General features: G+C 47.0%; 2 protein-coding genes across 9 annotated transcripts in view; both read left to right on the forward strand.

Annotated features, from left to right (window-relative positions):
* The first annotated feature begins 1038 nt into the window (after positions 1 to 1038).
* CARD10 (caspase recruitment domain family member 10) lies at positions 1039 to 56692 on the forward strand. 8 transcript variants are annotated; one of them, XM_077339570.1, is made up of 23 exons: positions 8981 to 9356; positions 10468 to 10601; positions 17122 to 17204; positions 17970 to 18188; positions 20113 to 20322; positions 21912 to 22237; positions 26727 to 26909; positions 32309 to 32464; positions 32821 to 32946; positions 33073 to 33270; positions 34369 to 34515; positions 38456 to 38571; positions 39446 to 39486; positions 40385 to 40505; positions 42355 to 42535; positions 43622 to 43745; positions 45456 to 45696; positions 47724 to 47793; positions 48918 to 49008; positions 49589 to 49741; positions 51109 to 51215; positions 52468 to 52583; positions 54599 to 56692. In XM_077339570.1, the coding sequence occupies exons 4-23, from the start codon at positions 17981 to 17983 to the stop codon at positions 54804 to 54806; spliced, it is 3123 nt and encodes a 1040-aa protein (XP_077195685.1). In that variant the 5' UTR covers positions 8981 to 9356; positions 10468 to 10601; positions 17122 to 17204; positions 17970 to 17980; the 3' UTR covers positions 54807 to 56692. The 8 variants fall into 8 exon arrangements, with proteins under 8 accessions (XP_077195681.1, XP_077195688.1, XP_077195685.1 ...); XM_077339567.1 differs by lacking the exon at positions 17122 to 17204 and having other exon boundaries at positions 8983 to 9356; XM_077339568.1 differs by lacking the exon at positions 17122 to 17204 and having other exon boundaries at positions 8983 to 9189.
* Positions 56693 to 67410: 10718 nt separating this feature from the next.
* The window catches only part of MFNG (MFNG O-fucosylpeptide 3-beta-N-acetylglucosaminyltransferase), a 25563-nt gene continuing 22276 nt past the window's right edge, over positions 67411 to 70697 (forward strand). Inside the window, exon 1 of the mRNA XM_077339601.1 lies at positions 67411 to 68697. Coding sequence (XP_077195716.1) covers positions 68353 to 68697 — 345 coding nt within the window. The 5' untranslated portion in view covers positions 67411 to 68352. The remainder of the gene's footprint in view (positions 68698 to 70697) is intronic.

Below are 70697 nucleotides of genomic sequence, written 5' to 3' on the forward strand. Positions count from 1 at the left end.
CTCTATGATTCAATGCATGAAGTGCCAACAGACAGATATGAACGTGCATATATACATATAGCCAACATATGGTGCTTTCAACAGGAGAGAACATTATTACAAAGTGAAGTCAGAAGCCCAGAAAAGCACAATTACAAAGAGAGAAAAAAACAAGGAAAAAGAAGTAAAGGGCAGCATATAAAACTGACTAATAGGAGAGTCAGCAAGGTTTGATTACCCATTCCACATGCAGCCAACTGGGTGACCTTGGGCTGGTCACAGTCCTGTTAGAGCTGTTCTCACAGAGCCGTTGTGTCAGAGTATTCTCAGCCCCACCTACTTCTGTTGTGGGGAGAGGAAGGGAAGATGATTGTAAGCTGCTTTGAGACTCCTTTGGGTAGTGAAAACTGGGGTATAAAAAACGACTCTTCTTCAAAAGGAATTCTCTGATGATCAAGAGACTGGGCAGTGGGCTTAGAATCATAGAATAATAGAGTTGGAATAATAGAGTTGGAATGGGTCATCTAGTCCAGTGGTCCCAACCTTTCTGTGGCTGGGGACCGGCAAGGCATCGGCCCGCGCGGGCCACGCCCACACACCGGGCCGCGCCCGTGGGTCGCGCCCACACACTGGGCCGCGCCCGGGGGGCCGCGCCCGGGCATCGGATTGAGTCGCGCCCGCGGGCCGTGCCCGCACATCGGGCTGCACCCGCGGGCCGCGCCCGCGCATCGGGCTGCACCCGCGGGTGCGGCCCGCACGGGCACGGCCCAGCCCTGATTCCCTCTCCCCGCCCTCCCGCAGTAAGAAGCTTCCCGGGCCGCAAGTTTGCAGCCTGGGAAGTTTTTTACTGCGGGGGCGGGGAGAGGGAGCCGCAGCCCCGTGCCATGGCCTTCGCGGCCCGGCAACGGGCCGCGGCCCGCAGGTTGGGGACCACTGATCTAGTCCAACCTCCTGCACTATGCAGGACATTCACATCCCAATCGCTCATCTATTGTAACCTGCCACCCCTTTGCCTTCACAGAATCAGCCTCTCCGTCAGATGGCTATCCAGCCTCTGTTTAAAAATTTCCAAAGATGGAGAACCCACCACCTCCCAAGAGGCTTAATGAAGGTATTGTCTCTTCAGTTATTTCCAGACATAAAACAATGGATACCGCAGGAAGGCTGGTGCCTCTTTGATGATGGGCTAACTTTCATGCTAAGAAACTTGGAAGTGGAGCATGGAACAGACTGCATAATGAACCATGGGCTGCACAAGCCATTCCACAATATTTCCAGGTACAAATTGCATGAACACCAGCTAATTTAGACATACCCCCAGGTTTTGTATGAAAAGCATAAAGGTTTTGAGTGCGCTTTCTTGTATTCCTCTATCTGTCCTCTTCATTTCTTTGTTGCCCCTAATTGCCTGCACTAATATTTCTACAATTAAATTGAAAAGAAAAGACTATAGCAGATGTCTCAGAGATGTTCCCTTTTGTAATTACCTATATTGGGGTCAGTCTTAGCAATGTTTCTTTGCATGCATGCCCCCAGGTTTAAGAAAATTAATGTTACGCATTAGAGCTTTTTGAAATAAGAAGAAATGCTCTATTGCAGGATGGGGGTTGGTTGTTTAACAGTAAAGACATGCCTGGTTACCATGTATAAAATGCTATTGCATCAGCACTGTTTGCATAAATGCATAGTTAGGCCATGACCCCAAGGTGGACCCTAAGGCATATTTCTTGATCCAGTCTGTGCAATTTACAGTGTGATACTGGAAATGTCATTTCTTGGAAAGTCTAATGAATGACCGTTTATTATAAGAACCTCATTTAAACTTTCAGAGATTCAGCAAAGATCGTGATTTTTCACATGTTCCTGCTGCCAGAAATAGAAGTACTTCTAGGAGAAGGAGAAAAAAAACACACAAAACAACTGACAGCATACTGAGAAAGCAGACAATCTCTTCTTATTTGATAATTTACCGTAAGCTCCTCTATAATTTCCTGTGTTAATGCTGCATAGGGAACAGTTCTCTCCGACTTTGCAAAAAATGGACATTTCACAGTCTCCTGGGATGTCTCAAAATCTTTTCCCTACTTTTATTTGCACATCACAGCAAACTTGTTGGTGTTTGAGAAGTGCAATACTGTTGGTGTGCACATTTAGGATTTGTTTGTTTGTAATCATGTCAGTAAGTATATAAAGAATTGAAGACATCTGTGCGAGAGGAGTTCCTAATTTTGATCATAAGTAGAGGGGCTCCTTCCTTGGCTGATGATGGATCTGTTGTGGTGGTCAAGTATTTTCAAGCAATCACACCCTGAGAATCAGTATGGTATAGTGGTTAAGAGCAGCAGACCCTAATCTGAAGAACTGGATTTGATTCCCCACTTCTCCATATGAAACCTACTGGGTGACCTTGGACCAATCACAGTTTCCTCAGAACTCTCTCAGACTCATCCGTCTTACAAGGTGCCTTTTGGAAAGCCAGTTTGGTGTAGTGGTTAGGAGTGCGGACTTTTAATCTGGCATGCCAGGTTCGATTCTGCACTCCCCCACATGTAACCAGCTGGGTGACCTTGGGCTCGCCACAGCACTGATAAAACTGTTCTGACCGAGCAGTAATATCAGGGCTCTCTCAGCCTCACCCACCCCACAGGGTATCTGTTGTGGGGAGAGGAATGGGAAGGCAACTGTAAGCCGCTTTGAGCCTCCTTTGAGTAGGGAAAACTGGCATATAAGAACCAACTCTTCTTCTTTCTTCTTCTTCTTTCTTCTTCTTTCTTCTTCTTCTTCTTCTTCTTCTTCTTCTTCTTCTTCTTCTTCTTCTTCTTCTTCTGTGGTAGGGAGGAAGAAAAGGTGATTGCAAGTTGCTTTGAAATGCCCTTGGGTGCAGAAAAGCAGAATATAAAACCAACTCTTCTTCTTCTGCTAATCTTCCCAATGTCCCTTAATGTGCCACCCTAAACAGAGTTACAGCCTTCTCTTTAAGTCAACAGATTTAGAAGTGTGCCACTTAGTTTAGGAGGGCATTGCCAGTGACTTTCATAGCAAGCAGCATATTTGCAGCCCAATTATCCCAGTTCAGCTCCATCTTGTCAGAGCTTGAGAGCTAAGCAGGGTTATTCATGGCCAGTACTCGGATGGAAGATCTCCAAGGAAAACTGGGGTTGCCACGTGTGGGAAGGCAATGGCAAACCACCTCTGCTCATCTCATGCCTGGAGTACCAGTGGAAGGGGTCACCATGAGATAGTGGCAACTTGACAGCATTTTTTTCTTCTCCCAGGTGTGATCCTCCGTCACAGTGGCCACTAGCAAAGACAAGCAGCATCAAGCTGGAAGGTTCAGGTTCCATTTTAGATGCTGCTGGGCCGGATGGGGGGATTTCCCAGTCGCATTGCTGTTGCTGAAACCTCTCCATCCTCTCACAACCTTTCACACATCTTGTGGCAGAACAGGTCTGCTTTTGCCTGCAGATCCAATTCCGCCCTGTCCACTCCAGAGGGTTGCCAACTGCTGGAGGGGCTTTTCTCTTTCTCTAGGGTAATGTGCCGCCACCACCACTGACCTTTACAGGAGATTGCCCGCTGAGAGGGTCAGGACTCCCAGCTTCCCCTTTACCATACAATACTGAGGGCCTGCAGTGTTGGGTGACCAGTCTCTTAGGATGGGAAAGGAAAGTGCTTCTGTGCATATTACACTCATTGTAGTCCTCTCAGACCCAGCTGCAGTAATAGCAAGCATTTCCTTAGACAGGATACAGACTGAGATGTACTAATTGGAATTTTGGTCCTTGGATTCAGTTAATCCTCCAAAGGGCAGGAGGTGCCCCATGAAGATGTGGCGGCCAATAAAACTGAATGTATGCATTGTTTTACACCAGAGAGAAAAGAGCTTTAAAAGTTAAAAATAATCAAGTTTAAGATTCACAATGACCTTAGTAGATGGAAACCATTATCTTCTCCAACGCTGTTTGGTAACATTCAAGTTTAGTAGAAGCAACATGGAAGCCCAATTTGTGCTGACCTAATATGGTAGATGGAAGCAATTAAGTCATAAATCTAATATAATATATATTTGTTTTTTCTGTAGATGTTTTACGATTCCATTTAGTTGTTTATGATTGCTTTTATGAGGATCCACATTATTTCTTTTATGTAGTTATCTTTGATGTTTCTTTTTTACTTGTTTGTCTATTGCTATTACAATTTGTATTTTAGCTTGTAACACAATGAACAATGGCTACGCTACTAGTAAATATAGACATAAAGTTTAGTTCCTGCAAACTTCCTATGAGCATACAAACAAAATTGGATGTGTCCCTCTTTAGTTTTTTTTTTTTTTAATAGAGCTTTATGATAACAGGATCCTGGAACTCTCATTGTTCAACAATAACCAAATCATTCTCCAACCTGGGAGAACATAACTGCATTGCAAACCATGGAAGCAATGTGGTATATCCCTAACTGAACATGCAGGTATGATGCTAGTTAAGCAACTGAACTATGAGGCAAGAGGTTCTTAGTTCAGATTTCAGTATATCTAAAAATGTGCCAGAGGTTAGACAAGGCACAATCTCATTTCTGATGCTGCACACAAGCAGTTTGTCTGTGATGGTCACAGTCCTGGTTGTACAGCAGGCTCACATGTTCTGTCTAACTTTATTTGGTGTGTCGAGACTGAAAGTAGGAGTCTTCAACTAACTCCATTCTTTCACAATGTCTGAATATGGGCATCTTAACAGATTAGAATTAAGTTTATTTATATCGTTCATTTCTCCCAGATGGGGACCCAAAGTAGCTTACGGCATGGTTCGTCCCCTCCTCTTTTGTATCCTAACAACAACAACCTCATGAGGTAGGTTAGGCTGAGCTTGTGTGACTGGTCCAAATTGACCCAGGGATCTTCCATTGCAGAGTGGGATTCAACACTGTGTCTCCCCATGTCTTCATATGACTTTCTAACTCAGGTTTTCTCAACTATGGTTTCGTGAAACCCTGGGGTTTCTTGACAGCCCTGGAAATGTTTCCCAAATGGATGGGAGTTAATTAATTTTTAATATATTTTTAAAAATTTGTTTATTGAGTGATATGACCATATAGGGTCATGCTGACCCCCCCCCCCCCCATGGACATTGATGGGCCTGGTGGGAGTGGGAAGGGCACACAGCTATGCTTCCCAACCATATTCTGCATGATTGTGCCACTTCTAGAGTTTCTCATAGACTGAAGAATATTTCATGGGTTTCTCAATGGTAAAATTATTTGAGAAAGGCTTCGCCACACCAAAATTCATAACCAAAATTAAATTGTGCTCTAGAATCCTGATTACTGGGAAAGAAAAGGGAAGGAGGTGGCCTGAAAACAGGGCAGTTAACTGTGGTTTGTCCATGACATTTTAATTAAGCTGTCCAAGTTGTGATGCAGCCTTTCGTACAGGTCTGTAAAGGCCTTGAGGTTATGCATGTGAAATGCTGACAACCTGCTTGTCCTGTGTAGACAACAGAGGGACACTGTCGATGGATGGCTTTGTACATCACATTTAGGATGAGCAGGGTAAATCAGCCCCTACTGGTATGGTTGGTGTTAAATTTGTAGCAATATGGCCCGAGTGGAGACAGGGACAGCAACTAGGGCCATTGCAGGGTTGCTAGGGTTGTGTGTGGCAGTGTCCAAATTGGCCATTCCAGGCTGACACAGCCAGCACCGCACCACGGGGAAGGGGGAGGGGAAGGGAGGTGCGGGTGCGTAACTCGGTGCCTGTGTGCGCACGCCAAGTTACGCACTGGTGCCTGTGCCTCCCCTCTCCCCCCCCCCCCATGGTGTGGTGCGGAGCGGCGCTGGCTGTGTTGGCCTGGAATGGCTGATTCGGATGCCTCCGTGCACAACCCATTCATCCCTGTTTGATATTAAGTGGTCCGCTGTTGCTTGCGAGTAGCCGTTTCAGATGAGGGGGCTCAGTAGGGAAGACAGGGTCTACCACCCAAGGCCTGACTGCCAGAGTATGAGCATTGCCCATTTCTTGCAGAAGGTTTAGCTGGGAGCTATTAGGGAAAACAGAGCCTCTTGTGGTGCAGAGTGGTAAGGCAGCCGTCTGAAAGCTTTGCCCATGAGGCTGGGAGTTCAATCCCAGCAGCCGGCTCAAGGTTGACTCAGCCTTCCATCCTTCCGAGGTCGGTAAAATGAGTACCCAGCTTGCTGCTAGGGGGTAAAATGGTAATGACTGGGGAAGGCACTGGCAAACCACCCCGTATTGAGTCTGCCATGAAAACGTTAGAGGGCATCACCCCAAGGGTCAGACATGACTCGGTGCTTGCACAGGCGATACCTTTACCTTTATTAGGGAAAACAAGCAGCATTCTGTCACCTGTGCATGTAGGATGTCTGTATCTACTCAAAAGAAAGTCAGGATGCAGATCTGTGCTCAAAAATGACAACATTCAGAAACCTGGGGGAGAATATTTTTCGTTCCACTTGTAATTGGAATGCAACCTGCTCCTAGGAGGACACTTTGCTATTGACTTGAAAGTCACCTTTCTTCAGCAAAGGAAGCGTAAAGGAAAATCACACCGTGAAACTGTAGAATTAGGAAAAGCAGGTGTGTTAAGCAAGATTATCTGAATAAAAATAATGTTTTCTCATTCAAGGCTTTCCCCACACTTTAAGATACTTCCCTAGCTAGCTACAGAGTGGGTTAACCATGAGTTAGGAAGTCCTCAACTCATAACCCAGTTATGGACTGATTAGAGGTGTTCTTAGGCAAGCCGATGTGGCTCAATTAGGGCCAAACTACATGTTACGACAGCCATGGGTTCAACCCATTATGCATTTACAAATGCTGTGAGAGCTTGCATTGTGAGTGCCTCAGGCAATCTTGTATCCCCCCCCCCCCCACCGTGCCTTTTCAAGTATCAAAATGGCTGTTCTGGTACTTGAAAATGCATGGGGGAGGGGCAATAATTAACAGGGTGGGCAGGGGGACAATATTTTTCTTCCAGCAGCTGGCAATGCTGCCAGACAGAGATATCGGACAATAATTCAAGGGCAAAGTATGTGGAGCAGGCCTGGGTTTGGCAAGCAAGTCAGTACCCAGGGAACACAGCTCAAAGTCAAGCATGAATTGGAATAATAATAGGAGCTCTCAGTCTAAGAGCTAGGGATATATATGGATTTCCCATGAGGGTTTTGAGGGATGCGGCAAGATTACAGATGAAATAAAAGACCAGCATCTGGATTATTTAGGGGAGGAGGCACAGCCTGGGGATATCATAGACGTCTGTCTGCCTTTCTCTCCTTTTGTTCAGCAAAACAATAGAGCATTATACCTAAGGACCTTGTGGATCCAACTGAGTTCAGTGGGGCTATTCTGATACAGGTTTAGGATTACAGTCCTAGAACAATAATTGTCATGTCTGTCCATGTCAATTTCTCTGTGGGATTTTCATTGAAACATTACCTTTTATGGGATGGACTAGAGCAGGGGTAGTCAAACTGCGGCCCTCCAGATGTCCATGGACTACAATTCCCATGAGCCCCTGCCAATGCTGGCAGGGGCCCATGGGAATTGTAGTCCATGGACATCTGGAGGGCCGCAGTTTGACTACCCCTGGACTAGAGTAAGCTAACAAGTGTTCTTTCAAGGCAAAGACAACCTGCTTCTGTGTTATCTTCTGCCCTGCTTGTCTCTTTTGTCTTGCAAATATATTCTGAACTTTCTTTTGAGCATGTACAGAACGTTCTTCCCTGATCACTGAGTAACTCTGGAGTATAAATATTGTCCTGCCCTTAGCAGCTGTATAGCAACTGGAAAGTGAAGTGTCCCTGGGTACGGTGTCTTCATATCAATGAAAGATGCACCTGTTGAATTTGTGCAGTATTTAAAACTAGGGGAATGGGGCCAGGGGTGTGGCAAACAGCAGCTTTCTGTGTATGTGTAGAGAGCATTACTTACAGGCCTGCTTCTCCCTTGATGCTTTAATTTCTAGCAGTGGATGGGGGTTATAAGCCAAAGAGTCTATTTGGACAATCCTGTCTGGAACTTGTGGTGCTGCTGTTGCTTCTCCTTGTGCATAAATTTAATATTGAAAACTAGTCTTGTGGCTTGCCCTGCTTGCCTGTCAGAAGTAGGGCTGACAGGTTCTCCCTGGCCCCTGGTGGGGATGGGTGAGTAGGGATACTCTGTGATATTTGAGGACGGAGCCTGGGGACGACAGGGACCTCAGTGTGATATGATGTCATAGCATCCACCTTCCAAAACATTCTTCTCTAGGAGACTGGATATCCATAGTCCAGCGATGAGCTATAATTCTGAGGGGGTCCTACCAGTTGGCTGGCATCCCTAGTCAGGAGGCAACATGGTTTCCAAAAGAACATTTGTAAGGAAGGCAGAATATGGGGGGCATCCAGATGCTCACTTGTACTTTTGACACCTAATGACTAGATTTCCCCATCATGCCCCGTCTGTGTCCAGGTTTTACTTATTTTGACTATCTACCAACATGTCTGCAACACTTTATACCTCCCTAGTAATTATGGAACATTTGTTTCCAATCAGATTGCCAATTCTGGGCTGGGATATACCTGGAGACTTTGAGGATGGGGCTGAGATTGGGTGGAATGGGGGGGGGGGGAGGGAACCTCAGTGGCAGATAACACAATGGCATCCCCCCTCCAAAGCATCCATTTTCTCCAGGGGAACTGATCTGTGTCACTGAAGACCAGCTGTAAAACCAGGGGATCCCCAGGCCCCACCTGGAGACGGGCATCCCTCATCATCACCAGCCAGGAAGAGCCTTCTGCTGAGAGCCAAAGTCGGCTGCTGGACCGCGCCGTCAAACGAGGTGCTTCTTCAGGCCCCCTGCAATCTCACAGAGGACTCTGCTTGATGAGTGACACTGCCACAGGCCCCTCGGGCGCCGCCGAGACTGGCAGCCCTTCCAAGCAAATACTGCCGCCGTCTCCGTGGCTGGGCCTGCGGAGGAGAACAGGTGGGCGTGCGCGGGGGCCCAGAGGAGCTTGGCTTGGTCGCTGCTCTGCCTCCCTTTCGCCTGGTGCCTTTTGTCCCGCCTTTCCCGCCCACCAGGCTGCCTTTCTCTTCTGAATGGAATCCACCCGGCTCACATTCCTGGGCGGCCGCGGAGGGGCTGCCGGGACTTGTTGGGCCTGAGGCCGCCTCGCGCGCGGCTTCATTCAGCGGGGCACTCGGGCGCCGGCTCCCGCCAGGTGTGTGAGGGCAAGAGAGGAGTGGGCGCAGGACCGGGTGAAGGAAGGGGCTGGGGGGAAAGCGGGCAGAAAAGTTGGCAGGCTCCTGGCTTGCCCCGTATTGTTGGCCAGTTTGCAGCTGAGACGCAGACCCGAAGGCATCTAGCTCCTCACCCCGCGGGCTGAAGGTAATGCACATCACAACAACTGCTCAGGGCTCCGCCAGGAGGGAAAGGGACATGCGGGCGTGCCAGTGGGGAATGCTCTCGGATCGTCTTTCTTCCGACAAGCCAGGCCCAAGTGCTTGTGGGGGTGCATGGGGAAGATGAGTAGCCATTACAGCCCCTATTCCCCCGGCCCAGGAGCCTGGAAGCGGGGAGGGAGCTGGCTGAATTTCAGTGATTTTGTCGCTGCAGGCAGGGGTAGTCAACCTGTGGTCCTCCAGATGTTCATGGACTACAATTCCCATGGGCCCCTGCCAGCAAATGCTGGCAGGGGCTCATGGGGATTGTAGTCCATGGACATCTGGAGGACCACAGGTTGACTATTCCTGGCTGCAGGGACAAAATATGAGGCTGAGAGTTGGGGTGGGCGCCTGTTCTATGATTGTATGGAGGGGGTGCAACGAAGATTAGGGTTGGGGCCATCGAAAGCATTAGAACCCAGCGCAAGGTGTAAGCCACAGTTTTGGAGGTGTGTGCAGAGCGTGGGAGAGTTAGCTGTAGGTTCACTGGTGTTGAAGAAAAGTCTGGCCGCAAGCAATCAGAGGCTTTCTTATTCGTCCCAAGGTAAGGGTCCCAGGCCTATTATTAGATCTAGGTTCTGAGTGTGACAGTAAGGGTAGGTAGACTGACATTTTCTAAATGCAATTAATTAATATCTGTTTGAACTTGGTTTGAATTTGAGCTAGCCCAAGAGTGGCTCAAAATCCTGTACACGGCCAGTGGCCTTCGACCAATGCAAGTCCGACATGCTGCGCTGGATAGCTCAGCATTAAAGTTGAAAGCCTGGAAGGTGGTGAGCCAGTGGCATTACCCTTGTACCACTTTGGAAAAACGTTTTCTTTTGATTCTTTTGGACATTGTTGTAAGGTATTTCTGCAGCCTGCATTTTGGTTCTGCACGACAGCTGCACGGAGGCAGAGCAAGAGAAAACCCAAAAAGGGGCCCGTAGTGGGGATGGGACTTGACTGAATGCCTAGAGATAAAAGGGGAATCCCATCCATGCAGCTGACGATAACAATGCTAAGAGAAAGTACAGTGCTGTAACAATAAAAGCCCTTCTCTGATCCATTGCCAGATGGATTTAAGATAATCCGAGCTTCCAGAAAAGCAGCTGGCCCAGAGACTCTTATTGAATTGAGGGCAAAGCATTAAAAGCAACCCAGCAGAGAGATTTATCCTGGGGCTACCTGTGACTTCTGAGCATGACAGGTAAGCTAATTTATACTGTGCAAGTATGCTGGAGATCTTATGTATTCTAAAAGTGAAGCTAACGTACATGAGACTGTGTGTTATGTTTGCATTAGGCCACTCCTTTTCCTTCCATGCATGCATCACTTAAGACCGATGACAAACTTCTACAGAAAGTCTCTGCCCTCGGGTTGTCTGTGTAGGGTGGAGTTGGCGAGACCTTTGTGTGATGACTTAGCAAGACATTTGACTGTCTAATATTGGTGACTCAAATGCTTCCTTGGAGTCTGACCTCACTTTAGCATGGCAGAGGGCTGGGAGAAAGAACAATATATGGTTATGTTTGGTTTCAGTTGGCGAGGCAGGGAACAGGGTTGCTGTCTCTTGCAAGAGCCCCTGTGCCTTTAACTGATGTGACATGATGGCGGTGAGTGGTACAACTTCTTTCCAGTGCAAAGTTTTAGAGATGGGAAAGCCTTTGATTTGTTTGATTCATTTTGCTTTTCAGTCTGCTTTTAAAATCACAGAAAACAGAGGTGCTGGGTCCTTGGTGGGCTGAACTATTTCGGTTTCTTCAACCCTAGGTATTGTTTCAGTTGCAGTTGGCAGCAGTTCCCCAGAGTTTTCAAGGCAGTGTGTTGTGTTGCCTGCAGCCTTTTAAACAGGAGACACCAAGGATTGAATCTTATGTAGGCATTCATTCATTACCTTTATTGACATTCCATAGGGTGAATGGAATCTTATGTAGGCAATACAGTTGGTCTGTTGCAAAGATACTGTTATTGTTTTTCTATTCCTTTTACACACCACCTTTCTCCCCAACAGGGACTCAAAGTAGCTTCCTTCATTATCTGTTCTCCATTTTATACTCACAACAACCCTGTGAGGTAGCTTAACCTGAGAGTGTACAATTGGCCCAAAGTCACCCAGGTAGCTTCCATGGCAGAGCAGGGATTCAAACCTGGATTTCCCATCTCCTAACGACTATAAAATTTGGCTCCTGGGAGAAACGTGAGCTCTTCCTAACAGTGGTGGCACCTTGCTGGTTCATAATATGGACAACAGTGGGATGTATGTTCTGCTTATAACCTTTGAACTTTTTCTTGGTGTTTAAAGAGACTTGGCACCTCAGTTCATCCATTTCTTATTTTAAGCTGCCAGTTCTTGCATCAGAACGTTACAGAGTCTTCCTTTTCACTTTCCTAGGTTTTGTTTACCACCACGAGTATGTTTATTTGCACTTTAAAAAGTGGAGCTAAGAATAGTTTTGGTTAATCTCCAGATGATTTCATTGAACATCATGTCCTGGAGGGGGAAAAAGCAGTGATATACTCTTAAACCATATTATATAGAATTATATGCATCTGCACTTAGTCCTTTTTGTTCAAGTTGTAGGCCAGGTGTAGGGGGCAGAGATTGCTTTAATGGCACTGGATTGAATGGATAATGAGCATTTGTTCTTGCTATTGTTGCTGATATATATATATTTTGCCAAACTAAAAGTGTGGACTATTCCATGTTACCAAAATTTACAGTGGATGAGCAGTAGGGTTGTGATTGTCCTGCATAGTGCAGGGGGTTGGACTAGATGGCCCATGACTCTGAGGTCCCTTCCAACTCTATTATTCTATGATACTATGAAATGCCTAAAATGTCTAAGGGGAGCAGAACTGTTTAGGTTCATGATGAAAGGCTATATTTGAAAAGTGGTAGTGGAGGAAAGCTATGGCAAATCTAGACAGCATCCTAAAAAGCTGAGACATCACCCTGCTAACAAAAGTGTGTTTAGTCAAGGCTATGGTATTCCCAGTTGCAATGTATGGCTGCGAAAGTTGGACCATAAGGAAGGCCAAGCGTCAAAGAATTGAGGCTTTTGAACTCTGGTGCTGGAGAAGACTCTTGCAAGTCCTTTGGACTGCAAGGCGAACAAACCAGTCAGTCCTAGAAGAGATCAGCCCTGACTGCTCCTTAGAAGGCCAGATCCTGAAGATGAAACCCAAATACTTTGGCCACCTCATGAGATGGAAGGACTCCCTGGAGAAGAGCCTAATGCTGGGAGCGATTGAGGGCAAAAGAAGAAGGGGACGACAGAGAATGAGGTGGCTGGATGGAGTCACTGAAGCAGTCAGTGCGAGCTTAAATGGACTCCGGGGAATGGTAGAGGACAAGAAGGCCTGGAGGATCATTGTCCATGGGATCACAATGGGTCGGACACAACTTCACAATTAACAACAAAAAGATGGAAGTATTAGATCTATAGAACTCCAAGGTCTCCCCCACAATGTTAAATTCTTACTTATTTACATTAATTAGAGTTCATCTACACAGTGTAAGTCAATACTATCAACAGGATGGGCCATCTAATAACACATGCAATCAGATTTGAATAGCAAAAGTCTGACACAGAGCTGCAGCAAAGCACATGGCAGGTTAAACAATGCAAAACTTACATAGCAAGGGCATACTTACAGCTACAGGCACTAGAAGAGTGGTACAATCCACAATCCCTATCCCTTGACCAGAGCATCTCTCAGAATTGTTTTATTACAGTACATCCCTATTACTTGTGGGGAAAAGCCCTCCTGATGGCATCCAGCTGTGTATCACCTTGATTAAATCATGAGGAGTGGCCATCTCTGTGCTGAGCCAGTGCCTGAATGTTGTACTAAGGTGGCTGAGGGAGAAGAAATGGAATCCAGGTCAGGTATAGGTGACACAGATTGGTAAACTGACTGCATTGAACAGGATAGTTCTCTTCAGGGTTGATATGGTAAATTCAGTTAAAAGTTTGGGAGTTCTTTCAGATCCAGGAATCATATTAGGAAATCAGGTTAAAGCAGTAGCAACCCCCCCCCCAAATATGCTTTTTTGATCCAGTTACATTTGGTTTGCAGAAATGAGGTCAACTTCCAGACATAATCTGACTGCTGATCCATGCTGTAGTAAGCTTGAGGCTAGGTTACTGTAATGCACTCTGTGCAGGGCTGCCCTTGCAGACAATACAGAAAGTTCTTCAGCAGCAAAAGGTAGTTGCCTGTTTGATATTAGGCTCTGCTTGTTAGGACCACATTACATTGGTCCTAAGATCTCTTGACTGGTTGCTTATCTGTTTCCAGGTCTGATTTGAGGTGCTGTTGCTCACTTTTAAAGCCATTAATGACCCATATTGTTAAAGGACCATCTCTCCCAATATGATCTTGTGGGGCCATTAGGAGCCTGCTAACTGTCCTATTAGAGCCTCTTGTGGTGCAGAGTGGTAAGGCAGCAGACATGCACTCTGAAAGCTCTGCCCATGAGGCTGGGAGTTCAGTCCCAGCAGCCGGCTCGAGGTTGACTCAGCCTTCCATCCTTCTGAGGTCCGTAAAATGAGTACCCAGCTTGCTGGGGGGTAAACGGTAATGACTGGGGAAGGCACTGGCAAACCACCCCGTATTGAGTCTACCATGAAAACGCTAGAGGGCGTCACCCCAAGGGTCAGACATGACCCGGTGCTTGGGATACGTTTACCTTTTTAACTGTCCTATTGACCCCTTAATAGCCAAGCTTCTTCCTTTGTGGCCCTGCTGCTGTGGAACAGCATCCTGAGAAGGAAGAGGCAAGCACTGACCCTCAGGGCTTTTCAGCAAGGCTGTAAGATAGAATTATTATTTTAAACAAATGTATGGGCCACTTGGGTAGGCTCTGTTTTAACAGTTAATTGTAGCCCCCAACATTTCCACAATCCCTGCCTTGTTCTGGCTATTGCAGACTGTGTGAAAATTGTTTGGCTGTATCCATACTGCTGACTTCAGTTGGGTTGATAGACAGTCATTCTCTTTTTCCGGGGAACCCTGTGCATGGGTGGTGGAAGGGTGGAATAGGGGTGACAGAGTGGTCTCAAGGAAATACCATTTGCAGACCAAGGTCCTTTTAGTCACTGCCAGGTTTGGTTTCGGTTCCTTGTTCAAGTGACTGTTCTTTTTGCTGTTCCAAGGAATTCCGTTTGGCTTGTGGCCTACAGAGGCTGGTCTGTTCAGCAGTGGCACGTTCCTGCAGGCAAAAAGAGACTTCTGTGGAAAAACCAATATTTACATCTGAGTCGCCTCTATGAGCTCTAAGTTTCCCAGGATAAATCTGGGGGAATTCCTTTCAAGTGGGAACTGAAGCGGTAGTGAACTTTAGATCAAGTTTCGGGTGTAAGGTGGTGAGCCATATCTGATATTGGGTTTCTGTGGGAGCACTGAGAAGATTTTCTCCTATTTAGTGGCGCGCGGGATGTATATTCAGCCCTTTTATTCCCCGGGCTCTTTGCCATGTAAAGACAGAGGTTCTTGAGCCTGGGACCGAATGAAGGCAGGAAAAAGTGACTTTTTCCTTTGTGGAAGAAGAGGGTTTTTTTTTTTTTAGAGTTAATGGAAAGCTTTTTGTCCACATTTGCAGAGCTGCTGGAGATTTCTTTTACCCACAGAGCTTTTAAATGTGTTTGCAGTTGTATAATTGAGGGAGTTTAAAATTCCTTGCATTCCTGCTGGTTTGGCATAATGCTCTCGGGGACAGTGTTACCGTGCCCTTGTCTGCCTGCAGTGGCCTGCCTCGGCAGGTCCCTGTGTATGGTCGGAAGGCACTGAATAAATATACTAACAAAGATGCTGAAGCTAAGCAGGGCTGGGCCTAGTCAGTGCCTGGATCGGAGATCACTTTGGAATCAAATGTGTATCGAGCAGTGTCTGAAAAGAAAGGCAGGCGATAAAGGCCACACTGCATCTAATACGTGGTTTCCAGAGCTGATACCCCAGGCAATGTTCTGTCTTTAGAGCAGGGTAGTCAAACTGCGGCCCTCCAGATGTCCATGGACTACAATTCCCATGAGCCCCTGCCAGCATTCGCTGGCAGGGCCTCATGGGAATTGTAGTCCATGGACATCTGCAGGGCCGCAATTTGACTACCCCTGCTTTAGAGCCTGGTGTGTATCATAGAATTTAGGACAGCCTTTCTCAACTTTTTTTACTGTTGAGAACCCCCTGAAACACTCTTCAAGCTTCGAGAAACCCCAGAAATGGCGTGATCATGCAGAATATGGTTGGGAAGCATAGCTGTGAACATGCTCGCTGGGGCCCCTCTCCTTCCCACCCCCTCCAAGCCCATCATTGGTGATTTTAGGAAGGGGAGGTGTTTAATAAATGTTCAACAATTTTTTTTTAAATTTAAAATTAGCTCCCACGAACTCAGGAAACCCTTCTAGGAATGCCAGAAACCCCAGGGTTTCACAAAACCCTGGTTGAGAAAGTCTGGATTAGGGTTTGAGTAACAGAAGGGAGATCCCCTCCCATGCCATTTCCCCCAGTTAAAAATAGTTTCTTGCCCTCCCCCAGCTGGTTTAAGCCCTTAGAGGAAAGGGCATGTACATGTAACAGGTCGTTCTCCCCTCCTAAAAACAATCTAGGTGGTTGATGGTGGTGGAGTTCAGTTCTGGAATCCTGTACCTTGCAGTTGCAGATTACTCAAGGGAATTGTGTCATTCTGTCACTGTTCAGTGCCCACAAATACATCGTGTCCTGCAGACTTAACAAGCAAAAAAAGATGCCCCCCAAACTCCTATTTCTGTAGTGGGTGAAGAAAGGGGGAGGAGGGAAGGAAGGAGGAAGGAAGAGGCCAGGTAACCAAGGATAAAGATTAACAAATGCTGTTACGTGTACCTAAACTTTATTGGAGCGTTAGAACTAAGGGGTGAGTCAATGGCTTTGGGGGTGGGGTTTGCAAAAAGAAAGAGGAAATTTCCCCACACAGTTATTCTAGGAGGGAGTTCTAGAACTGCCCATTTACTTGCTCTGTATCTACTCCTTCATGCTTGTACTGTTTTTGTCTTTAGGCAGTTCTGTCCAGGTTAACTTCATTAACCCTGAAGTTTGTCCCTTACTTTTCTTACAATGTGTGTTTGTTTATTTATCTATTTATCTATTTATCTATTTATCTATTTATCTATTTATCTATTTATCTATTTATCTATATATATATATATCTATATATCTATATCTATATCTATCTATATATATCTATATCTATCTATCTATCTATCTATCTATCTATCTATATCTCTATATATCTCTATATATCTCTATATATCTCTATATATCTCTATCTCTCTCTCTCTCTCTCTCTCTCTCTCTCTCTCTCTCTATATATATATATATATATATATATATATATATATATATATATATGGGCTGTCAGTGTTATAATATGCATAGACTAATACAGAAAACACATACTTCAACTCAGTTCAGCTGTGGCTGAGGGATAGAGCAGGGACAGAGTTGGTGTGGTGTAGTGGTTAAGAGTGGCAGACTCTAATCTGGAGAACTGGGGTTGAGCCCCCCTCCTCCACATGAAGCCTGCAGGGTGATCCTGGGCCAGGCACAGTTCTCTCAGAATGCTCTCCTTCACAAAGTGCCTGTTGTAAGGAGAGGCAGAGAAGGCGATTGTAAGCTGCTTTGGGTAGAGAAAAGCAGGGTATAAAAACCAACTCTTCTTCTTTACATGCTTTGTATTTATATGGTCCCAGGTTCAGTTCTGGGACAGATGACGGGAGATTATTTAGCGCCAGCTACAGGAGAGCAACCAGCAGGCAACCAGCGCAGAGGGAAGGTATGGAGGCTCAAACGCGCTAAAGGCATCTGCTTCATCCTGCCCTCGCACCTGCCTCCCTCTCCCTTGTCCCTGGGGACAGGAATGTCTTTTTAAAAAGGTCTAACTTCCCCAAGCAACGAATAGGCAGTGAAGCATGCAGGTGATGCCAGAAATAAAATAAATTTTCCCAAAGTTGTTACATAAGGTCTGCCTCTCTAAAGCCCCCCCCCCCCCCCCAAATCAGGTATCAAGACTCGTAATTCCATAAGGGGTGGTATTCAAAAAGCACTATGCATCTATGATTAGATGCATAGGTGTTTAAACAGAGAATTATGAATTTTTAAAAGAAAAAAATAGTGGGCATTGCAAGACCTTTAAAACAAGGAGAAAGAGGATTGGCTTCCTGGCTTGATTGACAGGTGGAAGAGAGGCTCGTGTAAAGCGCGTTGCTCTCTTCCACCATTTTCAGCAGGCGATGTGGAGGGTGAGAAGCGTGAAAAGGCGGCAGACTAAAGTGAGGCAACAAAACGGTGAGGAGGGGCCAGGAGGCACGATAATGTTTAGCGCTACACCATTCAGCTCGCTTAACCCTATTTGTACCGAAATGCCCTGACTTCCATGAATTAATGGCCTAAAGAATTAGTGTCAGGTTGCTTCATGAGATTCTGTGTATTCCGTGAAGATGTCTTTGGCCCTGAGCAGACATTGAAATGGAGGGGGAGTAGCCATCCTGAGAGTTAAATACAGAGATTAAAGGAAAATTACCTTGATTGTGCCTCCTAGGGCCTGTGGACATGGTCAACCCAACCTCAAGCCTCTCAGAAGTGGAAGAGGAAGAAAGTTCCTTGTGGGAGAAGATTGAAAGTGTGCGTCATCAGCTCACCCGGTCTCTGAACCCGGCCAAGCTTACGCCATACCTGCGCCAGTGTCGTGTGATAGATGAGCAGGATGAAGAGGAGGTGCTGAGCGCCTACCGGTTTCCATGCAAGAGCAACCGTACAGGTGAGTAAAGTGCTTTTCTCACAGAGCATATGAGGGAAAGGTGCCTTTTTTTGTTTTGTCAACCTTTCAATAAAGTGTGAGTTAGTTACAAGAGCCTCTTGTGGCGCAGAGTGGTAAGGCAGCAGACATGCAGTCTGAAAGCTCTGCCCATGAGGCTGCGAGTTCGATCCCAGCAGCCAGCTCAAGGTTGACTCAGCCTTCTATCCTTCTGAGGTCAGTAAAATGAGTACCCAGCTTGCTGGGGGGTAAACGGTAATGACTGGGGAAGGCACTGGCAAACCACCCCGTATTGAGTCTGCCATGAAAATGCTAGAGGGCGTCACCCCAAGGGTTAGACATGACTCAGTGCTTGCACAGGGGATACCTTTACCTTTTAGTTACATTATGAGAGACATGGGGGATATGCTCCATGTTTTGTCTGGTAATGGTTCCCTAGCACATGTTGAGCATTTAGAGATGTGTGTGTGGTGTGTGCACTTTGCTCTTTTTGCTATAAATGCTCATAGAATTTTCCTCAGATTTAGGCTGCCTTGTGAAGTCTGAAGCAGCTTTTAGCGTGCATTTAAGCAGTTGAAATTCTCTTGTCCCCAGATTGACAATAGACAGGTTACCTATTCCTGAGGCATTCATGCCTCTCTTGAAACTGAGACCACTAGGAGATAATTAAGAATTGCCTTGCTGGATCGAAGGTCCATCATTCAATCTCCAGCAGCAGCCAACCATTTTGTCTTGGAAAGCTTTCTGTCAAATTAATCCCTCTTGACTCTGATACCTGACAACTGGAGGTATAATGCTTCAAAACATAGAACTTCCATTAAGCATTGAGGCATGCAGGGAATGTGTCTTGGGTTGCTTTTACAAGGAATTATGCATCTTGTGGCTTGAAAGGTGTTCCGGACTTGTTTTTCCTTGTTCTGAGTATATGCAGGGCTTCACATTAGGTAAAACAATGACATAACGTATACATGGCTCAAATATTGTGAAAGTGCAGTGGGGACTTCTATGGTTAAAGGTTCAGGCATCTCAGTTCAGCAGCCAGACAAGATCCTGGTTTTTATTTAATTCTTGCTCTTCCTTCTAGAAGCTCAGGGGATTACCCCATTTTTATCCTCACAGTAGCCCTGTGAAGTAGATTAGACTGAGAGAGAGTCACTGGCCAAAGATCTCCAGTGGACTTCTATGGTGAGCAGGAATTCTAAACACACAGGTCTCCATATGTGACACTGACATTCACTAGAAATATGCACATGGAATTTTTTGGATAGACTTAGGCAGATTGTAAGTGGGTGGGCAGAAGGGACTGTGTCGGTGCATGGCTCTTGTGGCCCTTTCTTGCATGCCCGGGGAAATGCCAATTGCCACTTTGGGATCACAAAGGGAATTTTTTCCAGGCTAGACTGGCCATGGATTCTGGTTTGAGGGAGGGGGGCATCATCTGGGCATGGAATTGGGGTCGCTGTGAATGGGCAGGTAGTTGTGAATTTCCTGTTTTCTGCAGGGCATTAGACTAGATGACCCTGGAGGTCCCTTCAAACTCCATGACTCTATAACTTGTAAAGTTATTTAGTGCTGCATTCTGGGTAGTGTGAGCTCTAAATAAATATCTGTAAGCCTGCCTTATCTCTTTATTGTTATTATATACTTAGCCTGTCAATATGCAGAGTAGGTTTAGTATCATTCTCTTGACTTTGTGTCACAACAATCACTGCCCCCAGTATTCCCATTTTACATAGGAGGAACTAAAGTTGAAAATCATTTTCTGAAAGGTCTCTCAGTGGGCTTAGAGCCGAAACAGAAACAGGACTTGAATCTGAATCTCAGTGTGAACAATCTTTCCATGCTAGCTCTCAGCAGTGACAGAGTTGGATTAGATGGCTTTGTTAGAGCCTTCCCGTTCTATGATTTTAACACTCTTCAATTACAGGATTCTGTCTGCTGCTCATATGGCACTTTTTAGTTCGGAGAAAGTGCCTTTTGGCTATATCTTTGTCTGCAGGACTCCTGATGGATATCCTTCGAAACCGAGGGAAGCGGGGCTACGAAGCGTTCCTAGAATCCTTGGAGTTCTATTATCCTGAACATTTCACCCAATTGACAGGGAAGCAGCCAGTTCAGCGCTGCTCTATGATCCTGGGTAAGACGTCACAGACACTTTCCTCTTATGCGACTAGTTCAGGCTTTCTCAACCAGGGTTTTGTGAAACCCTGGGGTTTCTTGATGGCCCTGGAAGGGTTTCCTGAATGGGTGGGAGTTAATTAATGTTTAATATATTTTTAAAAAATTGTTAAACGTTTATCAGGTTATATGGCCATATAGGGTCATGTTGACCCCCTCTCCTTCTCCCAAAATGGCCAATAATGGGCCTGGAGGTGGTGGAAATATGAGGGTCCCTGGTTGGACATGTACACAGTTGTGCTTCCCAATCATATTCTACACAATCACACCTTTTCTGGGGTTTCGCAGAGCCTGAAGAATGTTTCAGGGGTTTCTCGATGGTAAGAAAGTTGAGAAAGGCCAGGCTTGTTAGATGCGGAAGGGCCGGAGGGATGCTAGGATCCAGGGCCCTTGATGGTTTGTGTGTGACCCTGGACATTCTGCTGAGATGTAGAATTTCACGTGGAATCTGTAGTCCTGTGTTTCAGCTGTATTTCTGAGGATCTTGGTGTGTTTTGTTTTTAGGCAGAAAAGTTCCTACCACTCATGACTGGGGGAGAGCTAAGACAACCTGCGATCTAGTGTATGCCCAATCCTTTGGGTCACTTTGATGGTAGGGTGCTTTGCCAGAAAGGAATCAAGAAACCTGGCTCTGCACATCCTGTCAGCCAGTGCAGCTTGCCAATTCAAAGCCAGTCTACAAAATACTGTGTAAGGGGCAGTCTTTCTGTCTCTTGCAGGACTACCTCCCATTCTTACCCATCTGCCTTTCCATGTAGAGCACAACTATGTCCCTACACTTTTTTTCCAATACCCGTATATGTGAGCCCAGACCACTTTTAATTAAACTGCTATCCCCTAAAAACAAAGCATGTATGTTCAGCCAATATATGCAAAACAATCCATTTGGCAAGTTAATGAAAGTGCTCCTGAGCACATATATCCGAGTGTGCTCAGTCTAAGAACTGTAAGGCTGTAATCCTTGGGAGTATCCTTTGTATGTATGTATAGGCAGGAAAGTCATTAGAAAGAGAGCTGTGCAAATGGCTCTGCCCAGCAGAAAACTCTAGCGTGGATTCCATGAAGATTTTTGTGAGCAAAATGGCGGGGTGTGACTAAGAGCCAGCCTGGTGTAGCGGCTAAGAACGGCAGCTTCTAATCTAGTGAGCCGGGTTTGATCCCCCACTCTCCCACGAGCAGCCAGCTGAGTGACCTTGGGCTAGTCACAGTGTTGTTAGAGCTGTTCTCACAGAGCAGTTCTCTTAGAGTTCTCTCAGCCTCACCCTACCTCACAGGGTGTCTGTTTCGGGTAGAGGAAGGGAACGCGATTGCAAACCAATTTGAGACTCCTTTGGGTAATGAAAAGCAGGCTGTAGAAACCAACTCTTCTTCTTCATTGATTTTCTCCTCCCATGGCAGTCCTTTTCCTCCTCCCCTTTGTTGTTCCTGGGGACTGCGCAGCAAGGGACAGCAAGCAGGCTGTGTGGCATTTAAATGAGTTGCCACGTGAGCAAGCGCTCATGGTAGCCTCGGCACCCAAAGACCCAACCGTCTCCGTCCTCCTTGCAGATGAGGAGGGGCCTGAAGGCCTGACGCAGTTCCTGATGATGGAAGTGAAGAAGGCGAGGACTCAAAGGAAAGGACACCTGGCCAAAGAGCACCAGCTTCAGGTGAAGATCCAGGCCCTGCAGGAAGAGGTCGCCCAGCGGAAGCAGCAGCTCCAGGAGCTCCAGAAGGTGCAGGAGCGTTGCCAGAGGTTCCAGGAGGAGTGGGATTCCAACAGCGTGGAGCTCCTGAGGCTGAAGGACGAAAACTACATGCTGGCCATGCGCTACGCCCAGCTGTGTGAGGAGAAGAATGCTGCTGTCCTCCGGAGCAGGGACTTGCAACTGGGGGTATGTGTTGAATGCAGACACTGCTAACGCTTAATAGGGTGTTGTGGAGAGATACGTATGTTGAAGTCAAGCTAAGATGACTTCCCTGCGTCAGAATCCAGCCACGCATTTAGCGCTGTCTGCACAGATCTAGCTGCTCAGGTCTCATTAGTCCCAGCCTCCTGGCAGCTCGTTTGGGAAGAAATAAGAAAAAAGGTGTTGAAAGACTTGTCATCTGTTTTTCTCTTGGAGTTTCTTGTTTGTGCCTCATCCTCAGCACTGCATCGGCCAGTCTGTTTCTGTTCCGGCTGGGGAGAAACTGGCAGGTATTCAGAGGTTTTCTTTAGCAGGGGTGAAAATGGCTCAGGGAATGGCAGAATACAGCCTGGAACCCTTAGAATGGATGGAGCCTAAGCAGTGCATATTTTGGGGAGGAAGCGCAGGCACTGATAAATGGCTCTGGAGTATGGAGACGCTACAGCAGGAGTAGTCAAACTGCGGCCCTCCAGATGTCCATGGACTACAATTCCCATGAGACCCTGCCAGCGAATGCTGGCAGGGTCTCATGGGAATTGTAGTCCATGGACATCTGGAGGGCCGCAGTTTGACTACCCCTGTGCTACAGTGTTCTCTAGCAAAGGGTCAGATGCCCTCCCCGAGCTTGTCCAGCCATTCAGTTGGGTGACATAGCCTGGCTAAGTTCTGGCATGAGGCATCTCTAACCTTCTTTGCAGTTTCTCTTCCTTCATTTCACACCTGAAATGATCTTCCTTCCCCCACCGGCTCCCACATAGCTGGGAAGGGGTCCAGATTGTCAGCTTCAGCACTTTGGTGCACAGACTTATTCCCAGCGTCCTTCTCAGGCGGTTTAACCATACCTATAATCCTGCCTGATCCTACCTAGTGTGACAAAAAAAAGGAATGGGAGGGAACTATGTGTAACCCACTAAGATGCCTTCAGAGCATATAAGATCCAGATGACTCCAGTGAGTGAGCCAAGGCATATTTTGCAGGGCTGTGTTTAAAAAAATTGTGTCCACCTCACTAAAAACAGGTTATACAGATATGTGTGTTGTCTTAAAATGTGCAGGAACTGGATGGGCAGGTTTCCTGTGTTTCCTGTTGCCTTCAACAACAACAGCTCTTTTGAGACATTTGATGTATAATGGGAGCGTATGTTACCCATGATCCTCCTGAAAGTGTGTGGTTGCCATATTGCATGAAAGGGGTAAGGCATGCAAAGCTCCAGTGCTCCTGAATGCCATGTTGCGGCTTAATAGATGTTTTACTGTTGAAGTTAGAAGTGTGTCCTGTTAGGGAGACTGTTTTCTGTTTCTCGGAAGACTAGATTTCACTATCCTGGAGGAGAAAGCACAGTGGAAAAGAGGAAGCAAGATGGAGGAGAAAGTAGAGCAGGGGCTACAATGAGGGACGGAAGAATGAAGCTGATGTGAGGGATCTTTCTTTGTGTTGTCTCCTTACCTGCATCAAATTTGATGTTCCAGAGCCTGGAGAAATGTATGTTGCCCTATGCACATGACATGGTAGCCACCTAAATTGTGAGGATCATGAGCAGCTTGTGTTTCTGTTACACATGGCTGGAGTGCCCAAATTGAGCTATTGCATGTGTGCTGTGTGCCGCCAAGACAATTTCAAATTAGGTTGTGACTAGGAATTAATGACCTCCAAAACATCTGCTCATTAGCAGCCCTGCTCAGGTCTTGCAAACTGAAGGCCATGGGTTGGGTACTGCAGCATCGGAAATGCAGCTCTTCCATGCTCTCTGCCCATGAGATGTTTGATGTTGAAGCTAGAGGGACTAGAGCATCCTGTTTATATGCTCCAAATCAGTACACGAGTGTGCAGCGAAACTTTCTCAGAATATTTCTCCTGGAGAAAATTGCAAAACTTTCTCAGAATATTTCTCCTGGAGAAAATTCTATTAGGGGACACATTTACATTCCTTTTATACCTTAGCCCTGTTCCCAAGTTACTATCAACACCCACACAAGTGTATACTAGATTGTTCCTTGTATGTGCATTGAGGGATTCTCATGTTACAGCCAATGCATGTCCAGTTGGACGTGTGATGCCAACCCCACATTTATCCAGCTACTGGTTCCTGGTTTCACTTGTAAAATGAATGTGTGCTGGCTCTTCCTTAAATCAAAAGTATGCCCATACAGGCAGGATGTACATTCCCTAACAGTAACGGGTGAGAAGGGCTCTTGCCTCCAACAGTACCATTTCTTCTTGTCCCAAATACGCTTTGCAGCCTTCCCTCTCCAAATCCCTCCTCAAGGTTTCCGTCGTCTTCCCCCATCTTCAGGCCTGTGTCTAAGCATATCTGAAACTGCATTTAGTGCTATAATATGATGTCCCTTGTGTGTGTCTCTCTCTGTCCCCTTTTTATTATCTCTTTCCCCTTGACTCACTGTATATCGCACTCACGGTGGTGTAAGCGACTGCCTGCTCTTTGGCTCCGTAACTCTATGCATATTGATGATGCTGTAAAAATGATGGATGGCGGCAGCAGCCTTTGCAGGTTGGATCTGGGGCTCCGTAACAACTTCCGCTTTTTTGCTTTGGGAAGGCACCACTACACAGCGCATGGCCAGCCCGCTTCTTTACCTTCCTTTTAATGAACTGAACAGGCTCCGGTCTCCTGTGGTTGGGATGTCAATTCTTTTGGGCTTTAGGGTTCCTGTCCAGAAGCCAAGGTGTGGACCCAAACCTGAGAGGATCAGCTGGGGCAACATGAGCTAACAGCTCTCAGCATCCACCACCCCAGCTGTAATCATCAGCTTAAATAATACCTAAAAGATACCAATAAGGTCATTTTTTGGTATTTTTCTGGCATGCTTTAGCACAGCTTTTCTCAATTTTTCCCCATTAAACCCATGAAACATTCTTCGGGCTTCGAGAAACCCCAGAAGTGATGTGATGGAGGCAGAATATGGTTGGCATAACTATAAATGCCCACCTGGGGCCCCTCCCCTTCTCACTCCTTCCAGGCCCATCATTGGCCATTTTGGGATGGGAGGGCAGGTCGACATGGCTGTATATGGTCATATCACCCGATAAATGTTTAACAAATTACAAAAATATATAAATGAATTAACTCCCACTCATTTGGAAAACCTTTAGGATGCTTAGGATGCTTAGGGCTGATCCTGCGTTGAGCAGGGGGTTGGACTAGATGGCCTGTATGGCCCCTTCCAACTCTATGATTCTATGATTCTAACCCTTCCAGGGTCGACAAGAAACCCCAGAGTTTCATGAAACCCTGATTGAGAAAGCCTGGTTTATCAGAATTCACACCCCTGCTCCATTTCCTCTGTATGAGAGTGGCTTCGCTTTAAGCAAATTTCCTTGTAATTCTGTTTACAAATATAGAACTTACTCTAATACTGTTGAATTTCTGGTTTCTGGAGTTTAGTCACCGACTTCTTGCGGTTGCTATGCAATACAGGTCTTATTTTTCATTCCTGGGAAACAAACAGGGCCTGTCTCCATATCCCTGTCTCTGACACTATCAGAGCTTTTTGTCTGAAGCAGAGTGTTTATGAAAGAACAGCTTCCAGCTCTTGAGAAGACCATTCACGGGTCACAGAAATTCTGTTCCGTGTGGGCCTCGGGACAGTCCCTTGCTCTCAGCAAAGCATACAAAATGGTGGTTGTGATAATAAACGAAGGCGTGAAGGATGTTTTCGGCAACTTTGGGTACCCTTTTGGGAGAAGAGTGGGATATAAGTGAAGCAAATTAACACATCAGGGTAGTTAAAACCTATTGGGTTGCCAGCCTCCAGGTGGAGCCTGGTGGCCTCCCAGGTTTACGACAGATCTCCAGACCATAGGATCAGTTCTTTTGGAGAAAATGGCTATTATGCAGGATGTCCTGTGTGGCAATATATCCTGCAGAGGCCCTCCCTTTCTTGGGGTCTAACCCCAAAATTCCAGGAGTTCCCAATCCAGAGCTGGCCACTAGGGTCTCTATTCTCCAGATGGTGGCTGGAGAACTCCTGGAATTACAACTGGTCTCCAGGTGACAGGACAGTTTCCCTGGAGAAAATGGCTGCTTTGGAAGGTGGATTCTTTGGTGTTGTACCCCATTAATGCCCCGCCCCCTCCCTAAATCCTGCCCTCTCCATGCTCCACCCACAAAATTTCCAGGGTATTCCCCAACCCAGAGCTAGCAGTCCTATGAGTGGCAATCCTAGTTAAAGGCATTAAGTAATCTCCTTTCAAGAGAGGTTGGTTTGGAAAAAAACAAACAAAGCTTGTGCCTGCTTTTTAATCTCCAAGCCCTGCCCCTTAGTCCTAGATATGCCGGGTGGGCTGTGGGAGAAACACGCTCTGTACATAACTCTGATGTCCTGGTGTTCGGCACAAAATGGCTCAATTATCCTAGTTCAGATCGAAACTTATGCAAATCTCATTTGCCGCTTCCCCCTCCATTAAGATTCATTCTGTCGAAGACACCTGTTAACTTTTGTTACCCTCGTTCCAGGTGGATCAGCTGAAATGCAAGGTGAGCAGCCTGGAGGAAGAGTGCTCTGTGCTCAAGAAGCAGGCATCCGAGGCTCCCCAGCGAGAGGCGGAAGGACAAGGCGTTGCAGACACCATATCGGAGATGCGAGCAGAGAACCAAAGGCTCATAGCCTCGCTGCAGGAGCTTCAGAACATGGTGCAGGTATTAGCTAGGGCAGCAGCGGAAAAGGAATAATCCTGATAGTTCCCAGAAAGGAAAATGAGAGAAATTACTTGCCTTACAATGAGTCATTACCAAGCTAAAAGGATTACTGGCTTATCTCCCTTCTCTGGCAGAGACAGCAGTTTTTCCTGAGGTCTTTAGTAGGCCAGCTACCTGAGACTGCTGAGTAGGAAAGGCTGGTTGGTAAGGCTGGTGGGTTGAACTTAGGCCCTCAGGTGGGCAGTACATGTGCTCTGTTAGGGAACTGTGTGCCCCTTTCCTCCTCCTCCACTGAAAGAAAAAGCTGGCCAAAAGGGAAGGCAGGAATATTCAGAGTCTATGTTAAAGTCATAGTCACCAGTTCAGCCAATGAGTGCCAGGGGCTGTACAAACAGAAATGAGAATATTTGGAGGTTGAATATTTTTTTAAGTATGTAAAGTTTGTGTCTGAACAAACAGCTTGCTTTGTGTTATTGCTGCATTTATCCCAATACCTAGCGCAGACTTTCTCAACTTTTTTACTATTGAGAAACCCCTGAAACATTCTTCAGGCTTCAAGAAAGACCAGAAATGGCACGATTGTGCAGAGTATGATTAAGGAAGTAGAAGAGTTGGTTCTCATATGCCGCTTTTCTCTACCCAAAGGAGTCTCAAAGTGGCTCACATTTGTCTTCCCTTTCCTCTCCCCACAACAGACACCCTGTGAGGTGGGTGAGGCTGAGAGAGCCCTGATATCACTCCTCAGTCAGAACAGTTTTATCAGTGCTGTGGCAAGCCCCAGGTCACCCAGCTGGCTGCATGTGGTGGAGGAGCGGGGAATCAAACCCAGCTTGCCAGATTAGACGTCTGCGCTCCTAACAACCACACCAAGCTGGCTCTCAAGCATCCTAACCATTACACCAAGCATAGCTGGGTACACAGCCACCCTCCTTTTCCCACCCCTTCCAGGCCCCTCATTGGCCATTTTGGGAGGGAGGGGGTGGATGGGTTGACATGATGGATCACCTGATAAATATTTAACAAATGTTTAACATATATTAAAAAATTAACCCCTACCTATTCAACAAAAACCTACCAGGGCCATCAAGAAACTCCAAGGTTTCACAAAACCCTGGCTGAAAAAGCCTGACTGAGAAAGTTATCTCACAAGCGGGGATGCTGCTTCATGGTTCCCGTACTTTTCTTAATTAGCGGTTCACTGAGAGTTTTTCATTTGAACAAAGAACACCCAACATTCATTGGGCTCTTAGGTACCTGTGATGTGTATATATAGTTCAGAGAAATAATCATGAATGTGCCATTAGCCTTGAAGGCATGGTAAGGAGGACGGGGCCTCTGAATTACAGGGAACAAAGAGGCAGAGGAGCGACTGGTGTCTGAACTGCAGGCAAAGTAAAGGTGCTGATTTTATGCAACGTGAATGGAACAGATGGGAACAAAAGTATTGATTAGCATCTAGGAACAGGAAAACTGAAATAACAAAAAACACGTAAATAAGTAATGAAAGCTGCTTGGGTTTAATGAAAGCCCAGGACAACATTATATCAAACTGCAGCAGTAGAAAAAAGCCAAGCATCCAGGAGCACCTTAAAGATTAACACAACTTGGGACAGGGCTTTCGTGAGTCACTGCTCAGAGATTTTGTTAGTCTTTCAGGTGCTACTGGAGTCTTCCTCTTTACTACTGCTACAGACAGACTCACAGGGCTAGCCATCTGGATCTGGCAAACTGCAGTTAACGTTGCTTCACTGAAACTTCACCTTCTCTAGGTGGTAAGAAAGGGGCAGGCTGGGGCAAGGTAGAGGCCCCTCTGTCATCACCTGGAGGGAAGGGGCTAGTGGCTCTGTGTCGATGTGCCCCACCTTCAACCAGGAAGAACAGGAGGGCTCCTGGTCCTGTGCTTCCTTCCCATTTCTGTTTCCTTGCTTATGAGCAGGCTCTGAGGTAGTTTCCTTAAAATAACTATTTTTAGGTTGCTTTTCTCCCTGCGTAACCCCAAGTGGCTTACAAACTGATGTTTAAAAACCTTGATGGTCTCCCATCCAAATACCTTCCAGGACTTACGAGGCTTAGCTTCCTTGATCAGGTGAGAGCAGGGTAGCCTGGGCCATCTGGTCTTTCAACTTCTTCATTCCTAGGGGGGGATTCCATTGCCTCAAGGAACGCTCCTCCTCATACAGCTGTGGTTACTTATCTCATTGTTCTCCCTTTTGCACCCTGCCTTCACCAAATGACCCCTGGGAGGGAAGTTAGGCTGTGACTGTGTGTTACTGACCCAAGGTCACCCAGTAAGTTTCCATAGCAGAGGAGGAGCTGAACCTGGTTCTCCCAGGTCCTAGACTGACTCTCAGAGCACTGTGCCAAGCCTGTTCTGAACTGTTGTTTGGGTCACCATACCTGGCAAAAGCCACAAATTGACATGACACACCTTTATTCCTGTTCCCTTCTGTGCTTGGTGAGGACTTCGTTGTCTCTGTCTCACTCGGCTGGATGCCAACTGGAGATCATGGGATCCTGGTTTAAGCCCCACTTGGTAACTGCAAGAAGAAGCAGAAAAACTGGGGGGTTTTTGCACCCCACATTTTACTAGTCCACTGAATGAATTGGAATGCAACATAAGGGGAAAAGAAGCAGGGAAGATGGAGTCTCAAAGTGAAGTGAAGGAATCATAGAATCATAGAGTTGGAAGGGGCCATACTGGCCATCTAGTCCAACCCCCTGCTCAACGCAGGATTAGCCCTAAAGCAAGGAGTCTCAAAGTGACTTACCATTGCCTCCCCTCCCTCTCTCCACAGTAGACAATAGGTAGGTGAGTCTGAGAGAGCTCTGACTGCCCAAGGTCACCCAGCTGGATGCATGTGGAGGAGGAGTCAGGAATCAACCCCCTGGGGACCCCCCTTGGGTCACACTTATGGTGGGTTATGGTCAGCAATCCCTTTTTTCTGCCCCTATGGCTGATAGTGGGCTAGGCCTAGGTATATGTAATTTCCACCGCTTCTGAACATTTGTGTATTGATTTTGTTGTTTACTGAGTAGTTTCTGTTTTAGGGGTGTTTTTATTGGGGTTTTTAGGTATGTTGTAACCTGCCATGAGCCATTTTGGGAGTGACAGGCTAGAAATCAAATTAATAATAACAATAACAATAACAATAACAATAACAATAACAATAACAATAACAATAACAATAACAATAACAATAACAATAACAATAACAATAACAATAACAATAACAATAACAATAACAATAATAATAATAATAATAATAAATAGTCCGCTACTCTTAAATATCACACTATGCTGACTCTTACCACCTTGCTTCTCTGTCCCCGTCCTGTCCCCCCCCCCCCTCGCCAGATAGCACCCATGTCCCCCATGGCCTAGCCAGCGTGTGGAAGTTTATGGGTATCTCTTAAACGAAAGACGTTCCCTCTTTTTCACAGCCATGTCACTTCGTGAAGGTTTGCCTTTAATTTATTTTCCCCCTCCTCCCAGTTGTGCTTCTCCAAGGCTGCCTGTCTCACCTCCGCCTGTCTGGAATGCTCCCTTCCCCAAGATTTATGTGAAAAGAGGAAATGTGCTGAACAGGTTAACCTCTTGCAACAAGACTGAAACAAAATCCCCTGCGTGCTCTTCGGGAGGACTGGAGATAGTGCTGCTGGTCCTGGGTCAGGGCTGGCGTCACCAAAGCACTAAAAATAAAATCTGTCCCTTAGTGTTCAGGCAGCGCTGGAATATCAGTGGTTGCTTTGAACAGCCTTGTCTCTCAGCGGTTGTCTGGGAGCAGTCAGCTGGCGGCTGGCGATAGGGGCTCTGGGTGCTCTCCTCCTCCCCCTTACCCGTGGCCCATACAGGGACGTGTCATTTAGTGTTTCTTTCCCTTCTGTCAAAAGGCGTCCTATCTGACGGAGCCTGTGATATCCTTGGTTGTCTTTACTGCTATTTATACAGCTTTATCTTAATAACTTGCAGTGTGTCAAAGCCTGGAGAAACCCTGCTTAAAGATGTTCTCTGTTTGGAGTTCCCACCCACAATAAGGATTAAGTGGCAAAACATAAATTAACTGGGAGGGGGGAACAATGTGCCTGCATATGGTTTGCTTCTCTAGAATCATAGGTGCTCTAATGTCCTTAACTCCTTAGGATTAGGCAATGTCATCATCTCCCCTCCCCCAGTTCTTTCCTTGGCCCCCTTCTTGCTCTCCGTTCTGTTCAGCCCCCTCTTCCTTCCCCTTGGTCCTACTACCTGTCCTTTTCCTGGTAATCTGAAAAGCAGACTTTTTAATGCTTGGATGCTTTAGGATGCTTAGGGCTAATCCTGCGTTGAGCAGGGGGTTGGACTAGATGGCCTGTATGGTCCCTTCCAACTCTATGATTCTAAAGAAAACAGATTAACGAAGACAAATCTGGATATGATCAGCTGCATAAGTTGTTCATATGCAAAAGGTTGCCATTGCTGTTAACACGCATAATTTCAACTTGGAGTGGTTGAAAAGCTGATCCTCACGGACATGAGAATGTGAGGGTTTGGGGCTTGAAAGAGGAAACCTGTTGCTTCATCTTCCTAACGAACAGGGTTTTTATGTCCCGAGAAAGGAAGCCTGTTGCTCTGTGTTCCTAATGAACAGCAGAGCATTGCTTAGGTATGACATTTTGACTCCGTGGCATTATTAATATCAAATAACGTGTGTCTTCATGCTTTTCATTGTTCAGTGCTCTCATTTTGGAGCATTTTTGCCAGCTCTGGAAAATATGTTTCCTTACCTGTGATTAGTCATTTGGCAGCACCTGCACAAGGACCTTCGCTGGGTGACTGGAGATAAGCTATGTGGAAGCAAGACAATATTTTAAAATAGTAGGGTCATTTAAAAATGTGTCCTGTTAAGCAGAGTTTTACATGACCTCAGTCCCTGACATTTTGTGCTTAGCTCCACCTCTGTGGCAGCCATTTTGTGGTTGCATCTGCTACTCTGAGTCAGATTCCTACAGGTGCCCACAGGCTCAAAAATGTTGGGAACCCCTGGACTAGGACATATCAGTATGGAAGACCAGCTGTGTTTGAACACATTGTTCCTTCTCTCCTGGGAATTGTAGGGCTTGTAGTGAATATCCAGTACTTTCACCAAGCTACAGTTTCTAGGATTTTTTGGGGAGACACTGTGACATCTAGAGCAGTAGAAAAGCTGGTGCAAATATGCCTTTACTTTCTTGGATACGCCTTTATTGTGAAGAGCTGTGTAGGAGAAGAGCTTACAGGTAATGGTTTTAATTCAGTGACCCTGCTGGAAATGCTGGTAACAGTCACCCTGAAAGTCAATTTGCTGTGCGGTGACCACACGGTCCCTTAGATCCAGGCACTCTGCTCCTCCTTGCTCAGTCATCTGCACAGTCTTGTTTTTCAGATGGCAGGTGAAGGCCAGGTGCCGAGTTCTGAGCGGATCCTTCTAGATATTCTGGAGCACGACTGGAAGGAAGCGCAAGCTGACCGCCAGGAACTTTGCCAGAAACTAGACTGCACGCAGAATGAGCTGCAGTGGGCAGAGGAGTTGAGAGATAAGGTAAGATGCCTTCCACCCTGCAAGCGGTCCTTGTGGCACAGCATCAAAGGAGCTGCCAGCTCCCTTCTGTGTCTGTAGTTCCTTCATTTAGAACATTTACACCTCATCTTTTCACAGCAAAGTGGCTAACAATCTGACACCCCTCCCCCATTTTAATGAGTAAAGCAACTATCTTAGGAAAGTCAGTCAGTCACAGGCAATTAGTGGCAGCATGGAAATGCCGGGTGGGGTGGAGATGAGGTCTGGCTCTGGCATCAAAACTAAGTTGTAGAGTTGAGTGTTGAATTCATTTAAGTCCTAAACATATCTAAATATATCTCTAGAAAATGCAAGCCTCTGCATTTCTCTGTTCTCAGTACCTGCAGGAGGTGGAGATTCTCCAGCTGAAGTACCAGACTCTGCAGAAAAACTGTGATCTGTACAAGCACAGAATGAATACTGTGCTGTCTCAGTTGGAGGAGATTGAGAAGGAAAGAGACCAGGTAAGTTGCTGCCTTCAGGAATCCATTCCTTCTGCTGGAATTGGAGCCCCAGCTAGAGGTATTGGGATATAAAACGGATCTTCTCTCCCCACTACTACCTTAGCTTTAGCATGGTGTTTCCTGTAGGCAATCCGGAGCCGAGATGGCATTCAGGTGCAGTACTCCCAAAGCCTTGTTGAGAAGGACCAGTACCGCAAACGTGTTCGGGCCCTGGAAGTGGAGAGGGACGATTTGCTGAGCAAACTGACCCAGGCGGAAGGCCAGATCAACACACTCGAGGCTCAGCTGCAGCGATGCCGCTGCACCAGGGCCTTGGCCAAGAAGGTGAGTTTAACAAGGGAAGGAGGGGAAGGAAGGCAGATTGGGGCTTGGCGGATTGAAATTGGGATCAGTGTCAACAGGTTGCCGCATTACCATAGTGGAGCAAGCATAGCTGGAGACAGACAATAACTTACGGGAATCGGTGAGGAGGAAAAGAAAAAAACCCAGCTTCAGGTATAGGCTAATGGAATCTGAATTTACCTGAGACTGGGAGGGAAAAAGATCTCGGGGTCATAACAGATAGCTATGAAATTGTCAATCCAGTGTGCTGCAGCGGTGAAAAAGGCAAACATTGTGATGGGGATTATTAGGAAAGGGGTAGAAAAATAAAACAGCCAGTATTATAATGCGCCAATATTATAATGCCCCTTGTAAGTTGCAGCCTCATTGGGAACTGTGTCACTGTATCTCGAAAAGGACATGGCAGAGCTGGGAGGGGTACGGAAGAGGTCAGCCAGGATGATTAGAGGGTTGGAGCACCTTCTCTGTGGGGAAAGGCTGAAGAATCTGGGACTTTCCAGTTTCAAAAAGAGTGACCAAGGACAAAATATAATAGAGGTTTATAAAATTATGCATGGGGTGGAGGTGGCTGACAAGGCAACTTTCTCTCCTGCTCCCAAAATTCTAGGGCATCCAGTGAAATTGATGGGCAGTAGATTAGGACAGACAAAAGGGCATACTTCTTTTCACAATGAGGAGTTAAAATATGGTACTCACTGTCAGAGGATGACGTGATGGTCATAGCCATAGGCAGCTTTAAAGGGGGATTAGACAGATTCATGGAGGATAGGTCTATCAGCGGCTACTAGCCATGCTAATGAAGGGAGGCTCCATATTCAGAGGTGGTAAACCTCTGACTACTACTGCCAGGAGGCAACATCAGGTCTCTATACTCTGTTTTTTGTATCCCTGGAGGAACTGGTTGGCCACTGTGTGAGACAGGATGCTAGACTAGTTGATTTAGATCATTGGTCTGATCTAGGTGGGATCTTCTTAGGAGGATTATCCATGATGGAGGCACATTTATGTCTACAGATGGTGTGGCTTCCAGGTAAATTAAAAAGAATATATTGAGGCATCTTTTTATTTATTCTTCCTTAGATGTGTTCGTCCTCCCATTCCCTCTGTTCCATCCTAAGCAGCACCTGGAGCATTATTGAGAAGCCTTCTGCCCTGGAGGATGGAGTTGTAGATGCATCTGGTGTCTTGGACGCTGTCTTCCCTGAGGACTACATAAACCAGAAAGCGGTGAGGCTTTCGTGACCTTGACTACCGTTTTGCTTTTGTGTGGCCCAGCTACCTGGAAGGAACTAGGCAAACCTGCCAGCATCTATGGGAGTTAGCAGGTTTCCTAGGCCTTCTTTTCTTTTTGTTTCCAACGTGGAAAAAATGCAGCCTCGGATGACTAAGGATCTTGCCTAGAATAGTCTTTCTCTACATTTTTATCATTGAGAAAACCCCTGGAAGGTTCTGCAGGCTTTGAGAAACCCCAGAAGTGGCACGATGGTGCAGAATATGGTTGGGAAACAGAGATGTGAACATGCCCACCTGGGGCTCCTCCCCTTCTCACTCCCTCCAGGCCCATCATTGGCCATGGGGGGTGTGAGGTTGACATGACTATATAGCAGGGGTAGTCAAACTGCGGCCCTCCAGATGTCCATGGACCACAATTCCCAGAAGCCCCTGCCAGCGAATGCTGGCAGGGGCTTCTGGGAATAGTAGTCCATGGACATCTGGAGGGCCGCAGTTTGACTACCCCTGCTATATATGGTCATATCACACAATAAGTGTTTAATAAATTTAAAAATATGTTAAAATTCATTAACTCCCACCCATTCAGGAAACCATTCCAGAACCATCTAGAAACCCCAGGGTTTAGTTGAGAAAACGTGGCCTAGAGTCACCATGAGCTAGAAACCCTGCCCAGGAATTAAGAAGTGTGGGCAGTAGGCTGCTTCTGTGTTTCTTCTTTTGCTTTTTTGGGCAAGAGCAAAATGCTACAACCTGTTTTGGCTCATGCTGTGATGAAAATGTGACACCCCCCACATCCATAGGCTATTCTTTCCTATTAGAAAAAATAACTTATTCTTTTGTGGTTCTCTCAGTGGACAAGTAAATATTTTGCTGTGGCTTTTGCTGCTACTTTGGAAGCCCAAAGCCTTGTATTGCTGCCCAGCTCTGGCAGCAATACAAGCAACAAAAATCTCGCCTATAGAGAGTTAAAGCTATAAACCTGTGCATAGCTGCTTTGGAACAAGCTCCACTGCAATCAGAGGAATTTTCTTCTGAGTAAGTTTGCATAGGTCCAGGCTCTGTGAATGTGACCTGTGACCCAGATTCAAATGTCATGTTAGCCATCCCTTCATTGGTGTGGTTTTGAGCATGCCCTTCCCCTGAGATATGAGTGTCATGGTAGGAGCATTAAGTAATTAATTAATTAATTAATTTATTACACTTGTATATTGTATACTTCTTACAGATTACTGGGAAGATCCTTGAAATGAAGGATCTCAAGTGTTTTGAGCAAGCTTAAATTGTTTTTCTTTGCTTCTCGTATCTCCTGCTGGGCCCATTCGTGTACTGTGCATTTTTATGACTCTTTTATGACACAGATTCGTATATATAATTAAAGTGCTGTTAACCACCCTGCATTCCTGGGAGTGGGGTATAAATAAGAAAAGTCCCCAAGCATTAAATAAAAATTGTTGCCAGTACCTCAGTAGTGTTTTAACATATTCAGTACTATAAACCATCCCTGTTTGTGGTGAAGAACAGGAGGTGAGAGACAGTGTTCTTGACACCCCACCTCCTGGTGATATAAGGGCAGACTTGACAGACTTAGTTTCTCTTACGTGTAACTGAAACTCCTGCACTGAGGAATGCCAGCCTCCAGGTGGGTCTTGAGGGTCCCCTGGAATGACAGCTCATCTCCAGGCCACAGAGATCATTTCTCTTGGAGAACATGGTTGCTTAGAAGGTGAACTATATAGCATTGAAGACCCTCCCCTCTCCAAAGCTAGCTTGGTGTACTGGCTAGGAGGGCAGCCTTCTAATCTGGTGAGCCTGGTCTGATTCCCTGCTCCTCCTCCACATGCAGCCAGCTGGGTGACCTTGGGCTCGCCACAACACTGATAAGGCTGTTCTGACCAAGCAGTAATATCAGGACTCTCTCAGCCTCACCTCCCTCACAGGGTGTCTGTTGTGGATAGAGGAAAGGGATAGTGATTGTAAGCCACTTTGAGACTCCTTTGGGGAGACAAAAGCGGCATATGTTGGGCCAACTCCTTCTTCTTCTCCTTCTCCTCCTCCTTCTTCTCCCTTCTTCCTTCTTCCTCCTCCTTCTTCTTCTTCTTTCTTCTTTCTCCTTCTTCTTTCTTCTTTCTCCTTCTTCCTTCTTCCTTCTTCCTTCTTCCTTCTTTCTTCTTCTTCTTTCTTCTTCTATAGGACCTTTGTCAGAGTCACTGTATTGTAAAGTTTATATGGTTTGGGAGAAAATCTTGGAAAAATTTGGACTTAGAAAGAATAAGGCGACCAGATTGTCCCACTTTTGGAGGGACATCTGGGGGCACCTGGCAAATTGTACTTATGTTGAAATTAAAATATATATAGTACAATAGTATTTTGCATTTTATGCGTTCTATGAAAATGTTTGTTGCTTCATATAGACCACATTTTTAATCAAGACCCCCCCCCCCCGGTCAATGGTGTCCCGTTTTACCAATGTTAAAATCTGGTCACCTTAACTTAGAAGGCATGGAAATCAGAGTTGTGAGGTTCATCTTTTTTAGGTCACACACATTGTTAGTATACAGACACCCCCCCCCCATTTCAGCCCTTTAGGTGGGACAAGGGCAAATAGAAGAAAGCATATAAGTTTCATTTGCATTATCACAGAATGTTGGGTCAGTAGCCCAGCTACCCACTGGTCTGCCATTCTTCCCTCCATGCTTTCCCTGTGAAAGTGGTGGGATATAAATCAAAACATAAATAAAAATAAATACACAAAAGGAGCCTGAGAGCTACAGCCAATGTTCTAATCACAGCTGGCTCTCAGATGGAGGGAAATTTTCCAGAAATGAATTTGGTTGCAAGCCAATAGTATTCTTGGAGTTTCCTTTTCCGAGAACAGCCGGTGTGGTGGTCTGGAGCTCTTCAGTTGGCTGTGAAGGTGCTGGTGATGGGAGCATAATAAAGGGCAGTGGGGCTTGGCCCCGGCCCTATATTTTGCTCTCAGTTGGCTTGGCTGTCATACGAGTTGCTGACAACTGAATTCTTGCATGGAAGACTATATTTCTAGCTCGTCCTTAAGTATCTGCAGCTTTATCATTTGGGTAGGAATAAGCAAGCAAACTGCTCATTTAATTCTGCACTTCTAGCTGAAATGCTGCTGAGCCTGAGCAGGAATAGTATGTAGCAAAGGCAGGCTTGTTGCTTTTTTTGGCCTTCCAATTGCCTCACAACAACTGCGTGGATTCAAGGAAGATGGAACTTATCACCCCAGGCTGTATAAGATTCTGCTGTTGCAGACTTGCAGTTCTGCAATGGGAAATAAATTAGGAGGAAATAAAAGGTGGGCCGTGAATATACTGAATAATACCATCTTCCTACCAGTTGGCTTTAGTTCGCAACTTGTGACTTTATGTCGAACTTCTTGGTTTTTCCTTTTTTAAAGTTGAGCTTATCATCATTAGATTAAGGCCATAAGACCTATTGTGCATTTGCCTTCCCTCTTTGAAATCTGCCAAAAATTATAGCGTTAGTGTGACTTAAGATGAATAATTGATCCTTGTGAACGTCTCCTTTGGTGTTTGCAGTTTGGTATGTTACAAAGATCAATTTCAGAAGGTGCCCTTGACTCAATCAGGCAGCCAGCCTTAAAAGGTTTTAATGCAAATTCTTGGGGGGGAGGGGGACTGAAGAAGAAGGAAACAATAAGATGACTGGTGCCATCTTCTCCATAAGAGGGATGCCCCCTTCTCTCACACACAAGCAAGCAAATGGAATGCCTCTTCTGCCAGCTGCGTGCATCTTCTACCTTCAAAAACTGTAATAAATGTAGATGTAATTCATATGATCAAGTTATTTTAAAAGATAATATCCATAGCATGAGGGAGGGGGGAATACATGAAGAGAGTGAGAAGAGAAAATCTGGATCTGGTTTTGAGGACCTTCCCCCTTTTCTAAACAGGAAGTGACTCCAGACCGAGAGAAGGAAATTAACCGCCTGTCCATCTTTCCCTTCCCACCATGTGCTGGCTCCATACTTCGAAGGCAACGTGAAAATGGATGGATGCACCCTAAGAGGTAATGGTTGGTCTCCTAGGCCTTCTGTGCTGCTGTGAAATTCCTCCCTCTGAATTTTGCCTCAGGGACCATGGGGTCCCAAATCAGTTTCTCCAGCCAACATCAATATTTTCCTGCAGTTGGGGCTCCAGTGATCCTTGGTTGAGAGGCCTGTGGCAGGAAGTACCCAGGCCAACTAGTAGAGTTACCAAACTCCAGGTGGAGCCTGGTCCAGGATTTCTATTGGAATTACAATTGATCTCCTGGATTCAGAGATCAGTTCCTCTGGATGAAATGGCAGCTCTGGAGGGAGGGACTTTATGGCATTAGCCTCACCTGAATTTACTCCCCTCCCCACGCATAGCCCCCAAATCTCCAGGAATTTACAAAATTTGGAGATGGTTGGAGATGTCACCTGTTGGGCTGAATGCTTAAGTATTCTTTTAGAGACATCCAATAGGAACCCCAAGCTGTGGAATGGAGGGCTGCCAGTCAAAGAAAGGATATTCTAAATTGATTCATTATCTTTAGGAGAAGCCTACAGGTGCATGAGTGGAAGAGCAAGGAGTGGAAGTACCAATTGTAGGAATGCAAGTGGGCTGTTTGCAAAGGGAGATAATATCCTTTTGAAGGCCAAACACTGATGTTGAGGAGAAGAATGAAAGGGTGGCTGAGAACAATCTGGCCCATCTGAGCTGCTCTATTGAAGCTCAAGGCAGTGATGAGTCAGGAAATGGTGCTCCTGTAGTTCCATCTTTGAAACTGAGTAGATCTGGCCCCTGTCTATCTGGTACTGTTGTGTATGGAAAAAGGGTGGACACAAAATTATATTTCCAAGAATGATTTGAATACTTGAACCAATATTTTCCTTCCTGTGTTTCTTTTGTGCCCTCAGTCAGTCTTATGGATCCTTTGGCAGCTTGGAAGATTTAACAGGTATTAACAGCTGTTTATCTATTATGAGTTCCTTGAATTCTGTGTGAGGAAACTGGGGTGAGAAGGGGCTTCCTTCTGCCAAACTAGCTGCAAGACAATATGCCCACTAGGGGGCACCCTTGTCCCATAGGACTTCTGCCGGCTCAGGTAGCACCTCCTGGGGGTCAGCCCACGGCAGGCAGGCATATGTGCTTAGTTCTGAGGCCATTCCAGTCCGGTGTGCTTAATTTATATAGGGTTTTATTTGACAGTGAATTCGATTCAGCTTCAGAGGAGTAGGAACCGCAAGAGATAAATGTCTTTGCTTCAGGCTGTTATCGGCTGTTGGTGGCAGGTGGTAAATCTCTAGAGCATGTCCCCCTGTATAACTCGGACTCGGCTAGATTTGTGGCATATTCTGCCAGTGTAGCTCCCTGGGAGAAGTGGCACGCATGCACAGTCTGCCTGGTTTCTGCAGTCAGCTCCAGGAGCCTGTATCCATGCCAGCAGGAAAGGTTTGCCTCATGATCCAGGTTTTTCCTGTTGGCCTCTTATATGGGCCTCTTATATATATTTCTGAACCTTTGGTCCTGGGATCGTCGGGGTCCAGTTCAGGGTTCTGCCTGTGCTTAATGCTGCATTCTCAGGAACAGAGGATGTTCTTTGAACATTACTTTAAACCACATGGATGCTGCTTTACCATTATCCATGACTGGTGGAATCTTAAGCAGTGCAGTCATGGGGGACTCCTAATAGAGTGGGAAAGGCCTGCATGGAGTACCATTTTCAGGGCCCGAGGGTGCCTGTTTCCCGCCTCTGTCAGAGCTGTCACCTGAAACTCACACACGCTCTTTGGGTCCGCGGGGTGCTGAGCACTCCCAAGCCCTCGGTTGTTTTCTGCGCCCTTCTGTCTGTCTAGGAAGTGTGACGACCACTGCCTCATCTGCCAAGTCGCCCTCTTCTTCCACCAGTGCACACACCAGGGCCAAGTCAGAAATCTGCTTGTCCAGCAATTCTGACCAGCAAGAGTTTGCCAGAAGGTATGCCTGCTTCCCCCTCCTCCCTGGGTTAACGATGTTGAATTAATGAGGATTCTCCTGTCCTTGAGTCATCCGCATAACTACCCTCTGATGAACTATCCTGCACAGTGCGAGCGCTCTCTGCCACGTGGCATCAGTCACCGAGGTCCCTCTCTACCAGTGTTTGGCTCTCGCCCACTCTTTGCCTCCCCTTCCGTTACCCCTGCCTGCACGGCAGCCTGTGATCATGGGTGGGACAAAAGCAGTGGCAATTGGGGGTGGGGTACTGAGATGATCCCATAAAGCCCTTTCTAGGGTAGAACCTGAGACAGCGTCTTCTGTTGTATGTGCAGGTCCTGAATGCTAAAGAGAAGGCCAGACCAGCCTGGGGTTGAGGGATGTTTTTCAGCAGTAGTATCTTTGTTGCTCTGGAGAGCATAGGAATGACACTGCCCCTGTCCAGCCCAGGGGGCTTGTCGTTTGCCTTACATGGGAGAAGGCAGGGATGGCGGTAGAGATCAGGGATTGGCAAAGGAGGATTCAGGGGCGGGGAGAGAAATGTATGGTAACAGCATAGCCAGGGTGGTTCTGGGACTCTGCAGAAGAAGTGGGCCCATGAGGCAGGGCAGCAGCAAGAAGACTGAGCAAATACTGCAGAGGAAATTGACCTGACCGTTAGACACTCCCTCCCTCTTTGGACCTACAGCGGACTGCCAAAAAGGCAAATAAATGGGTTCCAGATCAAATCAAGCCTGAACTTTCCCTAGATGCTAAAATGACTAAACTGAGGCTATCATACTTTGGTCTCATTATGAAAAGACCAGAGTCACTGGAAAATGCTCCTATGCTACCCTTAGAGGGGATGTGTGCGTGGGTGTACGTAGCTGCAGTAAGGTGACTCTATGAACTCAAGTCCTCTAGAACAAGGGTAGTCAAACTGTGGCCTTCCAGATGTCCATGGACACAATTTGCATGAGCCCCTGCCAGCATTGTAGTCCAAGCACATCTGGAGGGCCGCAGTTTGACTACCCTGCTCTAGAACGTCCTCTCATTAACAGCCTTGCTCTGGTCTCGCAAACTGAGGGCCATGGCTGCCTGGATGGAGTCCATCCCTCTCACATTGGATCCCCCTCTTTCTATTACCTTGGTCGCTAGATGGGACACTTATAAGGCCAAAAAATTGTGTATGTGACCCTATGCTTCCCTGACTAGTGGCTTCAGAGGAGAGGGGGAAAGGGAGAATGCCCCGGGCCAGAATGAGGAGAAATTGGCAGAAATTCCCCCTCCCTCCTTATGCCTACCTTTCCACAAGCAGAGCAAGAGCTCACCCAGGGGGAGGGAGATTTTCTGCCAATTCCTGTACACGCTGCAGCCCCTTGTGCTGCATATTTACTCCACCTCTTTATTGAAACATGTATGCCCTGCCTTTCCCCCACGGCTAAAGGTGAGGTATGCCACTCCGCTCCTGAGAGTGTCCCGCAGATTCTGCATTGGAAGAGCTTCATCCCAACCCCTTTTTCCATTTACGGTTCATAGGATCCAGCCCACTGCAATGATACAAACCTGCAAACAAGGCAAGAGAACATGAGGGTGGTGAAGGTATGCTGAAGGAGGCACCTCCTCTAGACTGGAGCCTCCTGAGGTCGCAATGGAAGAGCCAGTATCGCAGGAACTTGGCCCAGTGCATGCTGGGTATTTACTCCGAACCGCAGCATGCTTCCTCTAGCCCAGACCAAGAGAGCAGTAGCACAACCACCTGTGGCTCATGGAGACCCTTATTCTACGGTAGCCGAGGCAGAGCATGGCATTCTGTGCAAAGGTGCAGGAATCAGAATTCCAGCTGTTGCTGTTTCTTTTTGTCCCTGTCCAGATCTGTTGTGGTCCAGTTGCCCAGTGCTGGCCAGCTGAACACTCTAGTGCCTCAAAGCAGGGGACTCGCTGGGGATATCTCCATCCTTGGAGGAAACAGGACTGGGATTTTTGTTCAGTGGGTGAGGCCAGGTTCCGAAGCAGAGAACGCAGGACTTCAAGAGGGAGACCGGCTCCTAGAGGTATGAATGAATATGTGGGCTTTTGCAGTCAACCCCCAGGCAGGAAGATTTGGGGGTTGGGGAGATGACCATTTATTCATAAGCAAAGGGCTCCATTTTGCCCCCTGCGGTTTGCTCGGTGTGCACCTTGCCTCGAGTGCTGATATATATTATGACACCTTGTGGTTGAGGGAGACATTGCAAATCATATCATTTCGAAGATGGACAATAGAATCTGAATTTCGAAGATGGGTAACTTACGTTGGTTAGTTTGTTGGTTACAGCTTTTGACCAGCATAAGAAATGTAGTAAAATGAAATAAAAACAAGGAGTCATAATATTTACAGACACCCTACAGGTCAAAATAAAGTAATTAAGAAAAGCAGACAATAAAATAGAAACCCCAATTCATAACTATTTGGCCAACCCCTGGTTAATTTAAATTGAAAGGCTGGAATCCTGTCTTGGGGCAAACTGGAAATTTGGGGAAGAGCTTATGGTCATGCCTTTTTTGGTCCTTCCCAAGAGTTCAAGTGTATTGAATTTTTTTTAAATCTATAATACCACTGCTTAACATTTTCTATAGCTTTTAATTTGCATTCTTAGTCTTCTGTTCAATCTCCCTATAAATTATTGGCCCGGTATTGTAAGTAGGGGTGGGGGAGGGTTGAGACATAAGAACTTGCTGTTTAAGGAGTTTATAGCAGAAGCAAGGCTTGAACCAAGTGCTCCTTGAATTGTAGTTGTTTACCACGTTCTGAGCCCTTACAGGCAATTAAACCTGGAGATGCAGTTGATCATGCATAGTTCCCAGGGACCACCAGTGAACAGAGGCCTGGATCCTATTTTGAATCCTATTTGGGGGGTTCTCTTAAAGGTCCCACCATTTCTCCTTTAGACAGAGAGCAAAGAACCCAGCAGCAGCCTATTAAAATCTCTTGTCACAGGAAAATCCACTCACGTGGATCAGCCTTGTCTTGTACTGTATGCAGACAGGTGGAGGTGGATCTTTATGAACCTGAAATGGCATGCATCGGAAATGTGGTCTGAAATGACCAAAAGATGACTGATCCATGTATTTCCTTTCTGCGTGTTTGTCTGTGGCAGCTTAGGGGGACGCAGCTAAATGGGCAGGTGCTTTCCCTAGAGAATTGTAGCCGGGAGGTAGCTTATCTGAGCCTGCTACACTGGGATGACCCCTCTTCCCTCATCTTTCTGCCTGACATGAAAGGTAAGTTGCTGTAACCACTTAAGGTGGCGGGGTGCCGCTCCGTGCTGGAGCACATGCTTTGGTTCCAGAAGGTCCAAGGTTCAATCCTTGGCACCTCCAGTGAAAAAATACCTTTGGTTGATGGGTTGGAGAAGACATCTGCCTGGAGAATCGCAGTCAATCAGGACAAATAATATTGGAGGAGGTGGACCAATGATCTGTTTCAGGCTAAGGTATCTTCGTGTATGGAAGTACATGTTGCCGTTATCCTCCATGCATCAGGGCAGTCACGTCTGGCTGTGATCTGTATATCTGATAGCTGTAGAAATACTGCAGTATTTGACTCAGGATTCCACATCCTGGAGGAATCTCAGCTATAACATAGTAAAAATATAAGTAAAGTGCTTAGCAGGAGATAAGAATGTGTACAACTGTGGCGTGAGATCTTAAAGCCTGAAAAGAGATGGAGAAAGGCAGTCTTGTTTTATAGATGGTAGAATCCCAGTATAATGCCTTTAGACGGCTCCTGTTTACTCCCTGCCCCCCCCCCCAATAGCTAGCAAAGCATGTTTCGTGGAAATGGCACACTCACATAGAAGTGAATGCTGTACGTGCTGCTGGGAAGGATTGCTTGCTACCACTGGGCTTTATTGGTACCACACCCTCTTCACTTCCTCCAAGCTTTTTATCCAAGTGCATGCCTTTGAGGGTTGCTTTTTAGGGGGGAGGATGGAGCTCCTCATCACAAACAATCGGTCCAAAAGTGATCAGGTCAAGCCAAGAGACATCACTGAGCTTGGGTCATGGATGACAGCTCAAGGGAAGGGAAGACAGTCCTTTGCTCTGTGTATTGCATGGACTTCCTTCCTCCTTCCCTGATGCTGCCTAAAACACACCTAACTCTGCTTCAGGGGATGATTGTCCTCTCCAAGCAGTGGCCTAAGGAGGCCGTCACAGTCTTTCTTGGCTCTGTCATAACACTGGAAATTTGGAATCCCATGCAAAGGGGAAACCATAGCATGGGCTCCCCCCCTCTCCCATTTTAGACCAGGGGTGTTAATACATTCTCCAGGATGGAGAGAGGCTGTAATCCAGTTTGGTGTAGTGGTTAGGAGTGCAAACTTCTAATCTAGCATGCCAGGTTCGATTCTGCGCTCCCCCACATGCAACCAGCTGGGTGACCTTGGGCTCGCCACGGCACTGATAAAACTGTCCTGACCGAGCAGTGATATCAGGGCTCTCTCAGCCTCATCCACCCCACAGAGTGTCTGTTGTGGGGAGAGGAATGGGAAGGTGAGTGTAAGCCGCTTTGAGCCTCCTTCGGGAGGGAAAAGCGGCATATAAGAACCAACTCTTCCTCTTCTTCTTCAAACCTCCTTTTTGGGTTTGCAAGGCATGTGTCACAAAATGTGTCTTGGATGCTTTAGGATGCTCTGGGCTGATCCTGCGTAGAGCAGGGGGTTGGACTAGATGGCCTGTATGGCCCCTTCCAACTCTATGATTCTAAGGAACAGGCAGCTGTGCTGGCAATGGCAGTCATCATTTGTTAAAGTCCCGCTTGCTTGCCTAGTGCGGAAGGGAGGGCCTTTGTACCTCTGGTGCTCGTCTTCCTGAGCCGTCTGTAGAGTCTGAGAGCTGTTGATTTATGCAGATGTTGAATAGTTGTCCCAATGGGCCCTGCTCTCCATGGGGCCTCTTCCCCCTCACTGTGCACCTTCTTCCCTTTGTCAGGATACCAGCCTCTCAAAGAGGCGCTGGATGCGGGGAAGGGGATTCCTGGGGACTCGTTCTATGTGCGTGCCAACCTGACCCTCCTGGACCTCGTGGATCCTTATGCCCTATGCGTCAAGTGCCGGGAGATCCTTCACGTCACCGACACCTTGCACAACGGGAAGCTGGAATGGTACTGTGCCCGCGTGGACCCCTTCACCCTCCGAGACTTGGACAGGGGCACCGTGCCTAATTACAGCAGGTAATGGGACAGAAGGGACGCGTTTCTGAGGGATCGATTCCTTTTTCTTTTAGAAAGGAGAAGGCAACTTACCAGCCGTCTCTCTCTCCTGTCCTGGTTTGTTTGATGGTTTGTTTGTTTTTTTCCAAATGAGGAGCAAAGCAGTTTAATGGGATGAGCTTTGTAGACAATAAATATCAATGTAGCACCTGGATTCGGAAGAAGAAGAGATCGGGTATGGATCAGGTTTTGGTTGCGTGGGATTGAGAACCCCTCCCCTCAGCGAACGTCTACCCTGCTCCATTCCTTCTGTTTGAGAAACGGAAACAGTTGGCACAGCAGGGCCCTGATCAAACAGTCTGCCCACTGAGTATTGGTGAGGCCTAATCTGCAGCCGTTGCTTTTTTTGTAGAAACAACAAAGCCTTATTTAAGAAGGTTTTTTTTTTTAAAAAAACGTTGCTTTTAATATTTATGTAATTTTATTGGATTAATTTTAGAATTGGTTTTCGGGGTGTTAATTGAATTTTATTTGGTGCTGTGCTTTTACTGCGCGACTGTTGAAGAGTTTGTTGCCTTGGTTTTTCTCCCCACAGAGAGCGTTGGGTGGGCATTTCTAAATAAATAGACACACGGGTGGTAAACAAAGGTGGGAGAAGCAGGGAAGATGGAAGTTTGGGGAGTGGGACGGAAGCATTTCAGTGGTGCTGCAGGGGTGGTTGAGCATTGGAGGCAGTTGCTGTTGTGCAGGTGGGGCAGGGAGCAGAATTGAGATCCAGGGGACCTGGGTTCAAATTATCGCTCAGCCAGAAATATCCTTGGGCGGTTTTGACCTAGTCAGAACTTTCTGCAGAACTTAACTGAGCATAACTGGGAAGAGAGTTGTATAAAGCAGGGGTAGTCAACCTGTGGTTCTCCAGATGTCCATGGACTACAAATGCTGGCAGGGACTGATGGGAATTGTAGTCCATGGGCATCTGGAGGATCACAGGTTGACTACCGCTGGTATAAAGCACCACTTATAAAGTGGAAGTAGGTAATACATTTGATTGAGAAACCGATCCCAAGATGGGGCTATGCTTTTGCAGACGGGCAGCCTCGATTCCGAAAGCTCCTGTCAAGCTCTATTGAACCAACAGTCTTCATTAGGCAAGGTTAACTGGATGTGAGCTTGGCAGCACCTTGGAGACCAACAAGGTTTTCTGGGGGGTTTCAGCTTTCAAGAGTCAAAGCTCCCTTTGCTGGGTATCTCATGATAGGAGCTTTGGCTCTTGGAAGCTTCTGTCAGCTTTGTCTGATATCTCAAAAGCTTGCACCCTGAAAATCTTGTTGGTGCTGCTGGATTCTCACCTAGCTGGTCTGCAAGCCCAACAAGGCTACCTTTCCTCTCTCCTGTCCTGGTCAGTTGTCTTTTTCAAGTGAAAAGCAAAGGAGGTAAATGGAAGGATGGCTAACAAAAGATCAGAACCGTCTCTCTTTGATAGAACTGAGATGGCAGGATGCCACCGGGCATACTTCTGTCCTCTGTTTCAATCCCTTGCACCTGCAATTACAACAATCCCATGGGGGTTCACACGATAGACCAGGGGTAGTCAAACTGCGGCCCTCCAGATGTCCATGGACTACAATTCCCAGGAGCCCCTGCCAGCATTCGCTGGCAGGGGCTCCTGGGAATTGTAGTCCATGGACATCTGGAGGGCCGCAGTTTGACTACCCCTGCATAGACCCTGGAGAGCCGCTGCCCTGTCAGCAGTGACCATGACAGACCAGCATTTGTGTGTTCATTTGTGCGTTTATGTGGATAAAGTGTCTCTTTATGAAGGAACGGAACTGAAATGAAGAGTAATATCCTCCTAGAGCTACCTAGCTGATGCAAGGATGAGCAGTGGAGCAAATGCTGAAAGAGCCAAGTGATTAAAGACAACCCAAAAAAATTCCCATTGTTCCAGTGCATCAGGGTGCCTCTCAAGACCAGTTTGCCTCCCCGTGCTGCTTCTGCTTTGCTTCGGGTTTCCAGGAAGGGGCTTACCATTGCTGTCCTTCTTCCAGGGCTCTCCAGCTTCTGAAGCTGCAGGAGAAGGGCCAGGGAGTGGCCCGGCAGAAAGGCTGCAGGACCAAGGTAGGCTGCCTAAAAGGTTGTGCAAATTGCAAAAGGAGAGCTGGTGCTTGCTGTGGGCGATCTCAGTGGAGCAGCTGTTTCTGTGCTGCATTGTGATTGTGCTGGCGGGGTAGAAAGTGCAGCCAAGTTGCAGCCAGCTTACGGTGACCCTCTTGGTTTTCAAGGCAAGAGAGGAACAGAGGTGTGGTGTGCCATTACTGGCCTCTAGCTAGTGACCCTGGGATTCCTCAGAGGTCTCCCATCCAAATATACTAATTGTGGCCAGCGATGCTTATAAACATCCGAGATCTGACAAAGTCAGGCCAGCCCGGCCCAGCCAGGTCATGGCAGATTTGGCTCCGACTGGTGGATTTGTCCTTGCCGTAAGCCATGGACCAGGGCTCGTTTTGGAATACTAAGGCCGAGAAAATGCTTTTGGCCCAGCTAAGGCCGGTGTAGTGATGCTGGAAAATGTCTCAGCCTGCTGGCACCTGCGCCCGGTGTTCAAACTTCTCGATTCAGCCTCTGAACATGTGTAACGAAATGAGACGAGTCTCCCACATCGGTTTGCAATCCATTTTACACAGTTTGCCAGATATAAATATTTGAGGTGAGTTTCTAGTCTCAGGACTAGATGATGACTCTTGCTTTAGGACATAAGTGCTGATCTTAGCTTAGAGAGAGGCTCTCTGTGGCCTCGGCCCTCCTGGCTTGGGCTGCCTTGCTTGGCCTCTGTTTAAAACATGGAGCCTCCGGGAAGCTTTGTTGTCTGATGCTGCTGATTGGCTGCTTTGCCTCCCCCTCTAGGAATGTGGCCAGGCCAGGGTCTCTGTGCACCAGGAGAGGGGCAGCTATTGCCTCTGCTGGTGTGGTGTTTGCTTAGGGGTGTTGTTCTCTTGTTGGGCATGCAGAGAAGTGCCTCGCAGTGTTTTTGTGAGGTGTTTCTCAAAGGAATCCAGAGACAGAGAAAGGTTTAATTGCTCATATGTCCATCCTTGCTTTGGGAATTGCGTCCCAAGGCAGAATCTACTTAACTTTCCATAATAAACATGTATCTGTCATTTCATGAGCCATCGAATGAGGCATTCTCTGTTCATGCTCTCCACCTCCTTCTCTCCCCCCCCTCCCATTTTTGTTCCTTTCAGCTGAAAAAACGGGCCCTGGGCCACCTCCGACTGGCGAAACACAGACCGCCGGGGGGGCAGGGGGAAGCCTTCCTGCAGGACCCTGGCTCAGGTGAATGGTGGCCCCAGCCTCCGCTGCACCCTGATGGGAAAGGGAAATATGTCTTGTCATTCCGCATAACTCACCCCTGTCATTCCACATAAAGACCTCCTAGGGAATCCTTGAAATCCATGACAGGTCTGTCTCCCTTGGGGGGTCCTCCGTACACCTGGCGGTGGATATTCTGCATATTCATCACATTATGTTGGAAGCTGGGTCCAGGTAAAGAATCTTGAGAAAAAGAGGGCAAGATACTCCCTCCGTACCTGCCTGGCTGTTGAGAAGAGCAGGAGGACTTGGCTGGCCTTGTGCCTGTGCTGAAGGAGGAGCTTTGGTCTATAAAGGCTCATAATGGAGTACATTAGAGCTAATCCTTAAGGTATCTGTGAGTCAGGGCTCTCTGTCATTTGCAAGCACAAGGAGCCAGAAGAGATTAGGATAAAGCTTCCAGTGGAGTGCCACACAGGGCATCTTGCCCTTCCCTTACGGTTACTATTGATAGATAATGCAGTCACTAGCTCTTCAGTTTGGCAATGACACTTCCACCTCTCTTGCTGGCCTACAAGCATCTTTTATTGCCTTTTGTCCCCAGATGGAATTGCGAAACCCTACACTCCAGTGCGTCCCCTGGTGATTCAGAGCCATCGCCCAGTGGTGTTTTCGCCTGATTTCTTAGCACCCCGGCTCATTCGGAACTTGCTGGACCTCCCTTCCTCTCTTCAGGATTTCCACTTGTCCCCAGCAGGTAGACCCAAATGGCTGAGTGACTGGGTTGTCTGCTCCAGGTTGGGAAATACCTGGAGATTTGGGGGGTGGAGCTTGGGGGAAGGTGGGGTTTGGAGATGGAAGAGACCTCAGCAGAGTAGAATGCCATAGAGCTCACTCTGCAAAGCAGCCATTTTATCCAGGGCAACTGACTTTGGTCATCAAGCAGACATTGTAATAGCACGAGATTTCCAAGTGCTATCTGGAGACTGAAAATCCTGCTGAATGATTTGACTGATGCAATTTGCTGTGTTGGAGTCAGAAGCAGAACCAAGGCTTGTTCTCATGTCCCAAACTTGGATTTTGAGTTAAAGGCAGCCCTTAAAATTGGCTCTCATCTCTTTTTCTTTTAACACTGAGCGTCTAGAATTCTCTCTCTGTCTCTCTCTGTCTCTCTGTCTCTCGTCTCTGTCTCTGTGCCTCTGCCTCTGCCTCTTTCTGTCTCTCTCTCTCTTGTTTGTAAACCAGCATCTTCTGCTTTTGGGGAAGAGACATTTGTTGACAAGGGTTTTTGTGCATTTTATGTTTCTGCACATGCCTCAAGTTGTGCGAGATCCACAGTCTGCTGCAGAAAGAATCCTGCAGATCTGTATTTATGTAAAAGGGGGGTGGGGGATGAAACCATATTCATAGCCCGGAGTGTGGCTCAGTGTTAAAAGAAAAAGAGATGAGAGCCAGTTTTTGCATTAGCAGATGAAACTTCCTTATACTATTTTGTGTCCTGCCAGGCAACGTTGAATTGAGGTTGTGAGAATGCATTGTGGGTTACGGCCAACGGAGGCACAAGAGGTTCCTTCACAGTGAATGGCTGGAAGGACCCCCTGAACAGCAGCAGTGGTCTGGTAATAGAGCCCTTAGCAAAAATAGCAGGAGCAGCAATGCTGAAGTCTTAGAACCCAAAGGAGCTACAGGCATGTCTCTGAATCCTTAAGTTTCCTGAAGAGGGACAGTGGTTTCTCCCTCCCTATGCAGCCCCATTTGCTGTTCCTGAGGGATCAGGGCTGTAGCAGGAAGGGGTAATATGTGGACGCTGTTGTCCCCTCTGCAGAAAACAATGGAATTGCTAGATTGGATACAGGCCTCTGCCTTTCCTTCTTTTCCAAAACAAATTCTGCAAAAAAGCTGAGAAGGATATAAATGTATAAGTTGCATATTTAGGCTGCAAACCCAGGTAAGTTTGAAAGGTTCCACTGAATTCATTGGGACTCAGCTCTGTGTAGGGCAGGGTTTAAGCGTCTGAGAATACCATTAGGAAGAGTTGTTGTATTCAAACTGGCCTCGTCGGCATGTATTCTCCACGCATCTGCAGATCCGTTTTTAAAAATTTTCTCTCCACAAACACCCTAGCTGAAGAACGGCTGCTGTCTTCCGCCTCCAAACACAATGCTAATGGGATTTCTCAGAGCCAGAGAGATTGTGGGAGGATCCAAGCCATCCAGGAGGCTATTGGAAAGGTAAAAAGTGGAGCACAGCTGGCGGGTGGGGAGGCAGAGCTTCACTTCAAGTGCATTTTACAGTAGGGTCCCAGGCAATATAAATCCTCCTTCTGTTGTAAATGCCACCCAGGTGACTCTTTGTGAAAAGAACATCTGTGCAATTCCAGTTCCCCAGAGTGTGGTGTAGAAACAGCCACCCTTCCAGAAGTGGGAAACGGGACAAGGAGCTGAAGGGTTACGTTTTCTCTTCCTCGGTAGATTTCAAATCTTGGATTAACAAGGCACAAGGGGAAAAGAAGTTATGGATTTATTGGGTGAAGGGAAAGCAAAAAGGATGGTGTCATGTGACCTGAAGACGAATGGAATCCAGAAAAGAAAGGGAGCTTGGTTTTGGATTTCTCTGGTGGATCAGGGGAGAGAAATAGAAATTGAGGACTACCAGTGGCTGAACAATTGCCAGCTTTCTGTTCCTCTAGCAGCTGCCTTGCAAGTAGAAATTCAGCTGGGGAGGACTCTATTCACAGCATATGATGGCAAAAGGATCAGTGCTGGATTTCCTGCTGTGGTATAGCTGCAAAAGAGTAAGCAAGATCAGGGAAGGGCACCACTGAAAGAAAGCTTAGAAAATAGAATGCCGTAGGGTACTAGGCAAAAGAATGTAAGATAAACCCGAATGGATCTTACCTATTGTCTGTTCTGGCATCCTATTTACCACAGTAGCCAACTAGCTGTACCTCATAAGAGTCTCCCCTCCCCATCAACTGTTATTCAGAGATACACTGCCTGTGATTGAAGAGGTTCCATTTATGCATTGTGGCTAATAGGTGCATTGGTGGCTGTCCTGCAAGCATTTGCAGAGACCCAGTTAAATCCTTTGGTTATAGTTGTGGAATACTGTACTGGGGTGTAGTGTCTATACAAAACCACCTCCTTTCATCTTCCCATGAAGAAAGAACTTCCCTAGGGCAAAATGAAGGTGAATAATACAAGGCTTTGTGGTGAGGCTACCATTGCACACTCAAAAAACAGAGTATCCTGGCAGATCTCCTTATCCTGGACATATTGGACTCCCATTCAGTGATATATCAGATGACCCTGCCCTTCAATTCTGTTTTCCTCTAAAGTTTGGTAGTAAATCCCATCTTTTAATGGAATTACTATTGGAAAAGCAATAATATTTCACAGTATGGGGTTTGATTTAATGTAACTTGTCAGGGACAGGTTATTTCTTTTCCATTTAAATCAGTAAATCTGTTGGATTTCCTTGCAGAATAAACATTGCCTGCTAGAGCTGGAGGTCCAGATGGTGAGAGATCTAATTAAAAGAGAAATATATCCCATTGTTATACATGTCGAGGTCACTGCAAAGAATATCAGGGGAGTCAGGTAAGAAAAGCCCCTTTCCAGGATCAACAGAAGTTATTACGTGGGCAGGGGAAGCTCACGAAAATGAGGCAGGAGCAAAGGCTGAAAGGGGAGGGTTTTCCTTTACAGCAGGGGTAGTCAACCTGTGGTCCTCCAGATGTTCATGGACTACAATTCCCATGAGCCCCTGCCAGCAGGGGCTCATGGGAATTGTAGTCCATGAACATCTGGAGGACCACAGGTGGACTACCCCTGCTTTACAGGGTAATGTGGGTGTGAGCTTTTGGGGTTTGTATATGAGGCTCTGCTTCTCTTTGCTGACTTTGCATTGGTGCTGGTGATAGGAGAGGAAAGCTCAGTGCAGACCAGGGTGTCGTAATGCGTCGAAGCCCCAAATAATGATCATTTCATTGCCACTTAAGCCAGCCTTGTTTTCAAAATGGAACCCAAGGCAATTCACAAATAAACCTCCCATCCAGACACTGACTAGACACAGACAGATGAATGCCTCCTGCAGTCGCTTAGTGAAGAAGTGAGACACAAGCCACTGTGAGCTATGGTCCATTGAGAGCTCATGGCCTGTTATTTTGCTAAATGCTGCTGAAGAAAGTAACGAAACAGGCTTTGTACTGGAATCCTGTTCAGCATGCATTTTTGAGAATTTTTCCTCTCGCTTGCCAAGGATCGGACATTAAAGAGGACTCATGATTCTTGATTTACAATTTATTATATAGTGTATATATGTAAACTACAAACTGTTTTTTTTCCACTATAGACACAGACAGATCCTGCTTAGCTTTGGCAGGCTTGTTGAGGTGTATCCCTCCCAACCCCTGGGATCCCAAGTAATAGGACCTTGACTTGTTGCCTGATGCTGCTGCAGCCTTCTCATAAACTTGGATCCCTAGCCTGCAAGAGGGACTCATCTTTTTTTTAAGATACTTTTTGTACCGCGTCTGGTTGTCAGGAACATTATAAATGGATAAATATTAGTTATGGGTCAGGCCGCATACATCAGCCAAAAGCTTATATTCTGCACATAATCCTTGCCATGTAGAAGATCGCGTGGAGAAACCACTCTGAATGGCAGGTCATGGATGCAAGCTACCCATCGTCGTGAGCCATTTTTGTGGTTATGGAGGCTGGAAGAAGAAACACTGTCATTATGAGAATAGAGACCGCCATGGACAGCAGCTGTCTAGCAGCACTGGAGAGGAGGAATTTCCCCATTTTTGCTCTTCTGCATGGAATATGCTATGATGTGGAGCAGAAAAAAATGGGGAAATAACCCTGCCTGTGCTGTTTCTGTATGGGGAAAATGTCCTGGGAAAGAAGGCAGGAGCCCTTCCTTCCCCCATGGTGGTGTTCCAAGCCCATTTGAGTGTCCCTTTACTTTAACAAGCCATTCCATGCAGCTGCTGTTTGGCTGCAAGGAGCCGGAATTGGTCTGGGAAGCCTGACCCGACTCTTTAAAAACCTGAAAGCGTAGGAAAGTTGAGTGTTTTCTACGGGGCAGTCTTGCCCTTCAAGCGGTGAACGGTGTTAACCAGCAGGCCTGATATGCACCAATGAACTTACGGCTCCAGAATTATTTGCAGTGTTCAGAGATTCTGTGGTAGATGCACAGGGATTGCTTTGCAGACAGCCGGGTGTAGAAAGCATTTGAAAACCAGTGTATTAGGAGGTGTACACCACAGACCCTCAGGCCTTGCCCAAAGGTCAACTGGCTTTTATAGTGTCCGCCCTCTGCTGTTAAGCATTTAAGGCACTTCAGCTGAAACCCTGGAAGTCAAATATTTTTTTTCCTGGCAACATGGGCGTAATGCTGCAATTTATAACATCCCAGTAATGCAGGGGCTGGTGCCTGCTGTAGCTCGAGCGTCTGTTTGGCAGCACCTCAGTTCTCGGGATCAGACCATTAGACTTCAACATGCTTAAACTAACATGCTTGACTTAGCCCATCTCTGCCTATGCATTATTCATAGCATCTAGAAGAGTATACTTATGGTGCATTTTTCTTCCGTGCTTCTCTCCAGGAGCTTGCTAGGGAAGCCGGGGATGCGTGATTCCGAGGCGATGAAGCTGTGCCAGAGAGCTGAGCAGACTCTCCACACCCTGCCCTGTTCGTGGGCCTGGGTGGACTCTCAGTCCTGGAGTAGCGTAGGGGAGCTGGTGAAGGTGTTGAAGGCCCACATCTTCCAGGAACAGACCAGGATCGTATGGGTCGAAGACAACGAAATGTGACCGGCACTGTTGTGGAGAAACTTGTGTCCTCTTTGAGACACACACAAGCAGCAGAATTGCACATTGCCTCTGCAGGACAGGGGCTTGGACTCTGTGGCCCACTGAAGTTCTTCCACACCTGTGATTCATTCCACACCTCCTGTGCGCTCGCCTTGTGGGATGTGCAGGTGTTCTGGTCATTCCTGAACAAGAAGAGAAGCCTCTGTGGAAATCAGCCCTCCTTGTCTGTCTGAACCGATCGACTAATTCCTCAGTCTTGACCTTTTCAGCAGTTGAGAAAAATGCCATTCCAGCATTCTTAAAGTCCCAGGGAATAACAAAGCTACACAAAAATCTGGTTCAAATGTAATCTATGTTGGCCCCACAATTTGTGAATCCTTAGAAACTGCAATCCCCCCCCCCCAAGGCAATTTGGGATTTGAGTCTGCGCCCTCCTCCATTCCCACCTCCAGTTGTGTTGTCATAGATGTACAGCAACTCCAGCTAGTATCTGTCTCTCTTCCTGTCTGTTCCCCTCCCCCCCTGTATTTTTTAAAATTGTTGAGCATGGTAGTATTACAACATGACTTTGTAATAACAATAGCTCCCGCTTTTAGGGAACACTCCAGAATAGGCATGTGCTATTCAATCCAGCCAAAAAGTACCTGAATCTTGCACGAATCAGCTGAACCTGGTTCAAATCATCATTTCCCAATAAGCTTAAGTGGCCAAATCAACCGTGCTCAAATTGAGCATGTGCCCATTTAAACTTTAAAGGGAAAGAGGGAGGAGGGAAAGTTCCTCTTTTTGACTTTCTCAGGCTGGGGGTGGGGTGGGTTTGAGGTGGAAGCACCCAGTATGCAGTTTAGCTGTGGGAGCCTCTCCTCAAAAGAACTCACAAGGTGCAAAAAGATTGGTCTAGGAGATCAAATTCTAAGGGTACCTCCATCCGATCTCCATTGCTTCCTATGATAAAAGAAACAGATTCTCTGTTCTTGCCATAGGAAATAATGGAGGTTGGATTGGGACACCCTCTTTGAGAACCCCCTGATCCAATCTTTTTGCAACTTGGGTCTCTTTTGAGAGGCTCCCACAGCTACATGGTGAGTTTGGTGCCTCTACCTCAAACCTCCACCCACCCAGAGCCTGGAAAAGCCAGAAAGGAGAAAATCACCATAGACGTGAATGGCACCATTGGTTTCAATGGCGCCAAACCGGTTTGGCCATATCCAAATCAATTTGGCTGAATCAAAACTATACTGTAGGTGAGTCAGACTAATCGAGTCAGTCCAGATCGAAAATGGTTGAAATCTTCTTGTTGTCGTGAGTGCCTACTCCAGAATGCCAGCCTACGCAGTTTTGTTTTCTGCCTGACCTTTCTCCGCTATTCATATGAGAAGGTTCCTTCAAGAGAGAACCAGTTGTTTGGGTTGTAAGTCTGTCAAGAACAGGGGTAGTCAAACTGCGGCCCTCCAGATGTCTATGGACTACAATTCCCAGGAGCCCCTGCCAGCGAATGCTGGCAGGGGCTCCTGGGAATTGTAGTCCATGGACATCTGGAGGGCCGCAGTTTGACTACCCCTGGTCAAGAGCAAGGACCCCCCCATCCCCCTCCCCCCATCTCCCTCTCTGACATCTCAACACACGTTCATGATTTAAGGCCCAACTTGCAACATAATGGCGCTCCCTACCACCAAGACCCCTTGCCATTTAAGAGACATGACTGAAGTTGGAGTTTTCTTTTTTCCTAGGTAAGAGATACTGTGAAATGGGTAGCTGGTTCACAGAGCATTGTTGCATTGCTGAGCCTGTTGATATATTGTTAGGCAAATGTTCAGTTTTTATGGTTTATTTTTGCTTCCGTGCTGTTTTTTGCTTCCGTGCTGATAAACAGTTATGTAATGGTGGCCAACATGTTTTGTCTTGATGCATGCATGGTGAATGAGCACACATCAACAGGAGACGCCTCCCCGCTACTGATGTGATTAGTGTCACAGGAATCTAATGAATGGGGGGTACGATAGATCTTGGCTCATGCAGGAAGGGAACAATGCGCAACTAGAACACAAACTTGCGCTTCAAGCAAGGGGACTCACACACTGAGCGTCAGCATGCTGAATTATTGTGGCTGACATTTTAAATGGCATTATGGTGCAAGTGTGTTATGGCGCATGCACTGACCCCAAAGGGGGAGTGGCATGCTGTTAGGCCGGATAACCTACTCTGCCAATGAAAATGCATGCCACGATTTGAGTCCTGACCAATGATGGAACAAAACCACAGATGCAGAATGCCAAGGTGCAAATTCGGAGGCTTTCTCAGCCTCACCCACCCCACAGGGTGTCTGTTGTGGGGAGAGGAATGGGAAGGCAACTGTAAGCCACTTTGAGCCTCCTTTGGGTAGGGAAAAGCAGCATAGAAGAACCAATTCTTCTTCTTTTCCTTCTCTTCAAATCGTACCTGTGGAAATTACTTCCTCCTCCTAGTCTCCCAGGCTGGCCTGCCGTCCTCCCCCATGCTCTCCCTGGGTCTCTTGTGTCTGCCTCCACTTACATCCGAGTGGCAGAGGGAATATATGTATTGGCATGTGTGCATCCATGGACACGCACAGTCCCTTCAGCCAAGGTGACTTAAAGAGGGCTTGTGAGACACCCTTGTCACAAGCCTCAATGTGTGTAAATTATTAATGAATGAGGGTTTTTTAATGGAAGACCTGCATACAGAAAAGAATTAAATAGTCTTTGTAATGGAAAGGGATGACTGGTTGGTTCTTCCAGCATGGGGGTGGGGTGGGGTGGGGATCTTCCAGTCTAGTCTTCTGCCTAGCTTTACACCTTTCGGGTGCCCCTTTCTGTGTCTTACCCTAACACAAGCATAGGCTGGGGGACCCCAATGTGGTGCCTTTGGGTGCCATGGCAACTGCTGACACCTTTTGTAACACCTGCCAATTGTTTTCTGGAAGCAGGTGGCGCCAGGTAGTTGTTTTCCCCAGCAGCTCTTCTTATTGACTGTTGGGGATTAGATTGGATGTGCAGATTTTTTTTTAAATGTTGGTTTGGTAGCTCCTGTCACTACAGCACAAGGATTTACACTGTGTTACTGAAGTTAAGCTGTAGCAATCGTTTTGTGGCCCCCTCCACCATTTTGTTGCATCCGTTTGCTGCTGTTTCAGAATTCCAAATGTGCCCAGAGCTCAAAAGGGCTGGGGACCGTGGCATAGGCAGTGGATGCATAATCCATGGCTGGAACAGTGGTCAGTAGGTGGCTGGCATTCCTTCCATCAGTTCCTAGCTAGAGCTGGTTCTTCCTGCTGCCCTTCCTGGGCATGGGACAGATGATGAGCTGTGCTCTTCTCTAAGCAACGATAAAAGAGGCTGTACCCGGAACCAGTGACATACCAAGTCTGGTGGGGTAGGGGGGGTGTTGCTCCATCCCAAATGCAGATTGAGGAAGGCCCATGTCATGCTATGTCCAGCCGAACATCTCTCATGCCTCGAATAAATCTTTGTTGGCCTTCAAGGTTGCACTGGAAACAAATTTTGTTGTGCTGCTTCAGACCAATGCAACTATTCGCTTGAATCGATCTTTCCTTTTTTAAAATGCAGTTGTGGCTTCAACCACTAGGGGTGCAGGGACATCAGTGTGGCAAAAAGCATGACATGAATAGGAAGGAAACTTTCAAACTTCCTCTCCCCCTGCCAGTAAAATAGCAATAAAGTTCTTATTATTGTGAAAATAACAGTCAGGCCACCCACAGGGTAGACAGGGAGCTGATTTGGTTTAAAGAAAAGAAAGGAAACAACAAGGACGTGATGAGGACTGAAATGAACTCCAGGAGGCATGGAAAGTTGAGTGTTACGGAATTTGCTATGGATTAGCAAATACAGTCCCTTGATAGTTTATAGCAGGGGTAGTCAAACTGCAGCCCTCCAGATGTCCATGGACTACAATTTCCATGAGCCTCTGCCAGCATTGACGACCCCTGGTTTATAGAATGCTAGGAGGAATATTTCAGTCAGGAATCTACAAGCCTGCAGGGACTTCCCCCTATTTCTATTGGTTATTTTTATTGGGGAGGAAAGGCAGCTTTTGCTTGTGAGAAAACTGGCTTCACACTTTAAGTGAGGCTTCGACATTATAGATTTTCAAATAGAAAGTGATTTCCTTTTTCCCAGTGGCCATAGTTACCCTGCGCTTCTCACGAAGGGATTCTGTGATGAAAAATGCCACCCTGCAGCCCCCAGAAGAGCCCTGCTTCTTTGAACAGCTCTGCCTCTCTCAATGAAGATGCAGCTACAGGCCCTTCCAATTCCACACCTCTATTTCGGCAACTTGGCCTCCTGCTTCCTCCCCAGCAGAATACTTTGGGGAAACTGCCCTGTTTGGGACTCTGGATGGAATTGGAGAACGGTGATGGGACAGCTGGGAGGAGTGGGCTGGGAACATGCAGCTCTAGCGGGCTGTGGACAAACCAGGAAGAGTTCTCTGGGTTTGGGGCTAGGCAACTCTTCCATGAGAATCCAAGAAGCTTTACAGCATGACCTTCTAGGGGATGGGGGAGAGGATGGGCTTGTAGCCGAGCAGATTAGAACATTAACCTTTGCAGGTATCCTTGGGGAGTCTCAGCCCTTCAGGTTTCAATGTTGTCCTTGCATTCCTTTGGGGCACAATTCTGTGCTTTTATCTATGCTGATGCTCCATGGTATTATGTCAGTTGTTAGGATTTTATTGTGAGCTGCCTCAAGCTGGGCTCTCGGAGAGACAGTGTATACCTTCCTACTGATATGTTAAATAGCGCTACAATGGCTACAATGCTGAGATCAAAAGGTTTGAGAAGTCTGGTATAAAAAGTCATCCATCTGCAAAGGCTTGGTTGGCTTGATAGAGATCTGATCAAGGTCTGTTCTACTGCTGGAGTGGGTGGGTGCCCCATATAGCTCACAAGGCACCCAAATTTCCTGGTCTTCAGATTCACAATGCAAGGATCTGACTGGGCTACTATTCTCACAAAAAAAAAAAAAATCAGAATCCAGTAGCACCTTGCACTCGAAAGCTCACGCCCTGAATAAATCTTTTTTGGTCTTAAAGGTGCTACTGGACTCTGGTTTTAGTGTGCTACTCCAGACCAACACGGCTACCCATTTGAATCTAGTCTTACCAAAGACTGTTTCCTGTTCTTGTTTTGGCTGCCCGCAATGTTTGTCATGGGCTAAAGTTTTCATTTCTGCTTTTCCATTTGCCCAATTCCTGTTGAGTCAGCTGTGGAGCTCTAGGGAGAGGAATCTTGGGTAAAATATTAACTCCCTGGGTCCTTTGGCCTGCTGGGGACAAGGGCAGTCATGGCTGGCTGGCAGGAAGAATGCTATTTGCATCTGCAAGCATCTATTACTGGCCATAAATACCTTGTATAAGTAGTGAAAGGACAATTTAAAGCACCTGCCCTCAGGGTGGAGTGCAGTGAAGCCATCAGGGGGCCTGTCTCATAAGTAGAAGCAGAAGTGGTTTAAAAATTCATGGGGCACTAGCAGAGTCCAATTGCAGTGGAAACCAGCCAGACTGGGGGCAGCGCCCCCCCCCACCAGAAGAAAGGGGTTTTATTCCTGCCCTTAAAGAAGGGAAAGGGGGGAAGAGAGAGGCTATATAGCCTTGATCCTTGGAAGGAGCACTGTAGGGGGGGGGGGCTGGAAGTGCAGGACCCCTAGCACATACTGCATGGATAATTATGGATAAACCAGTCCTAAGGGGAAGGGAGTGTAAAGGTTGGACAGAGCTTCTGGAGGGGTGTTTTCCAGCCCCTTCACCAGCCATATCCTTGCCAGGCCACAGAACTGCTAATGTTTTATATGTTCCAGAATCCTGCCACTTGCTTGTCATGCAGTTATAGAGGATTGAGTGGCAGGCCCAGGTTTGGCTGCTCCCTCTGCAAAGAACCTGGGCCAGTCATACCAAGCCATGTCCGAAAGTCACAACAGTTCTGAAAGCAAGCAGGGAGGAAGCGTGCTCAAAGGGGCAGAAAGTCTCCAGTTGAGCCAATCAGGATGCTGGAGGGGCTTTAAAAAAATCTCAGGAAGTTCCCAGTCTAACTGTGCTAAATACCCATCTCCTACAACAGTGGTCCCCAACCTTTTTATCATTGGGGACCACTCAACGCTTGACAATTTTACTGAGGCCCGGTGGGGGGGGAGGGGTAGGCTTGATTTTATCTTTAGGAGTTTATTATCTCGGAGGATGATGGCACAGCCTGTGTTGTCCCGAGGCACAGAACTGCGGAGCTCCCAATCCACTGGGATGCAACGATGCCTTTGGTGAGGACAGACACATGCCTGCTTGGGGTTCTCCTCCGCTACGGATGCTCTTGGCTGTCCTTGAATGCTTTATCCTCAACGCTTCAGCCGGCAGAGCAGCAGCAGCAGCAGCACTTAATTTTTATTCATTTATTTAAAAATGTGTCTCCCTTCCCTTCTCTATCACCGTAGGTGGCGAGGAAATAGAAGTAGAAACCCCCCAAGCAGTCAAAACATCTCAGCGTTGACTAGAGACGACGCTACCAGGAGAAGCACCAAATGAACCTGTTAAAAGGCCAGCAAGGGGAAAAAAAGGAATTATTTAATGGCTCTATTAAAAGCTTGCCGGGTTAAACTCTGGCAGGCAGGCATCAGAACAGCAGGGATGCGGCTGCAAAGGCCTTGCTCCTTCCAGCTCCAGCAGGTCCTCCCCAGCATCATTAAGGAGGCTAGGAGACTCGTATACCTTGAAGGAACAGCTGTTTCCATAGGATCTTAACCGTGGGCTTGCCAGCCTCCAGGTCCCCCTATTACCGTTGTGCTTCAGATTACCAAGTACAGCTCCTCTGGAGTAAATGGCTGCTTTGGAAGGTGGAATCCTTGGCATTATACCTGGCTGAGGTTCGTCCTGGATCCTGCCCTCCTCAGGCTCCATCTGTCCTCAGGGAGCCAGCTTGGTGTAACAGCTAAGAGTGGCAGCTTCTAATCTGGCTTCCCCTCCTCCTCGTGCAGCCCGCTGGGTGACCTTGGGTTAATCATGGTTCTGCTAGAGCTGTTCTCACAGAGCAGTAACATCAGGGCTCTCTCAGCCCCAACTACCTCACAGGGTGTCTGTTGCCGGGAGAGGAAGGGAAGGCTGTTGTAAGCCGCTTTGAGACTCTCGGGTAGTGAAAAGCAGGGTATAAAAACCAACTCTTCTTATTTGTCCCCTGAATCTCCAAGCATTTCCCAACCCAGAGCTGGCAGCTCTATGACCGTGTCTGAAGATCTCTCACTGAAGCCTTCAGAAATTAGATGGCTAGGTCCTGGAACGGTGGCCTCTTTCGTGGCGGGACCCAGACCTTGGAATACTCTCCCTGGACAATTATATGCAGCCTTGAAATCCTGACGAAAGCTTGCCAATGCAAGCAACTGCGGCAAGCAGTCTGCGCCATAGCTCAGGAAGTGCAGATGAGGAGTCCGGCTGATTTTTATGCCGTGGTGTAATAAAAAGTAATAATTCATTTAGCGCCCAAACAACCAGGTGTTGTACAATCAATGATGAGCCGTAAAACAAACGGCCAGGCCCACAGGCTTACAGTCTGTAAATCAAACAGAGGGCAGAAGTGCTCAATTAGCGGCAGAGTAACATTGATAGCTGTCGGGAGCAGTCAGCTGGCCCAGAGCCAGTTCCAGCGCATCATCGAGCAGCAAACACCACTGGCAGAAGGGACACCCTGCTATGTGCTCGGCATCCCGGGATGCCCCCGGCAAGGCTGAGGAGGCATCATTCAATCCCAGCTTGGTTCCATGTGGAACCCCTGGGGAAGCCTCAGAGAGCCCTTGAGCAGGGGTAGTCAAACTGCAGCCTTCCAGATGTCCATGGACTACAATTCCCAGGAGCCCCTGCCAGCGTTTGCTGGCAGGGGCTCCTGGGAATTGTAGTCCATGGACATCTGGAGGGCCACAGTTTGACTACCCCTGCCCTTGAGGTTCACTTTCTAGCTCCTTTGTGCCTGCAGAGCATGCCCAAGGACCAGCTGGTGGCCCCATGAATTCAGCACTAGGCTCAGGTGCTTTGGGTAAAAGGTCTTTGCAAGGGCGAAGCCCGTTGGGCCTCAGGGGCCTATCAGGTTAGCCTTTCTGGACCTCGGGCCAATCCATCAGCAGCGTTCCCAAGTCAGTCAGCAAAAGAACACGCCGACGTTCAAAGGGAATCTAAAAATAAAAATAATAAAATAATAAGTATCAGGGAAATGGCGGAAGAGACAGGAAGCTGCCTGGAGTCTTCAGAGCTTTGGAAAGATCTGGGGCAGACAGAAAGCAATGCCTTCAGAAGGTGGTTCAGGCAAGGCTAGAGCGGAAGGTCGGGAGGGGTTTTGCTGGGTTAACTGCAGGCACTCCGGTGGGGTGGGCGAAAAAGGCAGAATGGGGGATATCTTGCACTACATTCACCTCAAGTTCTGCACTGAGAAGTGCTTATTTCTGCCACCTATGTCAATTAGGCAAACAGAGCAAATGCGTGTGATTTCTGTTGTTTTGCATAATTTATGCGGCCACTTTTACTCTTCTGCATAATTTATCTCCCTCTCTCTTTGGATCTAGTTATGCGGTAGGCCAAGAAAATGCACCAGGTTTTGAAGCATTCTCTGCAATTGCTGAAAAGCTTATTCGGACATCATTCGAGACTTCAGCAGACAAGGGTCGGACTCCTCAATATCTATTTGCCTCAATGAGGGCTAGAAACTTGCTTTGTAAAAGGAAAGATGAATAAGAATTGGGGTGGCAGCTTGGTGCACTCACTGTTAACCAGTTGTTGACTGATGACCTCAGATAAGAGGCGAATCTTAGGGGGAATGTAGCTAGGAGTGGACAGAAATACCCTCCCCCCCTTTGGACAGGTATCGGAATGGAGAGGGTTATTGTTGAGAAGGACAAAATGCTCATCCATCTTACCAGCAGTGTTATAATATCAGATATGAAAGGCTCCCTCATTCTGAGGTGAGGTAGTGATTAGACTAGAATTTCAAAGATCCAGGTTCGAATCCCTACTGCATCATCGAAGGTCATGGAGTGACTTTGAGCCACTCACTCTGTCTCTCAGCCTGACTTATCTCACAGGGTTGGTTGTTGTGACAATAAAGTGGAGAAAGAAAGAGCTCATTAGTTGCTTTGGGTCTCCGTTTGGGCAAAAAATAGGGAGGCTAAAAAAAATGATTGATAGCACTGTATAGGCCCTCATGAGTGTCACTTGGAAATTGCCCATATGTTGCTCAGGACCCCCCTGCCAAGTTGAGCTCCTTCCTGTAGCAATTTAAGAATGGAGGCACTGTGGAGCAGTGATGTTCATGCATACTTCTTTCCAGATGTGGATTTTGGGTTTGGCACAGCCAGAAAGAACTCAGCGGAACAGTCATCTGTCCTGCGGAAGAGGCCAAAGCAAAACTCTCGGAGGTCGTGAGCTCAGACAGAGAACCAACAAGTGATAAGTCATAGAACGGATGTGGACTAAATTTGATGGACAGGCAAGATTGCATGGTTGGGTACTATCGCAGCTGGGGAAGCCAAAAGGGAATTTCAAGCTGAGAAGAGAGTCTCAAAATCTGGGTCAAAAGGCAAAACGCCTATTTCCCCCCTTCTGATGCTATTGGTGATATTCTATAAGGCAGTCTTTAATTAGGTCACTGCTCATCAAAGCATATAACAAAGGGGGAGGAGGAGATGCACATAAAGCTTGGAGTGGCACAGACGCCTTGGAAGGAATGACGGGTTCCTTAGGTCTGTATAGGGGATGAAGGGGGAAAAGAGAGCTGGTTTCACTTCTCAAGAAGGTGGGAGGAGGTCAGCTTGCAGTAACTGGTCGGTGAGGGATGCTGATGGGAAAGAGGAACTATGCCTGCTTGAGTGCTTGCTACTAATGATAGCTTAGCTAGCATGTGAACTGCCTTCCCTTGCTAGTCCTAGATCGCTAGACGTCTTAACGGATCACTCCTTATTGCAGAACCTCCCAGCACCAGAGAGCTCTATTGGAAGAAGGTTCCCATAACGCTATTTCCAAACACTTCCCGCCCTTTCCATCCCACCCCTGGGTGCTTTCTTTCTGAAGCCTTGATCCTGAGCAGATTCAGCTCTTTTTTGGGAGACTTGCACAGGGCGAATTGGGGAGCTTTCCTTCTGCCATGGGAGGGAGTCAGAGCACCATCTGTTTGGGGGTCCGCTTTTGCTGTGGAGTCCGATCTGGCATCCCTCCCAATGTGCCCTCATGCTTGCTGACTTCGCTTCACATCGCGCAGTCACACAAGGAAGGGTTAATGAAACTCTATGTTTCAGGTCTCTCCCAAATGCATTAGCAAGGGCTTTGGGCAAGGGCTTTGAGGCACGTGTGCAACACACTGTGATCCAACAGGTGCAGCCCTCAATCCCTTGCAGCACCACAGAGGACACTGAGGTGTGCCCTTGGGTCATTGGATGCTTTGGCAGCCTGTATTTATTCCAGGCATTTTCTGCTTGGGGGAAGGGGACCTGCCAGCGTCCCATCTTTGCAGCAGATGAGAGCAAGACTTAGCATTTGTATTGCACTTCCAGATGTGCAAAGAGCATCACATGCAATGTTTTGTGATAATCCTTCATACTAGTGGTCCCCAACCTTTTTATCAACGCTTGACAATATTACTGAGGCCTGGGGGGGGCAGTCTTTTGCCAAGGGACGTTGCTGCCACCTGAGCCCCTGCACCACTTGCCTTCCCACCGGCACCCCTGACTTCCCGCTGCCCACTGGGGGGCGCTGCCAGCAGCAGCTGTGCAGTGCCACGCCGAGGGGGAGCCCCAGCCATGGCAAATGCTGGAGAGCACCAAAGGTGAGCCGGCAGTAGAGTGGTAGGGTAGCCCCCAAGGCAGCAGCTGGGGAGGAGGACAAGAAGGAGCTGCGGACCAGTACCAATTGATCTATGGACCGGTCCCGGTCCCAGGACCGGGGGTTGGGGACCACTGCTTCATACAACTCTGTGAGTTAGGTCAGCACTATTATCCCCATGCTGCAAACAAGGCAGGATGAAGTCAGGAGAAAGTCCTAAAGTCCTTCCAACAGTTCCTGGCTGAGGCACACCTTGGACCAGGCAATTCCTGCTAGATCAGACTGTAAGCTGTTAAGCTGTGCCAGAGCTTACCTGCTAGGATTGCCTTTTGCTGTCCAAGTTGCACATCTGCTAGGGTTCCTGGGAGAGCTGGGTTCCAACCTCCACATTCCTGAAGATCTAGCAGAGGGACAGTAGTAAAAGCACAGAGACACAAAATGCCACAGCGATAAGGTCTTTTCTGCCCTGGAAGAGCAGTAGTGCGCCTATCAGATGAAGATGGTGAGAGACGGCCCTGCCATTGCTGCCATCTGTTTACCTAACAGGCTTATCTGGGTCCAGGAACATCCTCAACCTATGAACCTGTTCCTTTAGGGCAGGGGTAGTCAACCTGTGGTCTTCCAGATGCCCATGAATTACAATTCAATGCTGGCAGGGGCTCATGGAAATTGTAGTCCTTGAACATCTGGAGGACTACAGGTTGGCTACTCCTGCTGTAGGGGGTGTGCAACCCAACCAGAACAGGAGAGAACTAATTTCCTGAGTCAGGGTCCCCCACCCCCGAGCACCTTCATGTCATTAGGATTGGTTTATGCTTACACTTGTTAGCCCTTGTCCACTCCAAAATGATGTCCATTCCCCTGCTCAATTTCCACTGCCTCCGTGGGAGCATGAGATCTAGCTGCATGTCACGACAGAGGGAGGATGACTTTGAAATGAAAGAATCTTTCATTTATCTGCATTAGAACACACCAACTGTAATACTAAAAACTGTGTCTATATTCTAAAATGTATGTGTGGTAAATATTACATCAGCAAAAACATCAGACCCATTAAATTGGGCATTGGAGAGCATAAATCAAGGATTCGCAATAAGGTCCTTGATGCCTCCTTAGCAAATCACTATCAGAAAACCACACCTCAGAAGACTTTAAATTTGCTGTTTTGTTTACTGCCGGACAGATAAGCTTTAAAAGGACAGACATCAATAGAGAGCTTTTAAGAAAACAAACCAAAATGATTTTCAAATGAGGAGTACAGTCCAATATGGGTCTTAGTAATGAGCTGGATTGGGCGTGCTCTCTTTAATTGTTTCATGCTTTTCGGAATGGTTGTGAAACAGCTTGTTAATGAAGGTCAGTTTTACCTCTTATGTCCATTACAATGTTGATTAACTCTCAACACCTGTGAAATTAACTATAATTTTCCTTGCCTAACTTCTTGTTTGAACAGCTTTTGAGAGCATTTGCCTATCTCCAGCTTGGTAAAATTAAGCTAGGAATATTTTTTGTATTCAATCCTTTCTACAGATAAAATGTTTTAGTTCTCCAAAGTTCAACGAAAACAATATTTACTAGAAACTGTTTGTGAACTGAGATTTAAGGATGTATGGGAAATAGGTATTATTCCCGATAAACCACCCTCTGCAGGCTCGGCTTTGACAGATACCAGCTCAGTTTAACTCTGCTTGCTAGGGAAAGAGTTGGGAAAACCTAAACTCCCTGCTTTCTTAATTGCCTGCACACAATTGTGGTAATTGGGTGTTCAGGCAAACTAATTTGCTCTCGATGGTTTTCAATTAGGCACCCTTATTTATGAACAACCCTCCCTTGAAATCAATGTTTGCTATATCCCTGCTACTTTATTTTAGAGAGAAATTGACTGGGTTACTTTTTGCTGACTAACAAAAGCATCAAAGCTGGGGGTGGGGGGAGCAGCTGAGAGCTCTGGCAGAGAGGCCGGTTAGGTGGAAAATTTCCCTGAAGACAGAAGAGACCAGCCCAGCCCCATAGCCTTAAAAGGGGCTGGGTGGAGTCTGGTGCCTGCAGCCGGAGCAGAAACAAGCAAGAGGCCAGCAGACAGATGGTGGGGATGGAGAAAAGTGAGTGTCTATTCGGCCCTGGCTCTCCCCTGTTCCTGCTGGAGCCTCAAGCCCGGGTGCTGCTGAGATGCGGCCCTTGTGTTTTGCATTAGGCGATCCACCTGCAACAGAGAGGCAATCTCCAGCCGATAGCGACCCCATAGACTCCCATCACCTTCTGCCTGGAGCACTTTTGCTGATCATCTTGTCCTGCTCAGTGAAGCTCTCCGTCCATGACTTCAAATGGGGGCCAGAACTCTGCATTTTGGGTAGCTGAGGCTCAGACTGCAAGATCCATTTGCCCGTTACCTACAAGTGGCTGTTTGTCACCTGCCCTCTGCTATCTGGAAAATCAGGTCCTCCTAGCTCCTGTGTCTCTACCCTGGAGGCTTCCCCATACCCTGAAGTGGGGGTGGGGAAGGGCTGAGACAGGCCTCTTGGGCAATCTGTGCTTTTGGCAGAGTCCTCAAGTCCCTCTCAGGTCCCCACCTCTTGCATTCCGTGAGTACTTTTCTTTTTTTTGCCAGGCCTCTGCCTGTCTGCTCACCGTTGCTTCCCTCTGGAGGACACATTCTAGAACAGGGTCTGCACAGCAGATGCTGAAATAAGAAGGGGTTTTAAAACCGTGTTGTTCTCCTGGCTAGGGACATATGTACCGGCAATGGCATTTCATCCGTGCCATTTGGGGAGTTGGGCTCCTCCTTGTCAGCGTGGTGCTTCTTTCCATGATGCGTTATGGCATTCCAGGGGCAGTCAGTGACCAAGGAACTGGAGAAGGGGCAGCTGGTGTCTCAGAACAGCTGGAAACAATGTTGGTGGATGTAACCGACCCCATTGACAGAGGTGAAAAACTGCAGGTTCACAGGTCAGGTTTGACAGCTGGAAAGGGCCTGGCACTCAGAGAACTCTTCATTGCTGTGAAGACAACCAAGAAGTTCCACCAGTCCAGAATGGGATTATTGCTACTTACCTGGATGTCTCGGGTCAAGGAACAGGTTAGTATGCAGTTGATAGGGTGGTTTGTAGGGACTGTTGATGTTAGAGGCCAAGGACATTTGGAAGAATGTCATTTCTCTGTAGAAGGAAGTCTGAAAGGCATTTCTGTGTGGGGGAGGTGGGTGCACCTCTTACATGAATCGGAGATCATCAAACTGTATGATGTCCATATCCAGACTATCCTTTTAAAGGTGGCAGATGCTTGACTGGGAGCCCAGGCCTGGCACCAATGTCATAATTCATTGAAGGGAAGATGAAATGCAGCTGGAAGCAGCTTTATGTGTTCAGTGTAGACATCTGCGACTTTATTTCAGTGAATGAAGAATTTGGGAGACTTTTCTTACAAGCACACTTTAGGAAGACGCTTTGGGAGTGGTGGGAGGAGCAAAGAGGCAAGAAAACTGTGGAGCCTCCTAACCCTTTTCCCTTTAACATACAACATCCCATGTTGTCCTATGCTTTAAGGAGGAGTCCTTTTAGCAACTCAAAGCTGGAGATGTTTGAAATCTCTGAGTGAAGCCTTGTAAGTCATTCCACTCCCAGGAAGAGAAATTTTTAAGATTCCCCTAGTGAAAGTCTAAGGAACCACCAAGGGGACCAAAAAGGGCAGGGAATTGTCTCTGTGTTTGCTTCCCATATACACTTTGAAAGGAACCAGGGTGGCTAAAGGATGAGTGGGAGACCTAATCCACGGCTGAAGCAATAGTACTTGGCCTCTGCACTTCCCAGTTTTCCATCAAGGTGTGGCTAAAATGTTTGCCTGCAGTTTCCTCCTTAAGGCAACATCTTTCCAGATTCCACACTATCAAGTTAACTTTTGTGCATAGTGCCCTGGCAGTATCTGCCCCAAAACTGTGAAGATTTACTGCTCAGAGCTAGCATGATGGAGCCTGATCGCACTTTTGCTGCTACTGTCTATGGAATGGGAATAAAATCATTGACATTCCCTGTCCTTAAGCAGAGGCCTCCTACACAAGCTTGTCATGCTTTCATGTCATGCTTAGTCAATGGTTCCCAGCCTTGGTTCCCAACCAAATTTACTTGGTTTGGTGACCAATCCAGGCCTGGTCCAAGATTTCTTGGCACATGAGGCAAACTAGGACCTTGGCATCATCTAATTCAGCATTCCATTATTTGCAGTGGTTAACCAGATGTTTTTGAGAAAGCACAAACATCCCACTTTGAGACCCAAGTGAGTGGCATTCTGACATAACACAACCTTGCCATATAGAAGTTACTTTCTAGGCTTTGATTACCCTCTCCTTCTCCTTTATCACCCTCTAATCCTCTCTAGATTCTAATAAATCCATTCTAATAACTATCAGGACATGACTTACTTCATTAACATGGACATTCAGAAGACAAAATACCAACTCATGTATGACAGGGAAGGTTCTGCTTCCAGGGTCAGATTTTGGTTTCCAAAATAGAGAAGAGCAATGGAAAGGAAAGAGGAAGCCCATAGGGAGGGCTGGTTGGTGACCCACTTTCAGGGGCTTTGCAGGAAGAGTAACAGTGGTTTACTGGATTCTGAGTGGGGAAGCCCCTCAGTTCAAACCCTGGCTCAGTCATGAAACAGGCCAGTCATTCTTTCAGTCTAGCCAGCCTGGCAGTGCTGTTTAGAGGATAAACCAGAGAAGAGGAAGACCATATATGCTGCTGCCCTGAGGTCCTTGGAGGGATTAAAATACAATTTGGGGAGAAGAAAACTAACCCTTTCATTGCTAAGTACAAATGGTGGCAATCCATGTTGTCCAACTTTTCACTCTGGAATGATCATTTCACTCTGGAGGAGCCTTGGGCAGGTGATGGACATTGTGGACAGTGAACATGGGAGAGGGGTGGGGGTTATGTACACTGGCCTTGCTTCCAACTTCATCTGAACCGAGAATTAACTTACACACACGCACCTGTGCTCACTGCATCCAGATTCCCCTGTGGGCCACATGTCAGTCACCAATGGCACAGCAGAGCCAATACTTGTGTGCTTGTCAGAAGA

The sequence above is a fragment of the Paroedura picta genome, chromosome 5 (genome assembly GCF_049243985.1).
Source record: "Paroedura picta isolate Pp20150507F chromosome 5, Ppicta_v3.0, whole genome shotgun sequence".
NCBI classification, from domain to species: Eukaryota; Metazoa; Chordata; class Lepidosauria; order Squamata; family Gekkonidae; genus Paroedura; species Paroedura picta.

Bases quoted from the DNA above. Each gene is read 5' to 3' on its own strand.
- CARD10 (XM_077339566.1), top strand. From the start codon at position 1,054: ATGGAGAACCCACCACCTCCCAAGAGGCTTAATGAAG. The intron at 38,572-39,445 runs GTAATGGTTGGT...TTGTGCCCTCAG, and splicing joins GGATGGATGCACCCTAAGAG to TCAGTCTTATGGATCCTTTG. The intron at 40,506-42,354 runs GTATGCCTGCTT...GTCCCTGTCCAG, and splicing joins CAGCAAGAGTTTGCCAGAAG to ATCTGTTGTGGTCCAGTTGC.